This window comes from Natrix helvetica (genome assembly GCF_964273705.1).
Source record: "Natrix helvetica genome assembly, chromosome: 1".
In the NCBI taxonomy this organism is placed as follows: Eukaryota; Metazoa; Chordata; class Lepidosauria; order Squamata; family Natricidae; genus Natrix; species Natrix helvetica.
Genome location: NC_138548.1, coordinates 362,070,863 through 362,142,951, shown reverse-complemented (window position 1 = coordinate 362,142,951; position 72,089 = coordinate 362,070,863). Strand labels below are relative to the sequence as shown.

The following is a 72,089-nucleotide window of genomic DNA, read 5'->3' as shown; positions in this document are numbered from 1 at the left end:
CACAAACCACAGTCCTTCTCTACGCAGAAGTAGGGAACACTTCAAGGACCAGGAAACATAGTTGGTTCCATCAAACCGGGTAATCATGGAGAGTGCAGCAGACTGTTCTTGTGCCATATTCACAAAAATAAACTATCCAAAAAGTGGTGCTTAAAAAAAAAAATATGGTTAAGGCAGGGCGACTGGGCCCATAACCAATGTTAGGTACTGGTGCGATTAAGCACTAGCAATGAACCCCAGGTCGAGGTTATAACAGAGCAACCCTGTAAAGTATACGCAACGTGCGATAGATAAAGCAACCACACTGAATAATGGATAGTAAAGTTACAAAATAAACTTTACTTTTTGAAGAATATAGCAAAATCCATAAACACAGCCAAAAAGTCATACACAGAAAAAACAGTCCAATACTACCAAGATAACTTGGATACAAGTAGCAAATAACTTACACACAGTAAGTAGTAGCAACAGTAGTAACAGTTAGTCAGCAGTTATCATACATCAATCAATCAAGAGAGAGAAAGAGCAACAACATCAGCTGCAATTTAAATGCTGTAATCTACTAATTAGCAGAGCTCCTCTCCTAAAGATACATAACATGCCTTGTGCAATATATTGTCTACCCAACTTGTTGGTTACACCCTAACAACCTGCACACAAAAGCCGCAATTGGAAAGACCTGGATCACTTCAACTTTGTGGGATTTTACTTTGCATTTACAGTATATATCATAGATTTTTTCCTTCCATCTATGGCTTTCTTTCCTTTTTGATCTAGACTGACAGAAATGCCAAATAGGGTGATTTTTTATCTAGTTACTATTCTACCATAGACTTTATGTACAAAATGCTTCCATTGTCCCTATTGCAACCATAGCTTGTCCGTGAAAAGCTGGTCAAGTTGCCTAGAGAAAGTAGACCTAGGAGCTCTGCCCCAAGAGAAGATTGAAGGGATCCTGTCTCTCGACAGCTACATCACTTATCGCTCCATCTAGACTGTGTCCAGGGCCATAAATGCTGCATATTCATCAATCCAAGAGGAAAGTGAAAGATGACAAAGATTGGTCGGTTATTCAGTAGTTGCAACCACAGTGTGTATTCCCTCTGTATAACCCTGTGGTATCCTTCTTTCCTATTTTTTCAAATGTAAATGCATCTATGAAGATCATTATTTTCTTCAGAGATTTAGCATTCTTGACAATGGGGTTATGTACTTTTCCCTAGTAGAACATTTTTCTTTCCATCAAGTATTTACAATACAATACAGTACAATAGCAGAGTTGGAAGGTACCTTGGAGGTCTTCTAGTCAAACCCCCTGCCTAGGCAAGAAACGCTATACCGTTTCAGATAGATGGCTATCCAACATCTTCTTAAAGATTTCCAGTGTTGGGGCATTCACAACTTCTGGAGGCAACCTGTTCCACCAATTAAGTGTTCTAGCTGTCAGGAAGTTTCTCCTCAGTTCTAAGTTGCTTCTCTCCTTGATTAGTTTCCACCCATTGCTTCTTGTTCTACCCTCAGGTGCCTTGGAAAATAGTTTGACTCCCTCTTCTTTGTGGCAACCTCTAAGATATTGGAACACTGCTATCATGTCTCCCCTAGTCCTTCTTTCTATTAACCTAGACATACCCAGTTCCTGCAACCGTTCTTCATATGTTTTAGTCTCCAGTCCCCTAATCATCTTTGTTGCTCTTTTCTGCACTCTTTCTAGAGTCTCCACATCTTTTCTACATCGTGGTGACCAAAACTGGATGCAGTATTCCAAGTGTGGCCTTCCCAAGGCCTTATAAAGTGGTATTAACACTTCACGTGATCTTGATTCTATCCCTCTGTTGATGCAGCCAAGAACTGTGTTGGCTTTTTTGGCAGCTGCTGCACACTGCTGGCTCATATTTAAAAGGTTGTCCACTAGGACTTCAATACCCCTTTCACAGTTACTACTGTTGAGCAAGGTACCACCTATACTATACCTGTGCATTTCGTTTTTGTTGCCTAAATGTAGAACTTTACTCTTTTCACCATTGAATTTCATTTTATTAGATATTTATTTATTTATTTATTTGTTTGTTTATTTGTTTGTTTATTTCCCATCTTTTTTTCCCAGAGTTTCATTAAACTTCTAATATAATCCATTACCTTCTTCTCTCTTCTCTCTGTTCGCCTTATTAGAAATTTCTCTGCAATGTCATCTTTTTAAATGTTATGCTTGTTAACAATGTCATATCATTCATCTTCAGCTTCCCACCCATTGATTTAGTGTTATTGAGCTTGGCACAAGTCAAATCCTTCACCCTGAAATTCAAGATATGAATTTTAATTCATTCAGAGTTAGAATGAATTCATAAAGATTCGAAGGTTCTTTACTTCATTAATGCAGGCTTCTCCTTTATAACATGAACTTTTTGTCCTTATAAGCATCTCTTAGTAATGTCATGGAATTTATTAGTATTTTCTATTTTGAACTCCAAGACAAATTTGATAGTACCTAAAATCAAGTTCTCCAATATAACAAGGTATCCCCCCCCCCAATGTTTCCATGCCTCTACTTTTTAAACGAAGTCTACCCTACAGATTATGCCTTGGAGATATTGGCCCAGTAATTAGGAGGAAAAAAGAGAGGAGATTTTGGAGTGAGCAGCAGAAGATTTTTTTTTAATTGACAACTTTGAGTACTTTTAGAAAAATATCTTTCACCCATCTATTCAAAAGATGGAAAGAAATTTTAGATGAGGCTGTGAATCCTGGAAAAGAAGCCACATTTGTTAAGGGAGAGTTTAGATCAACTGTGATGCTGAAGTCAAGATATTGGATGAGGAGCAGAAGACCCAGTTCAAGTCCACCATGGAAAATTCATGGGCAACTTCATGACATTTACTCAACCCTTTGCCTCAAACAGTGATAGAATGGAGGAAAGAAAAGAAAGTGGAACTATGCCCACTACTTTGAGCTTCTCAAGTAATTTGGGATATAAATCTATGTAATAAAAAAAGAAACTGAGTGAAGATTTAATGTCCAAGGAACACAAACATCATTTTGATTCTCTGAAAAAAGAAGAGGAAAAGATGGGGTTTCAAGGTACGTTTGTCAACGTTGTCAACCATAACAATCTTCTGCCTTATTTTCCCTCTCCAATACACACATAAACATATAATTTTTAATTCCTCTTCATCAAATGAATCTCTAGGTGTCTCAGGAATCTTGGATGATGGGTATGCAAGGAAAGATTGCCTGGGCTGCTCCTAGTTTTGGCTCTCACATCAACTCAATTAAAACAGAGACCATATCATGAGCTTTTATTGGAAAGGTTTCTAGAGTTGGAAAGATGAACAGCATGAAGATACATAATATCATCCTTTGGGGCCATGTAAAATGGTTTCAAGTTCAAACATCGATACAGATAATTTAAAAGATAAACATTCAATTGCACCCAGAACATTTCCTTTGAAGTTTGATGAATGATCTGTTATAAAAATGTCATGGAACATTATTTCAATATATGATTTACTATAGTGAGATTACTATATGTACAAAGTTGAAAAGATTCAGCACTGCCCATTTTGAAGAAATGGCTGATGAAATTAACAAACCTGCCAAGATGGACAAACTGACCTCCTTTATGAAAGAAAGGGCAATATATACCATTATTTGTGATTAAAACACACTTTTGGACTTTTAGAACAAAAGTCCACAAAACAAGAGACTATTGTCTGACTGCCCTTTAATTTTCCCAAGCAAAATCATTGGCCCACTCATGTATGAAGAACATCTTGCACTTATTCAAGATTTGGACTCTTGGAAAATTTTGAGAATCATATTTCTACATTTCTTCTTCTTACAAGCTGCTCCTTTGTATTCAGGTCTGGCCTCTGAATGATAATGTAGCACTTGGGGATGAAGATGCATCCCAGCAGACCAGCACTGGAGGACAAGATGGAGAATACCTGAACAGCCACCATGTACTTCCCCTTGGTACTAAGATAGGTGGGTACAAAGGATATCCAGACACTGCAGAAGACCAGCATGCTGAAAGTGATAAGCTTGGCTTCGTTGAAGGCACCAGGCAGATTCCGGGCCAAGAAAGCCACTGTGAAGCAGAAGGCAGCGAGAAAGCCCAGATAGCTGAGGGTGATGTAGAACATGAGAGCAGAGCCTTCGTTGCATTGCAGGATGATCACTCCAGTCTGGGAATGGAGGTCAGAGTCAGGGAATGGTTGAGCAGTTCCAAACCAGATGGAACAGATGATAATTTGGATAGCAGCAGAAAAAAGGATGATGGAGTTGGCCCAGGTCTTCTTCAACCACCTTTTCACTTGATTCCCTGGTTTTGTGGCCAGAAAAGCAAGCACAACCGTGATTGTTTTGGCCAAGAGAGAAGAAATAGCAACTGAGAAGATGATGCTGAAAACCATTTGTCGGAGAAGGCAGGTGGCTTTCCTTGGTTGACCAATGAAGAGAAGAGGAGTCAAGAAGCAAAGCAGAAGGGAGATCAAAAGGATGTAAGAGAGGTCCCGGTTGTTGGCTTTGACAATGGGAGTTTCTCTGTATTTAATGAATATGATTAAAACAAGGCCTGTGGTTAGGAAGAAGAGTAGGGTAAAAGAGATGAGGATGAAGCCCAAATATTCTTTATAAGATAAGAAGGTTATTACTTTGAGGAGACATTGAACTCGGTTCTCATTTGGATATTGATCATCTGAACACTTGGTGCATTTTTCTGCATCTGAGAAAATAAAAATGCAATACTTCCTTAAAATTCTGTCCTTTACATTTCAAGGAATACCTTCTTGGGACATCAGCTGATATCAGCAGCATTTTCCTAGATGTGCTTCTGAATATCTCCTGAGAAAGAAGATAGGAAGAACATCATTTTCTAAACCATATAGAGCTACGGTCTATGAAATTGGGGAAAATCCTAGGACTAATATGCTTTCCTCTGTAATCTGCAAAATTTTCATTGTAACCCACATTAATAAAGTTAAATAGACAATTATAATTGTTTATTTCTTACAAGGCACACTTTTGGGGTCCTTCTGGATCACTTCTAGGGTCCATGCTCTGAACCTCACTGGACTCAGAGGGTGTCTATCTTTTGAAATGTAATTGACTGGCAGAGAAAATTTGTCCTGCAAATAATCTGGAATGATTACTAGAACCAGTGGTGATATCGGTGTAATGAGGTGGATCAATAATAGTCCACACCACCTCATTGTGAACCACTTATACCGTCCAGTGATCCCAAAGGAAAGGCCCATGTGGAAAGCATACCAATAATCCTCCCAAGAAATGGATTTAAGACAATTCTCTAAGTTTCAAAGAACTCAAATATTCCTAGAAAGATAAATGTGGAAAGACAGATCAAAACTAAAAAAAAACAGAAGATATATTTTCTCTGGCAGCAGCAAAACTTTCTCCAATCCCTACCAAGGTCTCTACCCTTTTTCATTTAAAATAAACAAAAAATCAGTTGAAGTTTATTTTGTCCTTTAACTTTCACTTTAGTAAAAATTGTTCTGGATGAATCTACTTCAAAAAGGGATGTCCTTTCCTCTAATGTTACCCACCTTTCTGAGTGGAGATGGTCCCCTCTGGACATGGAACACAGTCATAACAGCAAAATGGCTCTCCTTCCCTCTTTTGCTTGACAAATCCAGGATGACATTTCCCCCCACATTTGGACTGAGGAAGAGACTAAGTAGAAAAAACAATGAATTCGAAAGAAAATATGATAGCAATAACCACCTTGACATGCAGACAGGGTCTTAAAATAAGAGAAAAAGTGACTGCTCAGCTTCTAGAACAATTGTGACATGAGATAGAGGTGAGGTCATGAGAATGTGTCTCTCAAAAAGTGTAAATTAAGAATATTTTGCTGCAGCATGAATGAGCCATGAGTCCAAGACAAGTTTTTTTCTGTTGAAGAACTGAAATTAGGTAACTGTTCTGACCCCCCTCTCCACACCTGTGAATAAACCAGAACACAGGCTTGGCTGTTTGCCACTGTTTAATTACTGAGATAACAAATCCTTTGGCTGAGGGCCCAGACAACTCATGTTCAATAAAACAACCCAGATAATTCAAATGAAGCCATGCCAATAGTCCACACGGCTAGAATACATAGATTTTCTTAACTACTAATTTGAACGGTTGTTTCCTGCAAATGTCCCCTCCCAACGCCTCACCTATAATTTCTCTTGGGAGGGGCCAATCCACAACCACCTGTGCTTAATCATCTTCTGTGAGTCTGCCTACGAAGTTGCTGCTTCCGTTTCTCAGCCCTTCTCAATCTAGCATCAGGGACAAATTGCCTTTGATCCTCCCCACTACTCCATGCCTCAGGCACCTCCTGGTGGCCAACCAGCCTCTCTGGTCCCTGCTCTGAGTCTGAACCCTGCACAGGGTCCTCCACATCATCCAGGGCAGACTCATATGGTTCCTCGCTATCCGAGTCCATCAGCAGCTCAACCGGATCCTGCTGGGCCACAACAGGTAACAATAACTGGTTTGGAAGAACAAACCCATATTTGTTATTAGTTAAATTTGGAGCTTCCTTTTCTTTCCAGAATGACTTAAGGAAGCTAACAATCAAGATGAACAATTGCATCAAAGGTTTTTAGACGGTGCCTTCTTAGAAGCCAAAGCTCAAATTTAAGGAATATTTCCTTTAAAATTGTCCCTCTTTTTTTCCAGATATTAGGAAAGGCCTTTTTGTGAGTCAAAATTAATTTTTAATGCTTCAGTTTTCTGGATCAGGGCATTACCTCTTAGCAGTCCAATCATTTTGATTCCATGTCAACAAAAATTCTTGGAGCAGTGGTGGGTTGCCAATTTTTTCACTACCGGTTTGGGCCCGTTCCTGTGTGCACTTGTGCATGTGTGGGATGCTTCTGTACATGCACAATAGCATCCATGTGGGTGGGCGGAGCCTCCCGACGCCATTACCACTGGTTCAGCTGAACCGGGCCAACACACCATTGTCTTGGACCTCCTTTCTAGGAGGAGAAAGTCTATTGCACAATCCCAATGGAGTGAAAGTTTGGAATGGGTAACTCTGGCCAGGTCTGGGTTTCTTTAAAAAACTTCAATTCATAAAACTTTATTCATAAAACACCAATTTAAATTCAAGCTACTTACAGCAGATGGATATGGTAGATTTATAGTAGTGGTGGGCGTGTATAGGCCAAATGATGATTAATGGATCAGTTACTGCCCTTTTCATATGGAAACTGGCTTATGATGTGGGATTGGAGTGACTACACCAGCTTTGGATAGAACATCCATTAACTCTCACAGTATAAATGATCAAATATTTTTTTTGAGATGATGGACAAATTAGTATTAGTAGATTCATGGACATATGAAAATAGAGACACTAGAGATTATACCTGTTTTTCCTGAAAAAAAATCCTTTTCAAAGATTGACATGATATGGATATCTAAAAATTATGTAAATAAAATTCTGAAAGTGGACATTCTGCCTAAATCTTTTTCTGATTGTAACCCTGTGCTTCTGGTTTTAAGAGGAAAAAATCAGGTGGAGATTAAATAAAGCTATTGTACAAAAGGAAAGGATTGCAAAAGAGTGTAAAAAAGAATTTGTAAGAATATTTTGAGAATAATTTAGGTCAAGGGACAGCTTAATGATAGTATGGGATACTACTATGAGGGGCTGTTTTATACAGTTTAGAGAAGAAAAAATTCCAGAAAATGATGCAAAGGATATTGGACAATATTAGACAGAAAGAAATTCAACTGCAAAAGACACCTATGGATCTTAAAATTTTACACCATATCAAATTGCTACAGCAACAATTGTCTATGTTAATAGTTTAGGGAATAGAAGCAAAATTGAACTACATAAAACCAAGCCATTTCATGTTTGCAAATAAACCAGACATATAAATTACGAAAAGAAAGGGGAAAGACAATGATTGGAAAAAGACATTGTATTTTGATGCACACTGTCTGGCCTGGTTAAAAGAACCTCCAGAATAAGAGTTTTCTTGAATTAGAGGGCCATGAATTAAGGTTTGGATAGCACAGCTATTTATGGAAAGAAAAAAATTAAAGTTAATATGATTTTAAAAATCATTTTGTTAGATGTGCCATACTAAGAGTTTGAAATAAATATAAAACAAGGCTCTCTACAATGTTGCCTCTTTGGGTTTCACCCCAGGAAGCTTTTTGAAAAGAAAAGTTGGTGAAATGTCAGTTCACTTATGGCAAAATTTTATCTTTTAACTCTGGTGACCCAATAATAAAGCCGAGGGACGAACTTGAATCAGAAGGTTATGCTTGCCATTGGTTTACTTATCAACAACTGAAAGAAAAAAAAATAATTGAATAAAAAGTGCTATGGATTGGACTTTGTTAAAATGAAAATTTAAAATTATCTAATAAAATGAAATTCAGTGGTGAAAAGAGTAAGGTTCTACATTTAGGCAAGAAAAACAAAATGTACAGGTACAGTATAGGTGGTACCTTGCTCAGTAGTAGTAACTGTGAAAGGGATCTTGGAGTCCTAGTGGACAACCATTTAAATATGAGCCAGCTGTGTGCAGCAGCTGCCAAAAAGCCAACACAGTTCTAGGCTGCATTAACCAGTGACGTGCAGTCAGGTGAGGCAAGTGAGGCACAGCCTCACCACTCTCATCATGAAAAAAAAAGTAAAAGGAAAAAGCTGAGCTAGTTACTGCCTCACCGTGGATGACTCTGCTTAACTGTTAAAAAAAGCTGGAAAAGGTATGTGTGGGTTGGAGGGAGGGGGAGGAATTCAAACTTCATCCTCCTGCTGCTGTGCAGGGCTTTGGGCAAAGGCTGGAGGGAAGGACCCTGGCTCGCTTGTGCTCTCCCTCCCCAAGAGTAGTTTGATTGCAGGCAGAGCCATGTTGTGGGGCCATTGTGTGTGCTACAGCATGGCTCTTTGCCTGGCTTCCTGCCTCCTCCTGTGGTCTCCTCACTGGTGCTCTCCCTCCCCAAGTGTAGTGACTTCCTCCCCAGGCCCCCATTCATTTCTCTCTCACACACACACAGCTGGATAAAACTATATAAAAATCTAGCCCAGCTTCACTGATTACAAGTTTGAAAAGGCAACGTGGCTCCGCCTGCAATCAAACTACACTTGGGGAGGGAGAGCACAAGCGAGCACTGAGGAGACCACAGGAGGAGGCAGGAAGCCAGGCAAAGAGCCATGCTGTAGTACACACACTTTCCCCCAGCCTCTTTCTTTTGGAAGGCTCAGATCGGCTCCCCTCCGGCTTCTCTGCCTCTCCTCTCAGCCCAGCCTGCCAGCAGGAGGTGGTGGGTGGGCTTTATTGTGTTCCAGGCATTTCCCACCCAGACAGCAGGCTGCATTTGCAATGGTGGAGGTGTTTGGGAAAGGCAGCAGGGGAATGGGGGGGATGGCAGAGGAGCTGCTTTCAAGCCACTGAAAAAGATATCCAATCCAACTTTTGTGTGTGGGGGGGTTTGTTTGAGAGTGAGTGAGAGAGGGAAGGGGTAGGAGAGATAGTCTAATCCAACTTCTGTGTGTGTGTGAGAGAGAGAGAGAGAGAGGGGGGGGGGAGGAAGGGAGAGAGGGAGGAAGGAGGGGAAGGAGAAGAAAAAGAAAAAGAAAGAAGGAGCAAAGGAAAAAAACAAATGCTGTGGCTTTAAATTGGAACTGAGCATGCCTGGCTGTGGAATTCTGGGAGTTGAAGTCCACAAGTCTAAAAATATTTGAAACCCAGCACTGTGTCAGTGCCTCACCAGTCATAAACCTCACCGCACGTCACTGATCAGAAGGTAATGCTTGCCATTGGTTTACTTATCAACAACTGAAAGAAAAAAAAATAATTGAATAAAAAGTGCTATGGATTGGACTTTGTTAAAATGAAAATTTAAAATTATCTAATGAAATGCAATTCAGTGGTGAAAAGAGTAAGGTTCTACATTTAGGCAAGAAAAACAAAATGCACAGGTACAGCATACGTTGTACCTTGCTCAATAGTCAACTGTGAAAGGGATCTTGGAGTCCTAGTGGACAACCATTTAAATATGAGCCAGCAGTGTGCAGCAGCTGCCAAAAAGCCAACACAGTTCTAGGCTGCATCAACAGAAGGATAGAATAAAGATCATGTGAAGTGTTGATACCACTTTATAAGGCCTTGGTAAGGCCACACTTGAAATACTGCATTCAGTTTTGGTCGCCACGATGTAGAAAAGATGTGGAGAAGAAGAGTAACAAAGAGGATTGGGGGACTGGAGGCTAAAACATATGAGGAACGGTCGCAAGAACTGGATAATGTCTAGTTTAATGAAAAGAAGGACTAGGGGAGACATGATAGCAGTGTTACAATATCTCAGGGGTTTCCACAAAGAAGAGAGAGTCAAACTATTCTCCAAGGCACCTGCGGGTAGGACAAGAAGCAATGGGTGGAAAGTAATCAAGGAGAGAAGCAACTTAGAACTGAGGAGAAATTTCCTGACAGTTAGAACAGTTAATCAGTGGAATTGCCTCCAGAAGTTGTGAATGCCCCAACACTGGAAGTCTTTAAGAAGATGTTGGATAGCCATTTGTCTGGAACGGTATAGGGTTTCCTGCCTAGGCAGGGGGTTGGACTAGAAGACTCCAAGGTCCCTTCCAACTCTACTATTGTATTGTACTGTAATTGGAAACTTCTCTATGTGGAAACAATGAACATACTATTGCTAAGATCTATAGAATGTTATTGAAATTGATTTGAAAAATGAACATGTAAAACATTGTATGATTCAGTGGGCAAGGAATTTTGGATATAATGTGCTGCTTGAACAATGGGCAAATACATGGACAAAAGGTTTAAAATTTACATTAAATTATAATCAAAAATATGTTTACAAGCTGATGTATCATTGGTATTTAACACCAGGTAAGTTATCTAAGATGTACAAACTTATGTCAAATGAACATTGGAAATGTAAAAGCAAAGAAGGGACTTTTTATCCTCTATGGTGGACATGTGATAAAGCAAAAAGAAAATTGGAGTATGATTCATATTTTAGTACAGAGAATTTTGAAAATGAAGATAAAGATAAAACCAGAAATTTTCCCTTTGGATCTAATGGAAAAAGACTTGGAGAAAAAAATTGCAACTTAGTTACTATATATGGTGAAAGCAGCAAGACTATGATGTTCATAACAATGGAAGGACACTTTGATTCCTACCATGGATGATTGGTTGCAGAAGCTGATGGAGGTGTCTGAAATGGCAACATGGATTATTTTGATTAAAGAAAAGAATAGAAATACTTTTGTTTCCACATGGAAACAGCTTCTGAACTTTGTGCTTGAAGTGGAAAAGAATGTAATTTTGGTTTTTACCAATTAGACTAATATAGCTTTATAGAAATGGCTAGTTTATATTATTATGAAAAAAAACAAAAATTTGTGATTTGATATCAAATATCAATGCCTTATTTTGCTGCAACAGAGTCAGAAGTCAATGCTTCTTCCTCTTTCTCTTAATCCTTCCTTACTTTTCTTTCCCCTTCCTCCCTATTGTTTTCCTATTTTCTTTTGCATTTTATTTTTATTTATTTATTTTATTCGATTTCTAGACCGCCCCCTCTCCACGAAGGGACTAAAATAAATACTTTTGTATCTTATTTTACCTTATAACTGAATAACTGAATAAAAAGCCACATGGTAAATTCAACTCAACTAGGACAAGATGAATCTAATTCCAAAGGTTATTTCCCACTGGAACCAAAAGGATCTCCATCCAGCCTTCATTCAATTTCATCAGATTCTGTGCAAACCTGAACTCAGGCACTGGTCAACAAATTTGCCTTCTTGTCTGCTATTTGAAGACCAGGAAGACGCAAACCATAATCCCAAGCACTTGAGGGTCTCTCTTACCAATTTCATGCAGCTTCTCCTTTTCAACACCGAGCCATGGTGCATAGGCTTAGCCCAATGAAATAGGTCAAAACACTTTTGAAATTATAGAAAATTCCTCAATATTTCTCATACCCTGTTGTGCAACTTTAGCCATGACAGATGATCTTCGTTGATAATAAGTCTCTGTCTCTCAAGAATCACCAGTTTGTTTTTTCTGAGATTGTTTTTGGAGAGAAATACCCAGCTCATGATATGCATATCTCCCTTTAAATCTCCATTTTGATCCATGTACAGTTCGTAGTCAGAAAGATTGCAAAATTCATTCTTCTCCAGAAAAGGATGGAACTAGAACGGGAACATGAAGAAATTTGAAAAGCAATAAACATGATAACTTACTCCTTTTTGTCTGTTCTCATTTGAATCTTTCTTCTACAGTAGTCTAACTTGTAAATATTCTTAGAAGAACACGTTTTACTGCTTTCTTTAAAAATGAAAAAGGATGATTCAACAAAATTTGTCATTCATGTATTGACAATATAGGTTCTGAAAACTATAATTAACAAAATGTCAATCATAGGAAACATTCAAAAGTAGATCACAAATAACTTGCACAAACAGAGAATATCCATATACTCCTTGAAAATAACGAGGAGATTACAGAAAACAGGAATTTGCTTCATGTTTCATGTCCAGGCTAATTTCCTTCCATGTAGACCAGATTAGAAACACACCCAGTTCAGTTAATTCTACTTTAATTTTAGGCTGCATAAAGATAATATCAACCTGCCTGCCCCCAATCTCATAAATTTAATGATAGACAAATAAATGATATGTTGCTCATTTCATGATGCAAGGCAATTTTGCATGTCTGAAAATACAAATGTCCAAGCAACTCTTTTCAACTTGAGAAGTTAGGAAGGATCCTATTTGAATTTCTCTCTTTATGTAGTTATGGCCTCTCCTTTTTTCCCTAATTACACATTTTTAACAGATTGTGGGAATGCTGGTGATGTTACCTGATGTTAGCAAAGCATCAATGTACTAATTCCTGATATGATGATTAAAAACCTACATAAATGAGGTCGGGATGGTATAATAATTACCGTATATTTCGGAGTATAAAATGAACCTTTTCCCCCAAAAAAGAGGGTGAAAATCTGGATGCGTCTTATACATTGAATACAGCATTTTTGGCCTCCCAAAACCCCTCCCCCGCACATCCCATTTTTCTTAAAAATGGATGCGCAGAGGGTTTGGAAGTGTTCCTGGGGGCTGGGGAGGGCAAAATCCAGCAAAAAAGGCTGTTTTTTTTTGCTTCTTTTTGCTCTCCACAACACCAAGGAGCACTCTACAGCCCTCCAAAAGCCTATGTATGCCCTGTTTTTTTGTGAAAAATGGGTCCATCTTTTTGCTCATTTGTGCCCCCTCCCAGCCCCCAGAAGTACTCTACAAGCCTCCCAAAGCATCTGCATGCCCTGCTTTTTAAAAAAAAAAATGGGGCGTGCAGAGGGTTTGGGAGGCCTACAGAGTGCAAAAACCTCTCTTCTAAATTTACCTCTTCAAAATCTTGGTGCATCTTATAGTCCAAAAAATATGGTAGCTGGATGAAATTGTCTTTAAAATTGTAATCTTTTCTTTTAAAAAGTGAAAGCTTCCAGAAAATATTATGATTGTCTAACAGCGAAAAGTGCATAAATAAATCTAGTAGAAAAATACCTTATTTTAGCAACTAGGACTTGACAAACTATGATATCTCATGTAAGAGCAAAACTGTAAATAGCAGCTACTATGTAGACATTAACATTTCATTTATATTTTTCTCAAGTTATTATATATTATAGAAAGAATTAAGATCATGTGAAGTATTAATACCACTTTGTAATGCCTTGGTAAGACAATACTTACAATACTGAACCCTCTTTTGTTTGCCACAATGTAAAAAAGATGTTGAAACTCTAGAAAGAGGGCAGAGAAGAACAACAAAGGTGATTTGGGGACTGGAGGCTAAAAATATGAAGAATAGTTGCTGGAATTGTGTTTGTCTAATTTAATGAAAAGAAGGACTAGGAATGACATGATAGTAATGTTCCAAAATCTAAGTAGATGCTACAAAGAAGAGGGAGTCAACCTATTCTTCAAAGCTCCTGAAGGCAGGACAAGAAGGAATGTATGGAATCTAATCAAGGAGAGAAGCAACTTAGAACTAAGGAGAAATTTCCTGACAGAACAATTAATCAGTGGAACAACTTGCCTCCAGAAGTTGTGAATGCTCCAACACTGGTAGGTTTTAAGAAGAGATTGGACAACAATTTGTCTGAAATGGTATAGGGTTTCTTAACTAAGCAGAGGGTTGGACTAGAAGTCCTCCAAGGTCTCTTCCAACTCTTTCATTCTGTATGTTCTGCATATAGGTATATTACTCAGTGATTATAATAAATTAGAAGTCGTAATAGCATTTTAACTTTATTTTATAATAATCATATCAATGCCATTAATGATTTGGGTGAAATAGAATTTAAAGATTACTAGTTGGCAGCTGATATCAAATTGGGTGCTAAATGTATAAGATAGAATCAGATATAAAATTCAAAACACATCTTGATGGTTCATCAATGGGCTGAAAAAGAACCTGAATGGAATCTAAGAAAAAGAGAAGTACAAAGCCTTCCACACAAGAGGAGAAGAATGAAACGTAGAGCAAGAGTCACAAAGGATATCCAACTTGAAGAGAATATTTGTGAAAATGGTCTCAAAATAGTAGTTGACTGAAATCTGAATGTGAAGTTTGATGTTAATGGAAAGAAAACAAATGTATCCATATGAATCTCAGATAGTAAATTGTTTTTTTTGGGGGGGGTAGGAGGGAATGCCCCTTTAGGCAGCACACTTGTAAAAATATTGCAGAAAAAGAGTATCAACTTTAGGGGAAAGTTGTGAAGCTAAGGAAGAGCTGAAAGAAACTGAGCCTTGAGGAAGGGAACAGAAGAGCCATGTTGGTCTACTGGAGGGGGAAATCAGGAGTCTGGGAACATATTTTCCAACAAATAGAAGCTCTAAGATGGAGAATAAATGAATGAGGTTACACAAATGCTTAAGATCTGTCCAATGTTATTCTAGACTGCAGGACATGAAAATGAATTCAGTAAAGAAGATTCTGACCAAATAAGAGGAAAAAACATCTTAGAAGAGGAGAAGTTTTGGTGCTGAGCCAGAGACCTAGAGAAGTCCAGTCTCTTCTTCACTGATTGTCTTAATCCAAATACCATTAGTCAGAGAAGCTTTCATTGGGATCCCTGCAGAGAAGTTGAGCTAGATGGTCTAAGGGGCTACTTCATATTTATGTGTCTTTTCAGAATACACTAGTCTTCTGAAGTTTGAAGGTAAAATTCTATTATGCTAATCACACAAACCTATGCATATAGGAATTTATTTTAAAATACATGCATTTAAAAATGAGCAATAATTAATATCAAACTATATCTGACATAGTTCCCATTCTTGTGAACATTATTGCTTAAGTAATTAGATGGACCAAACTTGTTGGTCCTCTAACACAGGTGGGTTGATATGGTTCCTCTCTTTCTCCTTTGGATTCCTTTTCCAAAGGAATTAAGTTTGATGGATACTTGTCGGGAACCCATACCTGCCACGGCTGCTGTCTTGGAGCCCCCAGCCTCCCTTTGCCATCCTTCTGTCTCCTCCTGGATCTGGAGGAATATGCAGCATTCAAGGCATGGGCCAGAGTCTTTATGGCACTGTAAAAACGGTGGAAATTATAAACCCAGACCGTGTTCTTTTTCTTTTGGGTCTCCAGTGTTGATTTCTGAGTGCATCTTTTCCGGCCTTTGACAGAAAAGAGGTGCTTTGCAAAAGAACAGACAAATGACTGATGTCCAAAGGGTGGATCCACAAAGAAGCTAGATTTAAAGGTATCCTTTACTGGCCACTTTTTTCTCTCAAAATCAACAGTCCATATGCTATTCACATATTTGAGATGTTTGTTGTATTCCAGTGGATATAGTCCAATGAGTGTTGTGATCCAGACTTTCCCTTCAATGGGTCCTGGCAAATGCATAAGTGTTAAGTGGAAAGAAATAATCCTGTCCAAAACGGCACCATATTCTATGTACTGAAGAAAGACATTGACTTGTCTCCATTTAGAGAGGACATCACTGTGGGGTGCTGTAAGTCGAGTTGTTGAGAATTGTTGTGATATAACAACACAGATTCCATTCTTGACAAGCAAAGGAGCAAAAGCCCTCATGAAATTATCTCCATTTTCTGTGTCTGAAGCAAAGAGACCAACCAGGGTCCATCTGAAATGAAGGAGCACTTGGACAATTCCTGGGTAGTGGATCTCTTTTTGGGGGAAAAGCCGGTGATAAAAAGGCAATTGACTTTTATCATGCAGCACATCTGAAAATAATTCAAAATCAATCTGGAAAACCAGTGAAGAATACTGTGTAATATTTGGGGTCAGACCAGTTCCAAAATATTAGCTTTAAAGAAATACAATTTGATTCTCATAGACATATTGTTAGAATATTTAATTTAGTAGCTGGAACAGTAAAGCATACAATAGTCCAGAACACACAGTTGTAGTTGATTAGTTAGAGAATGCTGACTCATGTGTGAGGCAATCTACACTATGATCGGTTTCCATAAGTATAAACTGGGAGTTTCCCTCCCCCCCTCCTTTCTTTCTTCTCTGTGTCCTGTAAACTGTTTTAACCTCCCTCATGACTATCTTGCATTTTTCTTTCTAGATGATGACAAAGACTGCTTAAATTTGAATGTTAAATATATCTAGCTACATAAAATACTACAAGTTTGTGTTAGTGTTTCCGACTTCATCTAGACGGGTGCTACACAATTCCTTGATACATATTCTCATAGATTATTGTTGATTAGTCATTAACCCATATGAAAATATAGGATAAAAAGGATAAAAACTGTATATAACTATAGTATAAAACAAAACAAGTAAAAAAGAATCAGAATAAAGAATGCAATTCATATTTCTGTACCATTCCTGAAAGGTATAGCAATCAAGCCCACATATCTACATGTCAACTGAAATGTTTCTTCAAATAAAGAACCATATTGCATGTACTTCTTTAATATTGACTCAATGGGAAATGTGTTGTTTTAATATAAGGATGCAAATAGATCGTTTCTCTAATTTGTGATTTAATCGATCTCTTTCTTATACCATTGACATTCAAATAATAGATGGGTTTTGTCTATCTCTGGGGCTCAGCAAATACATGTCTCTTCATTTTATTTATTTATTTATTCTTAGCGCTTATAGACCGCCCCCTCTCCCGAAAGGGACTCGGGGCAGTGTAACAGTCCATATCAGAAATACATCATGAATAACTATAAAATTTAGACAATTAAAATTATTAAGTAGAAAGATAAATAAATAAATAGGAGGAGGATAAAAAGATATACAGAACTGTACTGCTAAGTAAATAATTTAAAATTTAAAAATTTAAAACCCCAAACAAATATCCTAGAAAATTAAATTTAAAAGAACAATCCCCCTAAAAAACCAGTAAGAAATATGTATGCCAGGAGGTAGACGTTATAATTATGCCAGGCCAGCCAGTCGGAACAGGTGTGTCTTCAATTTCTGTCGGAAGGAGCGGAAGTCAGTGGTGGTTCTAATGTTGGGGGGGGGGAGGTCATTCCAGAGGGTTGGGCCCATCACAGAGAAGGCCTTACTCCTTGGTGTCGTCCGTTGGCATTGCCTAGTGGACGGCACCAGGAGAAGCCCCTCCCTGTGAGAGCGAATTGGCCGCAGGGATGTGTGTGGGAGGATGTGATCCCGCAGGTAGCTAGGCCCTGTGCCATGGAGCACTTTAAAGATGGTGGTCAAAACCTTGAAATGCACCCGAAAAACCACAGGCAGCCAGTGCAGCTCGCGCAGGAGCGGTGTTACGTGGGAGTACCTAGTACTCCCCATGACTGCCCGCGCGGCTGCGTTCTGGACTAGCTGCAGTCTTCGGGCACGTCCCAAGGGAAGCCCCATGTAGAGAGCGTTACAGTAGTCCAGGCGAGACGTCACCAGTGCATGAGTGACCGTGCGTAGGGCATCCCGGTCCAGAAGGGGGCGCAATTGACGCACCAGGCGAACCTGGTGGAACGCCCCCCTTGCCACGGCTGCCACATGGTCGTCCATTGACAGCCAGGCATCTAGGAGGATGCCCAAATTGCGCGCCCGTTCCACAGGGGGCAATTGTTCGCCCCCTATGGCCAGCGTTGGAGTCAGCTGGCTGAACCGAGGTGCTGGTAGCCACAGCCACTCGGTCTTGGAGGGGTTGAGTTTGAGTCTGTTGTCCCCCATCCAGACCCCGACGGCTTCCAAACACCGGGACATCACTTCGACAGCCTCGCTGGGGTGGTTTGGGGTTGAAACGTACAGCTGAGTATCATCAGCGTACAGGTGGTATTCAACCCCTAAACCACGGATGATCTCCCCCAGTGGCTTCATATATGCGTTGAACAGGAGGGGCGAGAGGACCGACCCCTGCGGCACCCCACAGGTGAGTGGCCTCAGGGTCGACCTCTGCCCCCCTGTCAACACACATTGCGACTGGTAGGAGAGGTAGGAGCCAAACCACCGTAAAACGGTGCCTCCGACTCCTATCCCCTCCAGCCGGCGCAATAGGATACCATGGTCGATGGTATCAAAAGCCGCTGAGAGGTCTAATAGGACCAGGATAGAGGAGCAGCCTCTATCTCTGGCCCTCCAGAGATCATCAACCAGCGCGACCAAGGCCGTCTCTGTGCTGTGCCCGGGTCGGAAGCCAGACTGGTGTGGGTCTAGATATTCGGATTCATCAAGATGTCGCGGAAACTGCTGTGCCACCACATTCTCTACAACCTTCGCTAGAAAGGGAAGGTTGGAGACTGGACGATAATTAGCTAGCTCCATCGGGTCAAGGGAAGGCCTCTTGAGTAAGGGCCTCACCACCGCCTCTTTCAAGGCGGTTGGTAAGGACCCCTCGCCCAACGAGGCATTCACCAGGCCCAGGAGCCAGCCTCGTGTCACTTCCCAGGATGCCAGTACCAGCCAGGAGGGACACGGGTCCATTAAACATGTGGTGGGTCGCAGCCGTCCAAGCAAACTGTCCAAATCCTCGGGGGCAACAGAGTCAAACTCCTCCCAGAATGGTCTCACAAGACTCACTGTTGACCGCTCGTCCGGTCCACTGGAGGGGGCCCATCCACTCCGGATCTGAGCGACTTTGTCCTGCAGATATTCCCCAAACTCCTCTGCTCTACCCTGCAAGGGTGCCCCCCGCATCCCCTGTGACAAGAGGGAGCGGGTCACCCTAAACAGGGCGGCAGGGCGGTTATCCGCGGACGCAATAAGAGCGGCACAATGTCTACGTTTGGCCGCTCTCAATGCCACAAGGTAGGTCCGTAAATAGGCTCTTACCTGTGTTCGATCAGACTCGGAGTGTGAGGATCTCCACCTGCTCTCTAGATGTCTCCTATGGCGCTTCATCACCCTCAGCTCCTCGGTGTACCAAGGAGCTCGGGTGGGTCTTCATTACAAGAGTCTTGGTTAAATCTTCCATATGTAACCATTGTGTCCAGTGCTCAAATCTTACTTGAGTAAATTCCACCTTAAGCTGTTTAGGCATTTCTGCATTGAAATAACTGCCAATTTGGAAGTACGTTTATAGTGGCACATCCATTTCAATGTGCCATCCTTACTGAGGATGACTATATCTATATCTGCTTCAGTATCTGGATTCGTCGTGCAGCAATGTTTTAGCTTGATCTGTTGTTGCACAAGAGAAAGGAAGACCACAACTCCCAACATAATTTGTCAATTGTACAATTCAAGAAGTGTTTAACTGAAACGTTGCATCTTCTAAAAGACAGAGTTGGTCAGTTTACAGATACTTAATGAAATAATTGGGCACTGGGTCTAAGACAAAACCTTGAGGTACCACATTGCATTCTTTCCTCCATGTAGATGTAGCTTCATGGAAGACTAGATACTGAGTGTTCTTGGTCAGCTGAAACTTCTTGTTCTTCAGCATATCTAGGTATCTGCAGGATCGCATCCTACCACACACGTCCCTGCGACCTATCCGCTCACACAGAGAGGGGCTCCTCCTGGTGCCGTCTGCTAGGCAATGCCAGCGGGCGACACCTAGGAGTAGATCCTTCTCTGTGATGGGCCCAACCCTCTGGAATGACCTCCCCCCAGACATTCGAACTACCACCGACCTCCGTTCCTTCCGGCAAAAGTTAAAGACTCACCTATTTCAATCAGCTGGCCTGGCACTTTCTTAGTTTTACCTCCCGGGGATTTATTCATTTTAATTGGGTTTGGGGTTTTAATAAGCTTTTAATGTACTATATTTATTATTCTATATACAGTCTTGCAACCTCCTCCACCTACGTATTTAATTATTTAACTGTTTTATGTATGTATTTTATAACGCATTTTAGTGACTGTACACCGCCCCGAGTCCCTTTCGGGAGAAGGGGCGGTCTATAAATACGAATAATAAATAAATAAATAAATAATATAATTCTTTGTCCATCCATCCACCCACTCTCAACTCTATTCAAGAGGATCTCCTAGCATATATTTTAGCCACAATACTTATTAGACCAACGGGCCTTCCATTGTATTTTATTCTGTTTTTAATATATATAAAATACTATTGCCATCTTTGAACAAACAATATGGTAGGAATTATTGATATTTTATTGTAAATGAACCTGCCAATAGAGGGAATCACTATTAGGGATATTTTTTTAAATAGTTCAGCCAGGAGAAAGTCCTTCACAGGAGCTTTATTGCTCTTCAAGTCATTTAGGATGAATTTCATCTTGAATGTTTTAGGGTAAAAAATAGTTGACATGTTGGATAATATGCTTGTAATTTTAAAAATAAAATGGTTGATTAATGATGAGTATAGTAATGAATCCCTATGAGTCAATACGTCACATGTGTTTTATCAGCTACATTATTATGAATCTGCAATTTATTTATCATTGAATATATTTTGTTAGGATTATGTACAAAAGACAATTTCCCATTTCTGCTGTACCTTCCTTTTGTACAGAAGATTCTTCGGCTGTGCAGCAGAAGAACAAAAGCAATGATTTTGGTGTCACGAGAGGATATCAATCCAATGATCTTTGCCTCCTAAGCACTGTGGATCTCAATCCTAACCATGACAGCTAAAATAGCCATGGTGAAAATCACATCACCCCACATCATATCACCCCACTCAATTTACCTATGGAAAATAAAGACACAAACCTGAGGGACTTTATAGATGCCTCCTAATGTTGACATCTGGATGGAGATGTCGTTGGTAGCTGCATCAACAAGAGCCAAAATGTTGTCCTTCCTTCCACAGCTGTAGTTGGGAACATTGGCTTCTCCAGTAGACAGCATATCTAGCAAGGCTTCTGAAGTTACAAGTGTATTTAAATAGCTGTCATGGATACTGTAGCCAAGTGTGAGATTTCCCAAAAGCCAGGGAGTCTTGTTGATGATTTCAATGTTAAAAATGTAGCGTAGTATTCTTTCCTTATCAAAATGTAAACTAAGGTAAAAATGTTCATATCATCATCATCATCATCACCACCACCACCACCACCACCACCACCACCACCACCAATAGCAATAACAAAATACTTTTTCAATTTAAACCTCTTTGTCTCCACAAGCCTTTGGAGTCCAAAGCCAATACTGATCTACAACCAGAGGAAAGAGATAGTCATCCCTGTACCATTTTATTTTAATAAGTATTGAGGAGATGAGAATCTCTCTAAGAATCAGAATCACAAATAAACCATGATTTTTAGAAGTACTAATTTCATTACCAAGTAACCAGGATTCGAAATCACTCAATCATTTTAGGAGAACCATCCATAAAAGAAGAGGCTGTTTCATAAAAGACCCAGAAAAGTAATTCTAAAATCAAGTCATTCTCTATTCCTGTAAGGATCAGGTATTGAATATAAATGAGTGGCTATAAGAATATGGAAATGGTCTGGGAAGAGGCAACTACAACCCATTCAAAGAATACTTTAATCCAAACTTGGTATTTATGTCAGGAAAATTATAGAATTGATATTCAAGTGACAACTCAGGATTGGACTGGGAAAAATATGTAATCTGGATTTTTTTCAGTTTTTCTTTTCCTGCCCCACCTTTGGATTTGAGTCTCTTCCAAAAAGAATAAGACAAAAGAAAGGAGCAATTGAATTCAAAATAATTTAATAAATCAGACAAATCCTGCAATATAGGTATAAATGAAACAGGAAAAGAATGAGAGTGTTAGAACTGCAAAGAAAAGGAATGCAATCCCATCATAGTGAATGACTTACGTCTCAAATTGACAATAAGGAGCCGTGTTGAAAGGCAACATGGGTGTCCGCAGTATTTTTGTTCCAGTGGTGATCAAACCAATGAGATGGTCTCCTGGCCTATAATAGCTCCATGGCTTTTTTTCATCCTGATGCTTGAAATTCAGTGGACACTTCATTCTAAGCTTCCAAGAGTTTGCTTGGGATATCAGCAGCATCAGAAAAAGAACAAGGAGGTTCATAATTTATAGGGCTGGATCAATCGCCTTCCTTTTTCTTAAGAAAAACAACAAAATGCAATAGACAGCTCTAGCAAGATGGAAATGCTAGCAAATTTTCTGATTCAGACAGAGAGAAACTGAGTGTCACCTAGAAAAGAGAAAAAAGTACATTCAAGAGCACAGCCTCTGTCTCTCCCAAAACTTGTGCCACAGAGAGCATGACCTGGGCATTTATCCATTTTTGATACAAAATCCCTTCTATGTTACTCCAGTCTTGTTTACATGAAAGACAGAAAAGTAGCAGAAGAGATCTCAAAGACCAGAATTGTATAAATTACACTGAGAAGAAACTTCTCCTCTTGGGATACTGAACTTCTTTAGTGCTGCATTTGCAGGAGAAAAACATCTTAGTGGGGGGAAAAAACCACAAAGTACCCATGGGGACACTGTTCTGCTGTAGTTGTAGTCCTTCCTGTCAGGACATGTCCAGAAAGTGGTGCTGGAAGGTAACTTCTGCTGTCCTTCAAATCAGGTTAGTTGTCTCCAGAGACCACTGAGACAATGTCAGCTTTCAAGGTTGTTGACATTTTGATTGTGACTGTTAACTCTAGTACTGCCTATCTTCTAATGCTAAGAAAGCATTTCTCCCACTTGAACACTAATGTTTAGAATATAAATAAGTAGAGTAGGAAGTTAGTGGATTGATTTTTTACTTTTTTCTTCCTTGACGTTCAGTCTGTTGTCCTTCTATATTTATGTAAGACAATGAGAATCTTTATTTTTTGACATGTTTTTTTTACATTTTACTAAGCTTACAAAGGGCATGGTTTTCCTCTTGGGATTACATTCTTATCAGGAGGGAGAGGACATTGACATCTTCCTCTTGGCCTATAAGAGTTAACTGGGGCTTTGAGTGAAAGAGGGAAGCTGACAGGATGGATAGAACCATCCTGATTGTGACAGTTAGAAAGGGGGTCGTATTGGTGACATTTGAACTGCTACTCAAAGGTTGTCTTACTGTATCAGAGGTGGTTCCTACCTATTTGGTCTGGTTCACCCGAATAGGTAGTAAAAATCAGGTGTACCTTTCCAAACCAGTAATAATGGCAGCCTGGCCATGCCTCTGAACCAGTTCCCTCAGTCGCCAGTGCTTTTAACGGCATGTTTTTTGGCTGGAAAAGGAGGCAGAGAGAAACAGCCCTGTTGCCAAGGTGCGCAATAGGGTGGAAAAGAAATTCCAACTTCAACCTCCTGGTGCGTCACGAGGCTTTGGGTGAAGGTAGGAGGGACATTGAGCAGCAGATTGAGCGAGGGCTGGACAGTGGTTATTTTTCCATTCTCCCAACATCCAGAAGTACTCTGCAGGCTCCAGCAGGGCTGGGGAAGGAAAAAAAGCCCCTGTTTTTGTGAAAAATTGATGAAAATTTGGCTTTTCTTTTTTTCTTTTTTTCTTTTTTGCAAACATTGAGGCATTTTTTCCTTCTCTCAGCCTCCATAAGCACTCTGCAGGCTTCAGCAGGCTGGAGGAAGGGAAAATGGCGCTTTGCTTTGAAAAATGGGAAAAAAATAGACCATTTTTCACAAAAATGGAGGTGTTTTTCCCTTCCTCCAGCCCTGTTGAAGCCTGCAGACCAGTGGTGGGTTCCAGATCCCATTGCAATTGGTACAGTGCAACGGGGCCCAGAGTCCACCACATCAATGCGCACAGCGCATGTATGCATCCTTACCTCTTGCAATGCCTCCACGACGCTCCAGCTGCTTGGCGGAGTGTCATGCAGGCGCTGCGGAAGCGCCCAAGAGCTCAAATACAGGCAAGGAGCTTGGGTGGGCGGGCAGGTCCTCCGGAGCACTGTACTGGAACAGTACCCGGTGCTCCGGGCAGGCACTGGTACACCTATCCCGGGGCGTATCACCTGCAACCCACCACTGCTGCAGACGGTTCCTGGGGGCTGGGGAGGACAAAAACTTTTTTTCTTACTGGATAGTTTGCAGACACTCCCTTAGCTGGAGCCATCCCTCCCTGTCAAACCTTTTCACCACCGTTTGAGTGGGCATGGCTTGGTGAGGGGGGCATGTGACTGAGTGTGTGTGAGTGATGTCAAGTTGGCCACACCCACTCAGTCACATGCCCCCCATCTAGCCATGCCCACCAAACCAGTACTGAAAATTTTTGAAACTGACCCCTGTACTGTATGATTTTAGTCTTCTACACTCAGTGCCTGGCTGAAAGTTCCTTGGTGGCTCCAGGTTCTGAATGTTGCTTTTGAATGTCAGGTTGATAATAATAATAATAATAATAATAATAATAATAATAATAATAATAATAATAATAATAATAATAATAATAATAATAATAATAATAATAATAATAATAATAATAATAATAATAATAAGAAATAACAACTGAGATGGTCAAAAATCGAGTAAAAAAAGTAAAGAATTGGACATCACCTGGAAATGACCAATTACATGGTTTCTGGCTCAAATATCTGACCAGTTTACATGCAATATTGGCCAGGCAACTGAATGAAATTTTACAAAATGGTCAAATTGATGAATGGTTGACAACTGGAAAAACATACTTGATTCAGAAAGATGCAACTAAAGGAACAATACCTGAAAACTACAGACCAATAACATGCTTGCCAACAACCTTTAAATTACTCACAGGCATTATTGCAGATAACATTATGGATTATTTGGAAACAAACAACATCTTGCCAGTAGAGCAAAAAGGCAACAAAAGAAGGAGTAGGGGCACAAAAGATCAGCTCCTAATTGATAAAATGATATTAGAAAATTGTAAGAAAAGAAAAACGAACTTAAATATGGTCTGGATTGATTATAAAAAAGCATTCGACTCATTGCCACATAGTTGGATCATAAAATGCTTAGAAACAACTGGCATTAGTAAAAATATTACATCCTTCACTGAAAAGGCGATGAAACAATGGAGAACTGAGTTGGCAGTAGGGAATGAGAACTATGGAATGGTTAATATCAAGCGAGGAATTTTCCAGGGTGATTCACTTTCACCTCTTCTCTTCATCATCGCGATGATCCCACTATCAGTAATCTTAAAAAAAATGAAATTAGGCTACCAAACAACCAAAGAAGCTGAAAAAATTTCACATTTATTATATATGGATGATTTGAAACTCTATGGAAAGTCAGAAATAGAAATCCAAACACAGTCCGAGTATTCAGCACCGATATTTCAATGCAGTTTGGCATGGAAAAATGTGCCACTGTATCCATAAAAAGGGGCAAAATCACTACATGTGAGGGAATTGAAATGCCCAATGGCCAACTAATTAAATGCAACGAAAATGAAGCCTACAAATACTTAGGCATTTTGCAGTTGGATAACATCAAACATGGACAAGTAAAAAATATTGTCAGGAGAGAGTACACCAACAGAGTTAGGAAAATTTTGAAATCTAAATTAAATGGTGGAAATACAATCAAGGCCATAAATACCTGGGCAATACCAGTTATAAGATACACAGCTGGTATAGTTAACTGGACACAAGCTGATTTGGACATTTTGGACCGAAAAACCAGGAAACTAATGACAATGCACTACAGTTTACATCCACGTGGTGACACTGATAGACTATACCTGCCCCGAAAATCAGGTGGCAGAGGATTATTACAAGTGAAGCAAATAGTTGAAGAAGAAAAACATGCACTAGCTGATTATTTAAAAGAAAGTCAAGAACATCTATTAATCGAAGTAAAGAACAAAAATCTACTGAAGGCCCAACAGACGAAACAAGAATACAGAAAAGATGTGATAAAATCAAGAATGGAAAGTTGGCAGAACAAAGCCTTACATGGTCAATTTCTGGAAAAAATAAAAGATAAAGTGGACAGTGAAAAAACTTGGTTATGGTTAACAACAGGTACATTAAAGAAAGAAACAGAGTCACTAATCCTGGCTGCGCAAGAACAAGCTATCCGAACAAATGCCATTAAGGCCAAAATCGAAAAATCCTCTGATGATGCTAAATGCAGACTCTGCAAAGAAGTCGATGAAACTGTTGACCACATACTCAGCTGCTGTAAAAAAATCGCGCAGACTGATTATAAATTGCGGCACAATTCAGTAGCACAAATGATCCACTGGAATTTGTGCAAAAATTATAATATTAAAACAACAACAAACTGGTGGGAACATAAGCCCGAAAAAGTCACCGAAAATCAGATGGTCAAGATCCTGTGGGATTTTCGTATACAAACAGACAAAGTATTAGCGCATAACACACCAGACATCACACTGGTTGAGAAAAAAAAGGTTACAATCATAGACATCGCAATACCAGGTGATAGCAGGGTTGAGGAGAAGGAACATGAAAAAGTCGCGAAATACCAGGACTTAAAAATTGAAATCCAACGATTATGGCACAAACCAGCAGTGGTAATTCCAGTAGTAATCGGCACACTGGGAGCTATTCCAAAAGCACTGGAATTACATTTAAAACAGTTAAAACTTGACAAAATCACCATCAGTCAAATGCAAAAAGCTGCACTGCTTGGATCTGCACGTATATTACGAAAATATGTTACGACGTCATAGGCCCCTAGGTGGGGCCCGACTAGTAATCAATGCCAAATCCGGCGAAACAACTGGCCGCTGTGATACAATCGTGTAATAATAATAATAATAATAATAACAATAACAACAACAACAACAATAACAACAATAATAATAAATATTATTATAAACAAATATTATTATTATTATTATTATTATTAGGTTGATACTTAACAAGGGATGCTTTCATTGGATCTTCTAATTCAGGTAAGGCCTCAGTTGCTTCCTAGATTGGGTAGGTAAATTGGTCCTTGGATCATCCTGTGGCAATCCTGTGGTGCACTTTGATTTACAGAGAAGCTCCAGGAGCTGAAACACCTGAAGGCTGTGTGGAAAACATCTAAGGGAATCTGACCAATCATATGTAAGAGCCAACATTAGAGATTACTTCGTAGTCATAAGGGTAGTGAAACAGCAATATTTTCCCACCTTCATTGTATTTGCTGATAGCCATGCAGCTATGAGTTTGGCCTGGAGCTGATCAGAACTTGATGCCTGCATTTGAGGCAGAGACTTTTGCCTTTGCAAAGGGGTTCTTTGCCCATGCCAAAAGGTGAATCACTAAGAAATTAAAGCAAAGCAAAAATCATTTATTGGGGGGAGGGTGTGTTTCCAAGTGTTCTTATAGGGTGCAGAAACAAATGATCTTTATGTTAGATATATATGATACATCATAAAAAAGTGATCAAATGAAAAGACATTGATTACATATGAGTCTTGAACAAAAGAAAACATGATTCTACATAATTTTTCACAAGTGACAGATGTATAGGTTATCTGAAATTTCCCAGCTAAGCTATCATTCTTGAAGCTTACAAGTGTATTCAAGGACTTTCGGAATCCCTACACTATGCTGTAATTGCTGAAATAGCAAGTTCTCACAAGTATCAAAGAAATGGCCTAAAAGGGAGAAAAATATGCTTACTTAACATTAAAAAAGACGCCTAGACTGTCATGTTAAAAGTGCTAATATCGTGTTTTAAAATGCTAATAATGAAGCCTGAAATTCAAGGCAACACTATAACTGTTAAATAGATATCATAAGAATGAAAGACAAACTTAAGACAAACCTATTTAATCATGATTATAAAGTGTTTATATTAATTTTGATTGACTGATTATAAAAACTACAAAAGATTATTTGTGAAGTTCAGTGTATATTTTTACCTAAAAGACAATGTGAAAGCTATATTTGATGTGATAGTATATTTACAACAACTTAATGAAAAACAAGCTGGGTTCATAGTCCTAGATGCAAAGGAAACTATTTGGCAATCTGAGGAAGATGGACGGTTAGAAAATTTGAAAAATAAATAAATTTGAATTTAAAGTCCTAAAAGATATTGACTTTAGCAAAAAACAAATTCATTAAGAAATTAAGAGGATATATACATTTCAGAAGATCAAATTATGGTTAATGGTGATGTAGCCAAATCATGTGATATCTACAGGGGGATAAGACAAGATTGTCTACTGCACTCTTTGTAGTTATTTTGAGGTGTTGATCTGTCAAGGCCCAGGAAAAAGGCGAACAAAAGAGAGGTTCCATTAGGTTAGTTGCCTAGCAACAGAGTTAAGATTCTGACCAGTGACAGTTGGCTGCAGCAACATTCCAAGGAGTGACAGTTGATAGAAGAGACTGGGTTCCCTCTCTTCTCATTGCTGTAAATGACATTTAATGCTCAAAAGTGATCCCTGTGTATGAATTTCACTCTTGAACCTCAGATGCTTGAACTGGCTGACACTTCGATCTTGGACCAACTTTGAATTTGGACCATCTGAAATGTCTCTTTTGCTAGCTCTTTTGCTTTTCTTTGAAAAACAGACTTGGCAGGCAAACCCTGGTTTTGTATGACATTTTTTTGTATATATAATTAAAAGAAAATTCTGGTTCAAATCCAGGCTGGGTCTTCCCAAAAGCACTCAGTACAAATTGCTTGAGGCAGAGTTCATTTGACACGGTTACTTTTGTAGAGCACTGGAAGCCAAGATGGAGAAGATCTGCACAACTATCATTGATTTTCTTTTGGTTCTTAGATAGGTGGCAGGAAGGAGACCCAGAGACTGCAAAAGACCAGCATACTGAATGTGATTAGCTTGGCTTCGTTAAAAGCCCCAGGCAGGTTCCTAGCCAGAAAAGCTATGGTGAAGCAAATGACAGCTAGGAAACACATAGAGCCGAGCACAACATAAAACATTGTGACACACCCCTTGTTGAATTGAAGGATGATCTCTCCAGGTTGGGAGTGGAGATCAATGTCAGGGAATGGGGGAGAAAATCCCAGTCAAATGACACAGATGACAATTTGGATACCAGAACCAGAAAGGATGATGGAGTTGGCCAAGCTCTTCCCCAACCACCTTCTCATTCTTTTTCCTGGTTTTGAGGCTAGGAATGCCAATACCACTGTGAATGTTTTGGCCAACACAGAAAACATAGCTACTGAGAAGACAATGCTGAACACCACTGTAGTATGCTGTAGTGGTTATTAAGCTGGCTGAGAAATATATCCAAGGTGGGTTACTTAAGTGGTCAAACATGAATAATTGGATTTGTCGCAGTATTCTGCTTTGGATACTGTATTCACCAACATTTTTATTAATGACTTTGATGAAAGGAGAAAGAGAAGGTATCTTAGAACTTGGAATTGAATTCTATTAAGGTATTAAAGACCACCAAAGGGGCCATTGAGGCTTTGGACTATAATTGTGTTCATAAAGTTGCCTAAATCAAGATGGATTAAAATATTTTTAAGTGCATATCTTTAAAGGGAGTGAAATGTGTTTTGAAGGACTGACATTGCATTTTGAAATAAGCATCTCTAGCAGAAAAGGGGCATGATAGCAGAAAGGCCAGAGTCTGAAATTAGATATATAATGCCAAAAATTTAGGGCAAGCCAGGAATTCTCTGTATTTAGGGCCTCTGGTTTTGGGTAGGACATAACTTTATATTAATCCTTGTATTTCCCATTTACAGGATTATTTTCTGGTGTGACAATTGATTAAACTCCCTGGAAGAGAAAAGAGGGGGGAAGAAATCCCTAATGACTCCATAATTATAGGGGACAAGTGGAATACATGCTATAGTAGCTTTGCTCTAGAGGTGAGCCTGTAAACAAGAACTGACTTTCACCTTTTCACAGCCTTGGATTCTACTCAAGGAGGGGTAAAATGATTTTCTTGCTAAAAGGAATCAATGCTGAGATTTGGTGATAAAAGAGCAAGCAACACTGGTCAGCTAAAATCCATGTTTGCTGGAGTCCTAGAGGAGTTCCATGCAGATTTAGATTCTGAATCATGGGAGTCTAATATGTTGGCTTGCCTGGGACACATTGAGTGAAGAGGAATTGACATGGGCTGCATATAAAATATCTAATATAGTTAATGTATATAAATAAACTCCCTGTGTTTATTTAAAAAAAATATTTTTATTATATCTTGTGAGGCCATATTACTAGTCTCAGGCTGGGTCTCCTGTACCTTTTCTGGCTTTAGGGCAGATTTGGCTTTTGATAGGAGGTCAAGGACCCACCACAAAATGGGGATACAATGGTGTGGCCAGTCCCCAAAGAGCAACTACAGCAGACCTAGGAAATCAATGTCTGGTTTTCAGGAATTTGCAGCATGTTAAAAACTCCCACAAAAATGACCATATTGCTACACGAGTCCCTGTGGGGAGAGGGGGCGACTAATAAGTCTGATAAAATAAATAAATAAATACATAGACACCATATAGAAAATATATGGGGAAATCACTTTCACTGGAGAGCCAGAGTGATGGAAACAGACAAACCCGCTCCCCTTTTTCTTAAGTGCATTGTGACATCAGATATGCCCCAAAGGGTTGGAGCTTGCAGCTTGAACTTGTGAGGCTGCTATGATCATTCTGGCAGAAGCTGTGAGTTTCTGCAGATGTTCCTTTACACAATTCAACAGCTTTGTTGCAATCATAGAACCAAGGAAACATAACAAAGACATTTCACTGGGACAAGCCAGACAATCATTCCTTGAGCTAAAATGCTAAGTTTGATATTTATTAATAAAGAACTACTATGGAGAATTAAATCTGGTGGAGATAAATGTATATAAACAAATGTAAAAACATGTAGACATTATGTGTACGTATGTATACATATGCCTACCGAGAACACAAAATTAGACAATGAAAACATATATCATATTATTCAATACATAAGTCTTAGTTTTGCATAGTGCCAAAGCTATCAACAAGAATGTAGCAAGGGACTAGCTCACTTTCACTGTTTGTGTGACAGTGTAGTCATGTGTAAAATTCGTGATTGGTGACTGATAACTCCAGTCACATTGTCTCCATGATATTCCAGAACTGTTTTATCATCATGATCATTGTAGGATTTATGGCTAAAGATTGGGGATCCACAGTAGGGAAAGCGCAAGGATCAAAACAACCATATCTTCCCATGACCGTATCCCCATAACTATGGGGGCTTCTGCTGCATCCTTAAGAGTGTGCAATAGATTGGGATAAAATGGGACAATCAAATTGAAACAAAGATATGATACTTTGTTTTTATGCATGCAAAGAACACCAAGATGAAAGGGCTCACAAACACAAATGATGGAAGAATGCCAATGCCACACCTAATGCCAATTTAGTTGCAGAATTTGGACTGATTGCCAACTCTTCATCAGAGTTTACCTATGAAAGTACTCTGAATAACTTTTGGAGTCATTTTATTTTATTTGCTAAGCAAACAGATCCTAAACAAATTAAATCCTTGCAACCCAATAACTCACTATGTTCTTCATCCTCCCCTCTGCACATGGAACCAAGGAATAACTTCAGGATCCTCAGAGGAGAAGATGCTTCTCACTATAATTATCACCACCCTAGTCATTGACTCATTTTCTGCTACTTCTCCAGTGATTTCCTTGGATGTCAACAAAGACTGAAACAACATGGAAGGGATATTGCATCAGGAAAGGATGAAATAGAAAATAAAAAGGATATATTCCTCGGGTGACATTATGTTTAGCAGAGATTTTGGGATAGGCAGGGTCTGTGCTCTTGAATGTACCTTTCTCTCCTTTCAAATGAAACATTTTTTCTCTGTCTAAATGAGAGAAGTGAAAGTGGCTTGAATTTTTTTGCTATTGTTTAGTAACAGGAAAAGGATTGATTCAGCTCTATAAATTATAGATTTCCTCCTTCTGCATCTGATGCTGCTGGTATCTCACCAAATTTCTGGGATTAGTTTAAAATGAAGTGCCCGCCAAGTTTTAAGAACCTGGATGGAAAAAGCCCATGGAGCTTTTACAAGCCAGGAGACCATCTCATTAGTATAGTCATCACTGAAACAAAAATACCATCTATACCTACTTATCACCTACCTTTCAACTTGGCTCCTTATACTCAATCTTACTCGTAAGTCACTCAATGTGGTGGAGTTGCATTCTCTCCATTTGCAGTTCTAACACTCTTCTTCATTTTTCCTTATTTCACTTGTTGATATATTGTAGTACCTGTCTAATTTCTTGGATCATTTTCATTGCTTCCCTCATTTGTCTTATTTTGTGAAGGAGGCAAAATTCCAAAGACGGAGCAGAAAAAAGGCTGAAAGAAGTCCAAATTATTTTCCTCTTCTCATCCAATCTGGAGTTCAGCACTTGAATAATGTGTTTTGTTTATAGTACTTACTGAATAGGTTGTAATGCCCTCTGCTGAGCCTGGTTCCATATTTTTGTAAAGGCTTGTTGATATTCAATACCCGATTCTTATTAAAAATAGACTTATTTTTAGAATGGCTTTTTTGGACCACATGAAAAATCATAAGTGATTAATGATTGAATAATTTTCAATCATCAATGATTGAATAATTTTGAATCCTGATTACTGGGCAGATGAAAACTAGAACTGTTACAAATAATGATCTATGTGGAGAGATATCCATCTTCTTAATGCTCATAAAATTAAATGCGGATGGGTAGCTATCATTTATTTCTAGCTTTGGATCTGAATTGCGTAAGAATCACTTGGCTTGGGGAGAGAAGGAGGATTAAATTGAAACAAGTATTTTGCTGTTTGTATTGTTGATAATAACATGATTTTTTTTTTACAGGAGAACACGGACAAATCATTTTAAACTGCTAATCCTGATTTTTGCCATTCAAGTGGTCAACAACAATCCCCAGCTCCTACACAATCTCACATTAGGTTACAACATTCACGACAACTATATCAACACACTTGCAACTTCTAATGCTGTGCTTGACATGCTGTCTACTGGAGAAGCCAATGTTCCCAACTACAGCTGTGGAAAGAAGGACAATCTTTTGGCTGTTGTTGATGGAGCTGAAAGGGATATCTCCACCCAGATGTCATCACTAGTAGGCACCTATAAAGTCCCTCAGGTATGTGTGTATGATTGTGTATCTATAGTCAGTGAAGTGGTTGGGGGTGAGCAATAGAGCCAACTATATTTTGTCTATGGAACACAAGAGATGCTTTCCCCAAGATCAGTTGTTGTTGGTATCATGGTTAGTGATTGGGATTCACAATGAGGAGGGGGCATGGATCAAAGCACAAATTTCCTCTCATGACACCATCCTCATTGCTTTGGGGCTGTCTCCTGCACATTTGTGAGCAATCAGAGGGTCCTCTATAAAAAGGATGGTGCAGCTGTGATGGTAATTTAGATGGATAATTTTAACCAACAATGGTATTTACAATGGTGAACAAATATATGTGTTTTGTGAAAAAAATTTCAATGATTATCTTATTTTAATATGGACTGTACACCGCCCCGAGTCCCTTTCGGGAGAGGGGGCGGTATATAAGTGCTAATAAATGAAATGAAATGAAATTATCTATATTTGATCAAACATATGTGTTTTATTGACTTGTTGGGACTACACTTTATTAAAGAAAAACATTGCAAGTGCATTAGACAACATATCAGTTATTTTTCACCCTAACATATACATGATCAAATTCATCCTAAAATACCTGAAGAGAAATGGAACCCCAGAAGAAGGTGGTTTTTTTTTTGACACAGTAAACAGAGAAATATTATGGGGAAAACTGATAGTATTTAAAATGGAGCCCAAACTTTTGGCCGTGATCAAAGTCCTTTTAAAACTCAGTTGTATGAGCCTGCTCTTTGGGATGAATGAAGCCATGAGAAGTAGGATCTATACTCATCAAGGGGAAAACAAACCATTGTTTGTTTTACAATTTCAACCGTTGTAAGCCTGTCTACATATAAATGAGTTACCAGGACAAATGAATGATTCTGAAGTGCACACGTCTAAAGAACAAAATACCTATTATGATACCATCTTTTATTCTGATTGTACAATATTATTCTTTAATTATTACTCCTTTATTATTATAACAGTAGGAATTAACTCTTGGTTGGTGTATGTGTGTATGCCATGACAGGGTCCTATTTTCTTTTGACCCCTGAAATAAGCACTTGGCTTTATTTTCGGGGAGGTCTTATTATTTTTGAGGTGCAGGAGGCAGTGAGCATGGCATCTCATGGCTGCTGCTGTGTTGCAATATTTTCGGGGAGGGCTTATTTTAACACATGCGCTCAAAACCTCGATTGGGCTTATTATCTGGGGAGGTCTTATTTTCAGGGAAACAGGGTATATGTCATATATATTACACACATACACACACACACACACACACACACAGAGAGAGAGAGAGAGAGAGAGAGAGAGAGAGAGAGAGAGAGAGAGAGAGAGAGAGAGAGAGAGAGAGAGAGAGAGAGAGAGACTTGTTAATGTTTTGCATGTTATATCCTGATTCTTGATATTTTCTACTAACTGATAAACCATAAACTATTCTGTTTATGAGAACCAAGTTGAATTGATTCAAAGCTAATATTTCGGACTTGATCTGACTCTGAATATAACATTGCATTCTTCATTGTTTTTCAGGTCAGTGATGTAATTGTTTCCGAGGCTATGAGTAATAAAAGGCAATTCCCTTTTTTCCACTGGATGCTCCCCAAAGAAGGGATTGTCTACCCACATATTGTCCAAGTCCTCCTCCATTTCAGATGGTTCTTGATTGGTCTCTTTACTTCAGACACAGAGAATGGAGAGAATTTCATGAGGACTTTTACTCCAATGCTTGTCAGGAAGGGAATTTGTGTTGTTATATCACAGCAATTCTCTGCAACTGGACATACAGCATCCCTCAGAGTTGCCCTCTCTAAGTGGAGACAAGTCAATGTCTTTGTACACTACATAGAATATATTAATGTTTGGGACAGAATTCATACTTTCCAATTAACATTTGAAGGTATGCCAGGACCTATCGAAGGAAAAGTCTGGATCCTGGCAACCATTGATTATCTGATATTAAAACGCGAGAGTCTTTACAAATATGTCCATAGTATTTGGACTTTTGCTTTTCAGGGGAAAAAAGGGCCAGAGGATGATGCCCTTGAACACACTTTGTTTGTGAACCCTCGATATGAATATCGCTCTTTTCAGTGTTCTTTTTCAAAACAGGTCTTTTCTATCAAAGGCCGGAAAAGATGCATCCAAAAAATGCCTCTGAAGACTGGGGAGGAAAGAAGGAGAATGTGGATTCCTTTTCACCACCATTTGAACAGTGTCATTAAGACTCTGGCCCAAACCTTGAATGCTGCATATTCCTCCAGATCCAGGAGGAGAAGAAGGGGGGGCAAAGCAGTTTTAGAAGCCCCAAAGCTGCAGCCATGGCAGGTAAGAGATCCTGATCCATCAAACTTAGCTCCTGTTGAGTAGGAATCCAAAGAAGACCTAAGCGTAGTACACAAAATTGTCTGCTACAATGTCCTAACTGTCAATGACTACTTCAGCTTCAACCACAATAATACAAGGGCAAACAATAGATACAAACTGAAGGTAAACTGCTCCAAACTCGATTGCAGAAAATATAACTTCAGCAACAGAGTGGTCAATGCCTGTAATGCTCTACCTGACACAGTTTTTACATCCTCAAACCCCCGTAACTTTAACCTTAAACTGTCTAGCATGGGCCTCACCCCTTTCCTAAGAGGTCTGTAAGGGGGCGTGCATAAGCGCAGCAGCGTGCCTACCATCCCTGTCCTATTGTCCCCATTTATTTGTCCCCATTTCCTGTGTTCATATTGTTAGGTACTGGTGCGATCAAGCACTAACAATGAACCCCAGGTCGAGGTTATAACAGAGCAACCCTGTAAAGTATACGCAGCGTGCGATAGATAAAGCAACCACACTGAATAATGGATAGTAAAGTAACAAAATAAACTTTACTTTTTGAAGAATATAGCAAAATCCACAAACACAGCCAAAAAGTCACACACAGGAAAAACAGTCCAATACTACCAAGATAACTTGGATACAAGTAGCAAATAACTTACACACAGTAAGTAGTAGCAACAGTAGTAACAGTTAGACAGCAGTTATCATACATCAATCAAGAGAGAGAGAGAGAGAGAGCAACAACATCAGCTGCAATTTAAATGCTGTAATCTACTAATTAGCAGAGCTCCTCTCTTAAAGATACATAACATGCCTTGTGCAATATATTGTCTACCCAACTTGTTGGTTACACCCTAACATTCTCCCCTTTGGGTAGATCAATATATCCACTCACAATGTAAGATGATAACCTTCACATGATGAGGTATGTTTCACTGAACTTTGTGCCTTAGTGAAGTTGTCTGCTAAATTGTCTTCAGTTGAACAATATTCCAACTTTATCAGGCCATCCTTAATGCTTTGTCGAACATTAAGATACCTCAAATCAGTATACTTCGATCTCGTCTTAATAGTTAAACTAGTCGCCATTTTTATAGCTGCCTGATTATCTTCATAAACAGTAAAAGGTTCATTGATACTTAATCCCATATCTATAAGCAACTGCTTATAATATATCAGCTCAGTACATGTCAACGACAAACATGAAAACTCAGCTTCCATTGTGGATAAGCTTATGTGTTTCTGTCGTATCGACTTCCATCCAATCAGTACACCACCTAGCATAAAGGCTATGCCGGAAGTTGACTTCCTATTATCTATAGCAGCTGCAAAATTCGCATCAGCATACACAGTCAAAACTAAATCCCTATTCGGTTCTAAATATAATGCATAGTGGATAGTTTTCTTCAAATAACGCAGCACACGCTTTGCTGCTTGCCAATGCCTCTCTGAAGGACTATCATTGAATCTAGCCAGTTGGTTCACACTAAATGATATATCTGGTCTAGACCAATTACTTAGGTACATTAGGCTACCTATCAAAGATTGATAGATTCCCTTATCAAAACCAGTACCCTCAGTAACCTCAGATTTAAACTCCAATGCCATTGGTGTCTTTGCAGTCTTACATAGCTCCATGCTATATTTCTTAAGTAAATGATTAATTTTACCATCCTGCGACAGCTTAAAACCTTTACTGGTTCTAACCACGTCTAAGCCCAGATAATGCTTAATTTCACCCAAAGTCCGGATTTTAAATTTACTCTCTAATTGTGAAACAATGTCAATAGCTTCCTGCTCAGACCTAGTAATAATAGCTATATCGTCCGTGAACAAAAGCAACAACGAGATCAAACCATTTTTCACCCGTCTAAATAAACAAGGATCAGCCAAACCTGGAATAAATCCCATAGCTTTTAGTTCATTTACTATGCATCTGTTCCACTCAAAACCGGACTGTTTTAAACCATAAAGGCTCTTTTTAAGTCTCCAACAACCAGTCTGGCCATTAGAATCCACACCTGGTGGCATCTTCATATAAATGGTATGCTGCAATGGAGCATGCAGATACGCTGTTTCAACATCAATATGGGTAACATTACACCGATACTTAGCAGCCCACACCAATGCTGCCCTCAACGTAGAGGCTTTCAAGCTCGGAGCAAAAACCTCATCGTAATCCCTCTCAGTTTGGGAAAACCCTTGAGCAACTAAACGAGCCTTATAAATAGCATTGCCAGCAGCATCGTTTTTAATTTTAAACACCCATCTACAGCCAATTGCACTCTCCCCTGAAGGGAGCCTAGCTTCTTCATAAACCTTCAATTCCTGTAAGGATTTCAACTCCTTCTCCATAGCTGTCTTCCACAATTTCTTTTCCTTTTCAGGATACAGCCTTAACTCTGCAAAACTAGAAGGTTCTATGCTAACTTGCAATACTACACTGGCTTGGTATCTGTCGGGTGGATGCCTGTCCCTAGTAGACCTCCTAGGCAATACAGGACTTGCAGAATCATCCTGTTCCACCTCACGAGTAGATTCTACATCTACATCTTCCTCCCCTTTCAGAGTAATAGATGGACCATCCTGATTCTCTAACTGCTCATTTGTTGTATCATGATTAACCAAACGATCAACATCTACATCATCACAAACCTTGTTAAACTCTTGTTCTAGCTTCTCCCAACCAACATGTTCTGAAAATTTAGCACTAGCACTGTGCATAATTCTCCGAGTTCCAGGTTCCCAGAACCTAAACGATCTATGATTGGAATTGTACCCAACAAAAACCATCTTCCTAGCTCTGCTTTGATCCTTCCGTCTAGTCTGTGAGGGAATATGCACCCAAGCAGGGACACCAAATGTGTGTAAATAACTCAAATCAGGCTTCCTACCATGCCAAAGAGTATAAGGAATCTTACCAGTAGTTGAGTTAACTACTATGTTCAGAATATGGTTTGCACACATTATAGCCTCACCCCAAAGCTTTTCTGACAAACCAGAATCAACCAGCATAGTTCTGGTCATTGCCTGCAATGATTGACCACGTCTTTCAATAAATGAATTATGTTCTGGCCTGTAGGGGGCAGAACGCCTATGTTCTATACCAGCATTCTCCAACATTGATGTAAACCTATGATTAGTGAATTCAGACCCATTATCAGTGACTAGGCAAAGTACTTTTTTATCCATCTTACGTTCAACAAACTTTAACCATTTAGTAAAATGTTGGAAAGTTTCTGCCTTTGATTTCATTACATAACAGAAACCATACCTAGAATAATGGTCCATAATGCTGAGTATATAGCAGGCACCTCCTAAGCTAGGTTTCTTAGGGCCAATTAGGTCTGCAAACACTACATCCAGTGGTTTAGATGTCTTGAATCCTTGAAACCGGTTTGCAGGGGTAACCTTATTTTTAGCCTGGTTACAGGCATTACAGTTAAGATATTTTGAACAAGGTTTCAAATTGATTCCATTAGATAGAATAACAGTTTGACGTACCATTTTAAAATTTACATGGCCTAAACGTCTATGAAGTAGATGTATACAGTTATCATGGGGCTGTTTATTCTTATAACCAGGTTCAGAACTCGCAATATTTAAAGAGTTCTCATGTAGAATAAATAAATTATTCTCCAAATTGGCAATAACACTATTACCTTCCTTTTCAATAATGCATCTATCATTCTTAAATGTTACTGTAAACCCACATTTCACAAGGTCTTTTACAGATAATAGGTTAAATTTCATTTTAGGTATATATAACATTTCCAATTTTTCATTAATACATGGACAATAAGCTGTACCTTCACCTGAAGCCTTAATTTTCCAACCATTTGCTAAGGAAATGTGCTGTTTGCTAGCCTTCATAGTAACAAACCTTTCTTTAACCTTAGTTATAGAATGGGATGCGCCACTGTCAACCACCCAGAAACTATGGTTTACAGCCTTATCTACCTTAGCTACAGTTACAGTAACATTGTTGCTTTTTCTTTTACTATTAGAAACACTCCTTTTCTTGCTATTTTTACAGTTCTTAGCAATATGCCCCTTACCACCACAAGAATAACATTTCTTAACAAAATTTACAGTTGAAAACTGTGTTTCTTCTTGTGATTGATTGTCTCTGAACTGAACTCTATCCTCTCTTCGTCTGGACTCTTCAAGCAATCTCCCGGTAACCTCAGATAATGTCAGTTCATCTCGTGAAAGAACTTCCAATGAGGAAACAAAAGAGTCGTAGCTTTCATCAAGCGATGATAGAATAATATACACCTGTTGAAGCTCAGAAAAATTTAACTCTTTTTCTTGCAAATCCTGCAAAGTTTTCTTCATGAAGTCTAAATGAGCCAACATATCACCACCTTTTTGCAAACGGGCTCTAAACAGTTTCCGTGTGAGATGAATATGAGCACCCACACTGTCCCGAACATAAATTCTCCGCAATGTGTTCCAACACCTAGCAGCAGACTCTTCGCCACGAATATGGACCAGTTGCTGGTCATTCAGTGTTAGTCCAATAATGCAGAGAGCTCTCTCATTGTCCCTATTAAACTGCGCAATCTTCTTCGCATCCTCATTATCAGCAGGATCCCAATCTGTAACATCTGGTGGGTTCTGAACCACAGTCCTTCTCTACGCAGAAGTAGGGAACACTTCAAGGACCAGGAAACATAGTTGGTTCCATCAAACCGGGTAATCATGGAGAGTGCAGCAGACTGTTCTTGTGCCATATTCACAAAAATAAACTATCCAAAAAGTGGTGCTTAAAAAAAAAATTATGGTTAAGGCAGGGCGTCTGGGCCCATAACCAATGTTAGGTACTGGTGCGATCAAGCACTAGCAATGAACCCCAGGTCGAGGTTATAACAGAGCAACCCTGTAAAGTATACGCAGCGTGCGATAGATAAAGCAACCACACTGAATAATGGATAGTAAAGTAACAAAATAAACTTTACTTTTTGAAGAATATAGCAAAATCCACAAACACAGCCAAAAAGTCATACACAGGAAAAACAGTCCAATACTACCAAGATAACTTGGATACAAGTAGCAAATAACTTACACACAGTAAGTAGTAGCAACAGTAGTAACAGTTAGACAGCAGTTATCATACATCAATCAAGAGAGAGAGAGAGAGAGAGCAACAACATCAGCTGCAATTTAAATGCTGTAATCTACTAATTAGCAGAGCTCCTCTCTTAAAGATACATAACATGCCTTGTGCAATATATTGTCTACCCAACTTGTTGGTTACACCCTAACACATATCCATGTTGATACTTATACCTGCTATCTCATACATGTTTGCCAAACTAAATAAATAAGATGGAGGTGAATCATCTCACCCTCCTTGTACTACAAAAGGCCAACAGGTTTTGTCAATCTAATCTGTCAGGGCATAATATTCCAAAGAGCAGCCACCATGATAGATATATTTTGATATTAAACACAGCTAATTATAAAGTGACATATGGATTTTTAAATAAATTTTAGTATGTGTAGTTTTCTGATCGGCATCATAAAATTTTACATTTATATATTTGAAGAACACTATGAGTCCATCTAGCCTAATTCTGCAAGAAATTGAGCTAATGCTTCTCTAACGGATGGCTTCTTCGTTTCCATTTGTTTTGTTTTTCTTTTTTGTTGTTTTTTAGCACAATTTGATAAATCATCAAGATGTGTGTTTCAATTTTATATCTGGTTCATCTCGTATTTTCCAATTGTATTAGTTTATTAAAATATAAAATACAAAGAGAAATAAAAAGTAATGGAAAAATAGGGGAAGGAAAAATACAAGAGAATATGTAGGGTAGAAAGGGAAAAAGAAAACAAAAATTTTGATTTTTAACTCTTTTTAGCACAGTAGAAGATAATATATTACAACCTTAACCTTTTATTTTACACACTAGTATGTACAAGCTAGAGGGAGATCATGAGTTCAAGTCCAATCTTAATCATAAAAGCCAACTTGGGGACTTTGGTCCAAGCAGATATTCTCAGCCAGGTTTCCCATTTGGCCTATCTGAGAGAAGATTAGCCTGGCAACTTTATTTTGGACAAATCCATGCTTACTGGTAATCACCCTGCTTTTTTTTCCAACAAGTTTATGAATAATGTCTTAATTTGTTTCTTCATTCAATTTATTTGTGGTCTATCATTAGTTCCCTTTTGGTCAAATTTGGTCAGTTATATCTTGTCAATACACATTTTTTCAATATATAATTGGTAAATGTATCAGAACTTTTTTCACTTCTGAAGATAGTAGTAACATTTGTTTCCCCAACTCACAATACTTGCAAATTAGACAAGAAAGAGTCAAATGTGAAAAGACCACCTGGAGTAAGAAACCAAGGTTTTTGCTTTTTAAAATTCCTGATGTTTTTCTTCTAGTTCCATCCATTTCTGGAGAAGAATGAGTTTTGTAATATTTCCCATCGGAAACTGTACTTGGACCAGAATGGAGATGTAGCAGCAGATCTGAATGCCATAGGTTGGGTGCTTCTTCCCAGGATGGTTCCCATCGACAAGCAAATTGGGAGTTTTGAAAGGCAGAGACTAATCATCAATCATGATACCATGTCTTGGCTAAGGTTATGCAACAAGATAGTAGAAATATTGGTGTTCTTCCTTCATTACCAAAAGTCATAGTACCCATTTTAAGTTGGCTAAGCCTAATCACTAAGGTGATTGATTTTCACTGAGAATTGAATGTGGGGTGTAGAAATCTCATTAAAGCATTAAACCATGCTTGAAAGACTTCAGTACCATTGACCAAAGTGTCCTAATGTGCTAGAAAATTGAAGAATTTTAAGGCTGATTCAATAATGTCAAACACGGAATGCTTTTTTTCAGGGCACAGGTTATAGCCACAGTGGTACTGATAGCCTCCACATCACTTGTTCCTTGTTCTTAAAAGCAAATAAGAAGGCAGTTCTGGTAACAGGTGTCTAAACTCAGGTTTGGACTAAATCCAATGAAACTAAACCAAGACTGGGTAGACGCCCTGTTGGTCACTATAGAAAATAAGCCTTAATCTTCTGACCATCCAGATTGGGGACAGTCAGTGTCCCCTGAAAGAGAAGGTTCATAGCCAGTGATGCTTTTAAGAAGCCAAGACATGGCCAGAGTATTTCATTCTTCTCTTTTACCACACTGAGATTTTGCCCCTTGGAAGGAATTCTAAGATTTTCAGTTTACTTGAATGAATAATAACTGCCAGAAAATGCCCTGACCCAGAAAACTGGAGAACTGGAAGATGACACTCATCCCAAGAAAGTTCTTCGTGATGTTGGAAGTAATGAGAGACAATTTGAAAGGAAACATAATTTAGATTCTTCCTCTGACTTGTAAGACAGCATTTCATCTTAAAATACCTTGAATGATATTATTTTTCATGATTTGTTAACTACCATAAGTCTGTTTAGGCAGATATGAAGCTCCAAATTTAACTAATAATATATGTGAGTTTGTCTTTCCATGGCAGTTGGTGTCATCTAGTTATACTTCTTCAACTGAAAGGATGTTGTCTTGGATACCTAGCTGGGCTTTCAAAATAACATTTTCCAACAATGGGCTCATAATCATGTTCATCTTGTGCAACAAGAGATGCTTGACTTTTTGAGGCATGTGTTCTCATGACCTTGGCTCTGTATCATCCAACTACAGTTCTAGAAACTAGGTCCTAGGTCATACATTTCTTTCTTCCTAACAGTTTTATTCTATTTTCATAAATCTAACAGAATAAATACCCACATAATTCAATACAGCACAACCAACACAGAAACTATAAAGAATTACACTGCCAGACATCAAGAATATCTCAGAAACCACAAATAGACTATTACAACCATATGGAATCAGCATAGCACACAAGCCAACTAAAGCCCTCCAAAACATCCAAACCGAAAGTCCCAGAAACCCCAGAAGAAAAAACAGGCATCACTACAACATACAATATAAGAACTGCAACAACCACTATGTAGGACAAACAGGCAGAAGACTGGCAGAACGCATCCATGAACACCAACTGGCAATCAGAGGCATGATGAAACTTCTTTAATTTCACAACATAGGCAGATTTAACCATAGTTTCAACTGGAAAATGTGTCAATCCTAGACCGGGTCAAATACAAAAATGCCAAGGAATTTTAGAACTCTGGCACTTTGACAAATCAGCCATCAATAGACACATAGACATTAACAACATCTTCAGACTGTCAGGGGTGGGTTCCAGCTTCTGTTATTGCTGGTTCGCTCAGGGGTGCACTTTGCACTTTGCTTGATATGAGCTACGCATACATGTGGAGTAATAAAAAAATTGCTTCTGTGCCCAGAAGCAAAAAACAAGATGGCGGTGCCTATGGCACCACTGGTAGAACCAGTTCGGGAGGGTGGCCAGCCGAGTTACTTGGCCGAACTGGTAGGAACCCACCTGTAGACTATGCAAAAGAAACAGTCAACCAGCCCCAAAGAGGAAAAGACTCCAGCGCCTCTCCACCAGTAATCAGCACTCATATCAGCATAGATGAACTCCAAGGTCAACTTCAAACCAACAAATAAATAAGCAATACCCCAATCAAAAAACTGCCAAAGAACCATTAGCAAACAGCCCAGCCAAAGAATCCCTAATACTTCCCCCACCTATACAGACAGGCAAGGCACCAGAACATAAAACTGAGAGCAAGGCCCATTCCTTATTAGCACTGATGATGTTACCTAGTTAGGGTAATGGAACATCTGCCAGAAAACAAGCAAGCTCAGAGAGCACCAAGGGACCCTCATTTCAACCCTGAGCTATAAATATTTTCCTTCATTAGAATAAATATTTAACAAAGCTTTTAAATTAACATTTATTCTAAAAGTTAACATGAATACAACATAATACATTAAAATTATGCATATATAAAGAATGGAGAAATAATTTTTTTATACAGAAGTAATCGATTACTTGTCACAATATTAAATCTAATTAATCCATTCAGATTTTATTTAAAAAAATTCCTTGCGAGAAGAAAAAGAGAGGAACTAAATGAACAATCTGTGAGTAGTTTTATCTCTTACAACTATTTGGCACTAGTTTGAGATTTCATGTTTATCTAAGTGAAGCCCAATTTGACTACCTTCATTTTCCATGAATGATTTAGTCCTCACATATTGTATTTTATTTGGCATTCCTTCTTTTTCTTCTTAGTCTCTGCCTCAGTCCAAATGTGTGGGAAATTGTCATCCTGGGTTTCTCAAATGGGCTAGAGAAGGAGAGCCGGTTTGCTGCTATGACTGTGTTCCTTGTCCAGAAGGGACCATCTCCAATCAAGAAGGTAGGTAATACCAAAAAAATAATAATTCAGACCTTATAGAAGTAGATTCATCCAGATCATTTTCATGAGAGTGCACATTTAAAAGACACATTGAAACTCATTTTTTCTTGTTTATTTTCAAACTGCACAATTCCTATTTCAAAGGAAGTAGCAAAGTGGGATGATGGAAGAGCTAAGAAGACATAGGTTTATTACTACTGCAAGTGAAAATATATCTTATTTTTTCGTTTGAATATGTCTACACTTACCATTCTAAGAATGTCTGAATTCCTGGAAGCTAGAGCAATTGTCTTAAGTCCACCTTCTAGAAAGATGATTGCAATACTTTCTACATGGGCCTCCCCTTGTGAATCACTGGGAAAGTATAGATGGTTTATAGTCAGATGATGTGAACAATTATGGATACACTCATCACACACATATTACCACGGTTCCCAATAACCAGTCCAGATTATTTGCAGGAGCAGTTTTCACTGCCAGCCAATTAGATTTCAAAAGATAGACATTATGTGAGTCCAGTATATTAAGAACTGCATTCTAATAGGACCCAGAAAGTTAACCTAGAAAGATTAACTGATTAATTATTTACTTCTAGTCTTATAGGTTGCTGTGGAGGATCGGCATATTTTGCTGTAAATCTTTCAGGGAATAAGACTTCCCCAATTTCATAGAAAAAAAATGATATTCTTGCCTTCTTTTTCTAGAGATGTTAAAAAATGTATCATAAAAATACTGCTGGTAACAGCTGTTATCCCAACAATTTATTCCTTTAAATATAAAAGGACACAACATTTAAGAAATGTTGTATTTTGGTTTTTTCAGATACAGAAAAATGCACCAAATGTCCAGATGATAAATATCCAAATGAGGACAGAGTCCAATGCATCCCCAAAGTTATCTCCTTTTTGTCTTATGAAGAACATCTGGGTATCATCCTGGTCTCTTTTTCCCTACTCCTGCTCCTAACCACAGGCCTTGTTTTAATTGTATTCATTCAATACCTAGAAACTCCCATTGTCAAAGCCAACAACCGGGACCTCTCTTACATCCTCCTGGTCTCCCTCCTACTTTGCTTCTTGTGTCCTTTTTTCTTCATTGGTAGACCAAGGAAAGCAACCTGCCTTCTACAACAAACAGTGTTCAGCATTATTTTCTCAGTTGCTATTTCTTCTCTCTTGGCCAAAACCATCATGGTGGTGCTAGCTTTCCTGGCCACAAAACCAGGAAACCAAGTGAAGAAATGGTTGGGGAAAGGCTTGACCAACTCCATCATCCTTTCTTGTTCTATTGTCCCAATTATCATCTGTTCCATCTGGCTAGGAGTTTCTTCCCCATTTCCTGACTCTGACTTTCATTCTCAGCCTGGACTAATCATCCTGCAATGCAATGAAGGCTCTGTTGTCATGTTCTACATCACCCTTTCCTATATGGGCTTCTTAGCTGCCACCTGCTTCACTGTGGCTTTCCTGGCCAGAAATCTGCCTGGGGCCTTCAATGAAGCCAAGCTGATCACCTTCAGCATGCTGGTCTTCTGCAGTGTCTGGGTGACTTTTGTGCCCACCTACTTGAGCACCAAAGGGAAATACATGGTGGCTGTTCAGGTCTTCTCCATCTTGGCTTCTAGTGCTGGGCTTCTGGGCTGCATCTTCATACCCAAATGCTACATTATCATTCTGAGGCCTGACCTGAATACAAAGGAACAGCTTACAACCAGAATATATGTAGAGATGTGAGACAGAGGAATGTCAACTCTCCACATGTTCCAACAGACCAATCTTAGAAAATGGTACACATTATTTTCTATGGGTGACTTGGGCAAAGTTTTTTCTTGAAATCATTAAAGGGTGACTATAGCTTGTGAGGGAAGCAAGTTTTTGGAGCAGCGGGAAGGTTTTAACCTGCTAGAAATATAGAAGAATTGTATGCAGTAACCACGAGACTCTTGTTTCTCAATACATTTTACCAAAACTGCTATTGCAATGCAACTGATTTGTTTATTTTTATTTAGACAATAACACTTTATTGAGTTTAGTAACTGTAGATGTAGAAACTGTAAAAAAATAACTTGAGACTTGTTAATTATTAATATTCATTCTTACATCAGGTATTAGAAATGCATATGTATTATTATTATTTTGTCCTCCTTTCTTGAAATGTAGATATAAGTTTACTTCCTTTTGTCTGTAAGGTTTTCTCCCACATTTTTCTGGAGGGAAATTCCTTCAGTGTACACTGAATAAATATGTAGGAGATGACCAGATTACGTCCAAGGAGTGGGTCAAACAGGTCATCCATCATGAGTTCCTTTGCACCCTGAAGAGCCCACTTTGAATTCCTTTCTATTCTTAACTCCCGCTAATTTCTTTTGACTGTTAATAGAACAAATTTTAAGTTTACAATAAATCTATATGCATATTTGATCTGCCTGAATCTCCTGATTTCCCTGGTGTATGACAACATAATTTGTGGTGAGCCTTGATTATTGTTTTCTTTTGGGGGTCCTGTATTTTTTTCTACAGAAACTGATGTCAGCAGTGAGATTCACAATGCAAATCCTGGTAGACTCCATATAATTCCAGACATTGAGATTTGAGACCTGGTCTTGCTTACAAATGTCAAGGATGCAGTATCGTTTTTCTCCAATCATTTGGTGTGCCTGAGTTCATTGGAGGGTCATGGAAGAAGCATAATAAAAATGGCATGGAGGGGTTTTCCTATACTCTCTCAATCCTTTCATTTGTGTTTATGTGCAAAAATAGAATCTGTTTTACACAATGAAATAGGCAATTTTATACTTATAAATAGATGTGCTACTGATAATTGTACTTTTTATTTGTTTGCAGCATAATTGCTTGGAAGGGACTGATCTTTGTATAGAGTGATCTGGGAGGAGGGGACTTAACCATCACTCCCCTGTCATGGTCAGATCACTCACTCCTTCGTCTTGACTTCCCTGGTGCTACCTCCCGCCGCGGGGAGGCGGAACCGGAAAGTTCCAGATGGTTCCGCCCCAGGCGCCTGATGGAACCTGATAGGTTCCAGACGGAGCTTGGGCCACCTCCTGTAACCTTGACCCGCCCCCGGGTAGGGGACCTGGTGGTTGCGTGGAATAATGCAACTACCGGGGCCTTGAACCGGATGGCGCCTTTGCTGCCTCTCCGGCGGCAACGATCCACCCTAGCCCCTTGGTTTACCGAGGAGCTGAGGGTGATGAAATGCCGCAAGAGACGTCTAGAGAGTCGTTGGAGATCCTCTCGCTCCGAATTTGATCGAACACAGGTACGAGCCCATTTAAGGACGTACCTTGTGGCATTGAGAGCGGCCAAACGTCAATATTGTGCCACTCTCATTGCGTCCGCGGAGAACCGCCCTGCCGCCCTGTTTCGGGTGTCCCGCTCCCTCTTGTTTCAGAGGCCGCGGGAGGCCCCTTTACAGGGCAGGGCAGAGGAATTTGGTAAATATCTGTAGGATAAAATCGCTCAAATCCGGAGAGACTGGGTTCCAGTCAGTGGTCCAGTGGAGACGCCCATGGCGAGTCTTGAGGTTTCAATCTGGGAGGAGTTTGACTTGGTTGCCATCGAGGATTTGGACAGATTGCGTGGACGACTGCGACCCACCACATGTTTATTGGACCCGTGTCCCTCCTGGCTTGTACTGGCATCCTGGGAGGTTACACGAGACTGGCTCCTGGGCCTAGTGAATGCTTCGTTGGGCGAGGGGTCTCTCCCGGCCGCCTTGAAAGAGGCGGTGGTGAGACCCTTGCTCAAGAAGCCTTCCCTGGACCCTTTGGAGCTGGCCAATTATCGTCCTGTCTCCAACCTTCCCTTTTTGGCGAAGGTTGTAGAGAGTGTGGTGGCCCACCAGTTCCCACGACATCTGGAGGAAGATGATTATCTAGACCCGCGCCAGTCCGGCTTCCGCCCCGGTCACAGCATGGAGACGGCCTTGGTCGCGTTGGTGGATGATCTCTGGAGGGCCAGAGATAGAGGTTGTTCCTCTATCCTGGTCCTATTAGACCTCTCGGCGGCTTTTGATACCATCGACCATGGTATCCTGCTGCGCCGGCTGGAGGGGTTGGGGGTCCGGGGCACCGTCTTGCGGTGGTTCGGCTCCTTCCTTTCTGACCGGACGCAGCGTGTGTTGACAGGAGAAGAGAGGTCGACCCTACGCCCCCTTACTTGTGGGGTGCCACAGGGGTCGGTCCTCTCGCCACTCCTGTTCAACACATATATGAAGCCGCTGGGTGAGATCATCCGTGGTTTCGGGGTGGGATACCATCTGTACGCTGATGATACTCAGCTGTACTTTTCCACCCCGAACCACCCCAACGAGGCCATCGAAGTGATGTCCCGGTGTGTGGAAGCCGTACGGATCTGGATGGATGACAACCGACTCAAGCTCAACCCTTCCAAGACGGAGTGGCTGTGGGTACCAGCCCCCCGGTTCAGCCAATTAATTCCATCATTGGCCATTGGGGGCATTCATCTTGCCCCCGTGGAGCGGGCGCGCAATTTGGGCGTCCTCCTGGATGCCCGGCTGTCCATGGATGACCATGTGACAGCCGTGGCAAGGGGGGCGTTCCACCAGGTTCGCCTGGTGCGCCAATTGCGCCACCTACTGGACCGGGATGCCTTGCGCACAGTCACTCATGCGCTGGTGACGTCTCGCTTGGACTACTGTAACGCTCTCTACATGGGGCTTCCCTTGAAATGCACCCGGAGGCTGCAGTTGGTCCAGAACGCAGCCGCGCGGGTAATTATGGGGAGTACTAGGTACTCCCATGTGACACCGTTCCTGCGCGAGCTGCACTGGCTTCCTGTGGTCTATCGGGTGCGTTTCAAGGTTTTGATAACTATCTTTAAAGCGCTCCATGGCTTAGGACCTAGTTACTTGCGGGATCGTATTCTGCCCCATACATCCCTGCGACCAATTCGCTCGCACAGAGAGGGGCTCCTCCAGGTGCCGTCCGCTAGACAATGTCGTGGGGCAGCGCCTAGGAGTAAAGCCTTCTCTGTGGCGGGCCCAGCCCTGTGGAATGACCTCCCTCCGGATATTAGGAATACCTCTGACCTCCGCTCCTTCCGTATTAAGCTTAAGACCCACCTATTCCAAGCAGCTGGCCTGGCTCAACTTTGATCTAACCATATCGCTCCTGACGGGTTTTTAACTGGGTATTTTAATTATATTTAATTTCTAGGGGTTTTATATACTGTATTTTAATTGTTTTTATCAATCGACCTCCTCCTTGTGTATGTTTCAGTGTATGTCTTTGCTATATGTTTGTTTGTTTACATATTTATTTCGTATGTTTCGTTGTACGCCGCCCCGAGTCCTTCGGGAGAGGGTGCGGCTAAGAAATAAATATATTATTATTATTATTATTATTATTATTATTATTATTATTATTATTATTATTATTATTATTATTATTATTATTATTATTATTAGAAGAAGAAGAAAATAAACAGACATACACTAGAGGTCCAGATAGAAAGCAATGCTTGCTATTTACTTAGTATGTCCCCAATCATGCAATCTCTCTGTTCTGTGCGGAAAATAATTCTTTGAGGAGGAAAATGATTAAGGCATGGACAAGGCAAGGCAAATTACCCCAACAAACACACCTCTCATAATCTTCTGAAGACTTCCCTTCACTTGTTTGGGTAATTTTCTATTGAAGTCTATAAAAAAACAATAATTAAATTTCTAACATTTTCCTTTGAATGAGTTTTCAACATTGCTTCCTCAAGCACCAGATGAAAACCAGGACTGTCCTTTTCTTCCAGAATCCTATTTCTTGGAGGAGGAGGAGGAGGAGGAGGAGGAGGAGGAGGAGGAGGAGGAGGAGGAGGAGGAGGAGGAGGAGGAGGAGGAGGAGGAGGAGGAGGAGGAGGAGGAGGGGAAGAAGAGAGAGGAAGAGAACTTCTCCTTATCCTGCTTGGCTGGGCCAGGCAAACTAGGATGGGATCACTCACTAGGGCTATTTCACTCATTTTCTTCAGAGATCTAAAAAAAAAACGTCTCTGGTGCAAAAAGATATTCAACAGCTGCATTCTATAGAAAGATGCTATCAATTTCCCAGCATTCTTCTTATCCAAGACGTCCCATTTGAAGGTTTCAGGCCTCAGCCACCAACAATGCAATTGAAGCACCATTTACCTTCAACTCTTTCACTCAAAGACACCAGTTGCACAACATACCCACATTCATCAAGACAGCAACTGAAAAAAATAATAATTCACACAAAGGGGGGGGGGGGAAGAAACAACCAGAACTCAAGTTTTACGCATCATGACCAAACTTTTTTTTCCCTGTAGAACTTAAACCTTGTTCCAATTTTAACTTACAAATATGTTCCCAACTTGCCCAGGAGGAGGTTTCAGCTTTTTGGTTTACAGAATTTCATGTAGCATAGTTGAAAGTATACATTTCAGACCAAATCAGGGTCAGAAAGAATGAGAAAGACTGAGTTTCTTCAATGTTAAGAACAATAAATTATTTCTAACTTCTACAGCTAAGGAAGAAGATCCAGCCAACCACACACATTGCTTAAATTGAGAATAAATGTGAAAATTTCAGGACTTCTTGGGAATAGGATCTCCCTGCAAGTTTCCATTTTAAGAATATTTTTTAAAAAAATGTCTTCTATTAAGGCCAGGGCCAATCTTCATGTAAAACTGACTACCCAGATACCTCTGGAGTGTCCACAAGCAGAAGACATATGAATTATGAAAACTTCTGACTGGGTATTTATGCTCTTCCTTACAACACATCCACTGAATCAGGGGTGTCAAAGCGCGCAGGCTGGATCTGGCCTGTGCTTCATTCCAGCCTGTGGGGCTGGCCTGGAAATATAAAAGGACCAGCCCATATTGCCTCTGCTGGCCAAAATGAACCAGGTACACACACACCCTCCCCACCATTTTCAGCCTCCATAGTCTCCTGCAGCACTCTGCTGGACAAAAAAGCAACTCAGTGTGGCTCGTTTTTGACTGGCAGAGTACTGTCGGAGGCACGGGAGGCTGTTTTTGGCTGCAGGGTCCCATCTCCCTCCCATCTCCCTCCCCCCAGCCAGCCTGAGGAGGAGAACTACAATGTTGATCTGGCCCTCGAAGAAATCCAGTTTGACACCCCTGCACTAGATAGTCAATTATCCATTTTTGTTGGAATTCTTTTAAGGCAATATTATGATGCTGTACTGGAGCTCCTCTCTTGTTTTATTTCTATATAACTTAATTAACCAATTGGATAATCTAGACTATCCTCCATCTTTTTTGGTTGAAAGGTTTCTTTCTATTCTCCTTATGCTGATGATGCTGAAATCTTGAGTCCAGTAATGCAAAGAACCCCAATTGCACATACACTATGATACAACTAAAATAATGGTATTTTTACAGATCCTCTTGGCAATTATTTCTGGCATATCAATAAAATTTCTATTCCATAAGTGTCATATTTAAAATATCTTGGTGGGGCATTTTAGGGTTCAGGTAATCTAAGAGCACAGGAGAAGTAAAATAACATGTCTGCTCAAATGAACTACTGTAGCCAGCCATTTTGCAGTTTGCTGGACAAGTACTGAGGACACTATTGTGTTCTTTTTTTCAAGCAAAATCATTGGCCCACTCATGTATGGAGAATATCTTGCACCAGATTCAAGATTCAGCCAGTTAGAATTTTTGACAGTCAAAATTCTTCTGTTTCATATTTCTACATTTCTTCTAATTGTAAACTGTTCCTTTGTATTCAGGTCTGGCCTCAGAATGATAACGTAGCATTTGGGGATGAAGATGCTGCCCAGCAGCCTAGCACTGGAGGACAAGATGGAGAAGACCTGAACCGCTACCATGTATTTCCCTTTGGTGCTCAAGTAGGTGGGCCCAAAAGTCACCCAGACACTGCAGAAGACCAGCATGCTGAAGGTGATCAGCTTGGCTTCATTGAATGCCCCAGGCAGATTTCTGGCCAAGAAAGCCACAGTGAAGAAGATGGCAGCCAAGAAAAACCCATGTAGCTAAGGAGCTAATAAGAACTACACTACTGTAAGAAAAGCTCTAATTCAAAAGAACCAACTACTGAGTCCCAATAATATGATAAGACATTCTCAATCTTGTTTGGTTGCATGGTAAAGAGTGGGATAGGCTGGAAAAGCTATTCATAAAGCAGTGTTTATTACATCCTTTATTGCAAAAAGCCACTGCCTCTTTGGGGCTAAGAAATGGGGTTTCCCAGCTGAGCGGATTCTGGGACAAAAATTTCTCCTTCCACCAGAGTTGTTCATCTGGGCAAACTTGCCATTTATGAGCTAAGTGACCAACGATTCCTTCTCTGTGATTTGATTCTTTGTATTTCTTCGCCCTTCTATTCCTTTCTAGATTTCCCACACTATTTCCCAAAAACTGAATAACTCTGTCTCATCTTTCTCATTTAGCAGCTTATATAGTTTTTCTTTAGGATTTTGACTACATCCTCAGAGGGCTGAGCCTTCTTTTGAATTGATGATACATCCATCCTTGCTTTTCTTGACCTCCTGATGGCTTTCAAAACCATTAACCATTATATCCTTTTAGGTGACTTAGGGATTGGGGGGAGGGGTAGCATAGTTTTATGCTGGTTCATTCCTTCTTCTAAGGCCAGTCCCAATCTCTGTTAACAGGGAATTAGAAGCCCAGCTCGCAATACTTGCTTTCTGGGGTACTACACTGCTCTCTTTGCTCCTTTTTAATATCTACATAAAACTGCTGGACAAGATCATTTGGGATGATGTATTACCAGTATGTTGATCATAGCCAGTTATGTCTCCCCATCCTGGGTGAAGTGAGTGATGCAGTGGATGTTCCTTCGTGGTGCCTGGAGGCTTTGTGGGTCTGGATGGGGAACAACAGACTGAAATATGGAAATATGCAGTAGCTGTGGGTGGACCTCTCTCTCTCTCTCTAGGAGTTTATCATCTTTGGTCTTGGACATGACTGCATTACCCCAGAAGGACCTGGTGTGTAATCTGGGGGTCCTCTAGGACTCATGGCTCCTGCTGAAAGAGGGTTGGTTATTTTTGCTCAGCTTTGCATTGTGCACCAGCTGTGCTCTTTTTGGGATAGAGAGACTGTCTGCTCAGTCACTCATGCTCTGGTCACCTTTCTCATTGGACTAATACAACATCCTATATGGGGCTACCCTTGAAAAGTATCCAGAAGTATTCAGAGTGTAGCTGTACAAGCTATATTGGGTGCCCAAAGAAAGGCACAGGTAACATCTCAACTCTGCAAATTGCACTGGGGGCCAGTTTGCTCCCAGGTCAAATTCAAGGTGTTCATTATGACCTATAAAGCCCTACCTGGCATGGGGCCAGGCCATGGAATTGACTTTCTCCATCCCATCATCCCATCCCACAAGATCAGGAAGAGATGTTGCAGCTCCCATCTGATATAGAATTCTGATTGGCAAGGTGTACAATACAATAGCAGAGTTGGAAGGGACCTTGGAGGTCTTCTAGTCCAACCCCCTGCCTAGGCAGGAAACCCTATACCATTTCAGACAAATGGCTATCCAACATCTTCTTAAAGACTTCCAGTGTTGGGGCATTTACAACTTCTGGAGTGTAGGAAGACAACTTTCTCTTCCATTGCCCCCACCCTATGGAATATTCTTCCCCTGGAGGTGACATGGGCCCCACTCTCCTGGCCTCCTGAAAAGGGATTAAAATATGGCTCTTGGCCATGCATGGCGCGACAGAGCACACTGTTGTGAGGTTGGTTGTTGCCATGACAGTGGTCCGTTTGCCTTTGACAACTAATTTTTAACAGGGTTTAATTATTCTTCCCTCATTAAACACATTTTAAAAATGTGTTTAAATATTTAATTCTAAAATGTTAACTGTAACACAGTTTTTTATGCACTATTTTATATTTTGATGCTTTATTGTGCACCACCCAGAATCTCTCTTTGAAGTAGATGGGCAATTCAGAAATGTGAAATATAAATAAATTAGCCTTGGTGTTTTCTTATGTTTCCTTTCTCAATGGAGCATTTTGGAACACACACTCTTGAGGAAGTTACAAGAGTGATGTTTCTTTACTTTATAATTTTCAAAATCACAGTTATCTCTTCTTTCATCTTGTTGCCACGCCCCTTGAGACTTTCCTTCCCAACAGTTGAAGACCAAGATGAAGAATCCAACATCCAGGATTCATAAACTCCTTCAGTGAAGTTGTGGGCAAGGCAGATGTTGTGTAGAAAAACACTGTCTCATCCTCTCAGATGTTAGCCAGTTATTGAGCTCTGTCTGTGCTATATAACCCACTGCAGGTTCATCATGAATTATGTTCTGCTAACAATGTAATGAAAGCAGTTACAAGACAGGAGAGAGTGCAGGCATAGAAGGATGTTTCTGCTGTGCTTGTTATTTTTACAGCTCCTGTTCCTGTCAGACACAGTTTCCAGGACGTGGCAGACCCCCTGCCCTTTGACTCTGGGGTGGGATGGGGAACAGCCAGTGAATCACGCCAAACAAGGGGACCTTCTGATTAGTGGCATGATTTGTAGAATGAAGATTCACTTTCAACCAATTAACTTCCAAAGGACTCCCTCTATTGTGGTTTTCTTGTAAGTCTATAGTGGTTTTCCAGCTAATCTGATGGCTGCTGTATTGGTAACATTCTGCTCCTTCAAAATTCCTAGGTCTCTCCACATGGGGCAATTACTGTCCCCTTTTCTCTTCGAAGGCAGATCGGGAGATGTATTCCCTGAGCTGCAGCTGATGTGACTGTAAACTGTAATGCTGGCTAACAAGCTGGAGAGATTGGGAAGTTAACTGTAACATTTTTTTATGAACTGTTTTATATTTTGATTCTTGCACCACCCAGAATATACCAAGCAACAACTATGCTTTTCAGCATATTTTGTTGACAGAATTTCTAGTTGCACCAATAGAAATACACCAGACTAAATAACAACTTAGTTAGTGAAAAGGAGAAGGATAAGCTTAAGGATAAGGATTGGGGAGGAAACTGCTCCAAATATCTGACAGGAAATTGATAATGATTTCTTACATGTTGCAAAAGGAAAAAAATGTCCTAAAAAGGAAAGAGCAGTTTGCTGCTTCATTTTATTCTTGATTTTTTTTAAAAAAAGTAAGTTTATTAGTCCAATGATTTGTAAAGAAATCTATATAACTGAGAAATCAGCAATATTGGTTGGAAGGCAGGATTTCAGAGAACCCTCATCCCCAATTCATACATCCACTATAACTTGCATCTCTCCAACTTCAGTACCTTTGAAATGCAAACACAACTCAAAAACTGGGAGAAAAGAAATAAGAATCATGTTTAAAAGAGGTGTTGTCCCTAAACAAAGATCCAACTCCCAGCTCACAATAATAGTAGGCAGAAAACATCCTTAATAGTTGGGAATTGTGCTTAGACATTGATGCTCGATCACTAGTTATAGTTCCATTGAAAAGGACTTTGGTATTAAAACAATGATATAGTTGGGTTTGTTTTAAAGGTTAATATTAATGGGTTGTGTATATACTTGCAGAAGACAAGCTCAGTTTTATTGGAAAATTGTGTCCTTCATTTGTGCTGTCCAAAACATCAACCGGGATCCAAATGTCTTACCCAACATCACTCTGGGCTATACAATCCAGAACAGCTATTTTGATGTAAGAATGACTTCAGATGCTCTGCTGGACTTGCTTTCAACTGGAGAGGCCAACATCCCCAACTACAGCTGTGGAAGACAGAAAAACATCTTGGCTCTTCTTGAAGGCACTGCCACGGATATCTCCATCCAGATTTCAACCATGTTGGCTACCTACAAAATCCCACAGGTGTTTGTGTGCATGGAACTCTATCTAGATCTGTAATAGAAGTGATATGCTAGAAGCTTAAGATCCCAATGCTATTGGTGACCGGTGAATGCTAATTTCAATTTCTCCCTTAATAAGAGCATTTTCAAAGCATCACCCAGCCATTGTTGAGGTGGTAAAAGCTCTGTTCCTTTTAACAACTACTTTGGTACAATATTGGTAGGATGATTCTAGAAGTCTCAAACATTAGTGGAGAAATGAACTCCACTAAAGTGAGATTTCTGTTTTTGGGCTCAGGGATTGGCAAAGCATCATGGAAAGCAGCTTCCCTATGAAAGTTCATTTTCTTGCAAAAGGTAGACTACCCTTTCCTCAGTGGCCCTCAATTTGGATAGCTAAAGGTTTGGACTTGATCTGCACGCAAAGTAACCCTTTATTCTCTTTCTTTCCTTTTCAGGTCAGTTATACTTTTGCTTCACATGTGTTAAGTGATAAAACTCGTTTCCCCTTTTTCTATCGAACTATCCCTTCAGAAGGAATGCTCTACTTGGGAATTGTAAAACTCTTCCATCATTTCAGGTGGACTTTAATTGGGCTTCTTGCTATAGAAACTGATGATGGAGAAACCTTCATAAGAACCTTCACTGCCCTGCTTATGAGGAATGGAATTTGTGTAGTTTTGTCACCAACCATCTCTCTGTTTGCCTCCAACGTGGGTATTTCCTTAAAACCATTCCGCAAATGGATGCAAGTCAATATCTTTGTTTACTTTGGAGATCAAGGTACCTTCTTACATGGAATATTCCTTATTCAGAGAGTGGTGGAGACCATAAAAGCACCGACTCGTGGCAAAGTCTGGATCACTACAGCCAACTGGGATTTTTTGCTGGATTTGAGACATACTTCAGACAACATACTCTACACTAGTGTTTTCTTTTCCTTCTTCACCCAACAAAATAATGAACATGATTTCTACTTATTTTATCGATCTATTGAGAGATTTCTCCAGAAAGCATTTCATTGTTCATATTCAAAGCATCCCTTGGCCAAGAAAGGTTGGACTAGGTGCATTGAAAAAGAGAAGATGAATGTCCAACTGCCCCTGGAGGATAAGGAAAGAAGCTTCTCTCTAGACAGCTACTACATTTACCATTCGGTCTGGGCTGTGGCACGGGCATTAAATGCTGCATATTTTTCCTGGAGTGGGAGGATGAGGAGGAAAGATGGGGACAGAATGGAAGTTCATAGGTTGCGACCATGGCAGGTATTATCTTTCCCATTATAGGTCTCTGTCCTCTACCTGAGTCAGTTCTATAATTGCATGGATTGGACAACTAAATGGAAACAAAGCAATATGCTGAGATTTGAGCAAATGCCAAAGTCAACCTGTCTTAAGTATAAAGCAATAATGGTTCAAGCACTTATTTAAAAGTTCTAAAAGTAATGTGATTACAATGATAAGTATTTTAAAAAACTAGAATGAAGATCAATGCCAATATAACTGTAAATCAGTAGCTCTACTCTTTATTCAAGGGAGTGATGCTGAATAAATTTACTTGAATGTGTCTTTTTGTGTCCTCCCATTTCATACTAACATATTTTAACCTTTGCCAATTTTATTTTTTCTGAGTGGAAGTCCAGCTCAGTTTTAGGATTCTCATTAATACACAAACATAAGTCTTTGCATTCCCAAAGTACTAGATCTCTTAATGGGTGTTCAAGGTTAGAATAAGATGTCTCCAGATGTCTAAAATAAATGTACAGCCACCTGAGCTGGAATGAGTTTTGCAGCATAGGGTAAAAAACATTGGCAACATGTATTCTCTTTTTCCTCTCTTCCTTTGTCTCATTCCCCTTCTTCACTCCATTATTCCTACTTCTACTTCTGTTCCAGTTTCATCCCTTCCTCCAAAGCATCCATTTTTACAACTTTTCCATGGATGGAATGTATTTAGATGAGAATGGCAAAATGACAGCTGATCTGAATGTCATAAACTCTGTGATATTCCCTAATAAGTCCATAATGAGAAGGAAATTTGGGAGACTGAAAAGAGAAGGATCTCTAGATCTCAAGCTTTTCATTGACCAAGATGGTACTGCCCTCCCCCATTCACTGAACCAGGTGAGAGACAAAAGTCTTTAATTTCTCAGACTTTAATAACTTTACTGACTTGAATGCCTGTCAAATATTTCTGCCTAATTTAAGACAACTTAAGACTGTCTTGTTTATGGGCTGGGGACAATAGGAAAGTCTGCATCTTACAGAAACAGTAGAAAAACAAAGTCATCAGGCATGTTTCTGCTAGGACAAGGGGCAAATGTAGAAATCTCCTTAGTATTGAATCAGACTGGCATTTATAGAGCACTATCAGACCACCCAGATGTTATGTCAGCTACAATTTTGTATTCCAGGATATCCCCTCAAGCTTTAATCTGTTCCTCATCAGCCAAATGAGTATCTTGTAGTGTTATAGCATCTATCCATTATTTATGGCCAGTCTGCTTATGTACCCCCATTTATTTCTACTTATGCTTTCTATGTTTAGTTGCAAAATATGGATCTGGTATCGAATATCTTTTGTCAGTAAGTTCTTAAAATAATGTAGTGTAATTGATGCTTCTCTAGTTTTTGACTGTGAGTTTTGACATCATGTATGACAGATACAGTATATACATAGTGTGTGTGTGTGTGTGTGTGTGTGTGTGTGTGTGTGTGTGTATTTGCTGGTGCTTTATTTAATTTAAATTTGTTCAGCAGAACAGGACACCGGTTTAAAGTTCCAGATTCTGCCCACAACCAAAGAATGATTTTATTCTCCCGAACCTTCGTGTTCACAAGTAAATGAGATCAAGCAAAATTCTTTGACTTCTTTCTTCTGCTCAGCCCCTGCCTTCTTCCAAGTGTGTGGAGCGCTGCCATCCAGGGTTTGTCAAAGTGCCTTGGGAAGGGGAACCCCTTTGCTGCTACAATTGCCTTCCTTGTGCAGAAGGGACCATCTCTAATTGGGAAGGTGAGTGATGCTGAAGAAACAGGAAGAGTTTGGAGGACATCTGTGTGGGTCTGTGCATCTCTCTGTGTGTGCATGTGTTTGTTACTTTGGGGAGGATAGTAGCATCCACATGCTTCATGCAGGTTTCATCAAAATCACAAAACTGGTGCTACAACATCAAATCATAGGCTCCTTCTCTACAGGCTGTATGTGTCATGACTTGGTGTCATTAGAAAAGGGATGGGACTTGCAAAACATCACTGTCACTTTGCTTTCATCAGTCTGTTCCTATGGACTCCAGTGCTAGGGCCATTAGTGACATTCTCCTAGCAGCCACCGAAAATAGACTAAGATACTGGTTTTCATACAGGAATCCTCACTGATCCACCAGTTGGAAGAAATGCACACCAAATCAGCCATACACTGATTCATTTCATTCATTCATTCATTCATACATACATACATACATACATACATACATACATACACACACACACACACACACACACACACACACACACACACACACACATTTCATTTTGGTCTATAATCTTACAAAGGAAGACTATATATATTGCAAATATAGGTGATCCTTGGATTACTTTCACTGGGGTACTCCAATGGTCTATCTTAGGCACAGTACTCTTTATTATCCTCATCAGTGATTTTGATGAGAGGATAGAAGGGGAACTCATGCACAGAAGAATCTTGACAGACTTGAACACTGGGCACTATCTAACAAAATGAAATTCAATGGTGATAAAAGTAAGGTTCTACATTTAGTCAAGAAAAACCAAATGCATCGATATAGAATATGAGGTAATTGGCTCAATAGTAATAACTCTGAGAAAGATCTTGAAGTCCTAGTGGACAATCACTTAAATATGAGCCAGCAGTGTGCTGCAGCTGCCAAAAAAGCCAACACAGTCCTACAGTGCATTAATAGAGGGGGTAGAATCAATATCATGTGGAGTTTTAAGTGTTGGTAAGATCATGCTTGGAATTCTGCATCCAGTTTTGATGACACCAATAAAAAGATTTTGAGACTCTAGAAAGAATGCAGAGAAGAGCCACAAAGATGATTAGGGGACTGGAGGCTAAAATATATGAAGAATGATTGCAGTAATTGGGTTTGTCTAATTTAATGAAAAGAAGGAGTAGGAGTGAAATGATAGCAGAGTTGCAATATTTGAGGGGCTGGCACAAAGATGAAGTAAAATTATTTCCAAAGCACCTGAAGGTAAGAGGGGAAGTATCAGTGAATGGAAACTAATCAAGGAGGGGAGCAAATTCCTGACAGTTGGAATTTATTGACAGTTAGTACAATTAATCAGTGGAAGGGCTTCTTCCAGAGGTTATAGTCACTCCAACATTCGAGGATTTTAAAAAGATATTGACAGCCATTGGTTTGAAATAGTACAGGATGGCCTGCTTGAGCAGGGGTTGGACTAGAAGAACTCCAAGGTGCCTTCTAAATTCTGTTATTATATTACTCTTTCACACCCTGATTGCCTTTGAGTTCACCATGCTGGAGATTTCCTAATCCTCTTGAGAACTACCTGGGATGTAGGGGAAGGTTAGTGCTCATTGCTCTAATTTCTTCCCATGCTTCATCTTTCCTTTAATATCTCCCCCTCAAATATGTATATATGGAGTAGTTTTCATCCAAAACAGGCATTTGACCAAATAGAAAAACAAAAACTTGTACCTCAAACATTATTCTATCTCTCCTCAGATGCAAAAAAATGCCTAAAATGTCCAGAAGATCAACATCCAAACATGGCCAAAGTTCAGTGTACTCCCAAGAAGATAACTTTCCTGTCCTACCAGGAATCTTTAGGGATCATCCTAGTCTCTTTCATCCTATGCTTCTCCATTGCTGCTGCCCTGGTATTAGGAATCTTTATTAAATATAGAGAAACTCCCATTGTCAAAGCCAACAATCGGGATCTCTCCTACATCCTCCTGGTCTCCCTCCTGCTTTCCTTTTTGACTTCCTTTCTCTTCATTGGTCAACCAAGAAGGTCCACCTGCCTTCTCCGTCAAACAACATTCAGCATCATTTTCTCACTTGCTGTCTCTTCTGTTTTGGCCAAAACCATCACAGTGGTGTTGGCCTTCTTGGCCACAAAGCCAGGACACACCATGAGGAGATGGCTGGGAAAAACTTTGACCAGCTCTATTGTTATTTCTGGTTCTAGTGTCCAGATTGCCATTTCTGCCATTTGGTTCGGAATCTCTCCTCCCTTTCCAGATTCTGACATGCATTCCCAGGCTGGAGAAATTGTACTGAAATGCAACGAAGGCTCTGTTGCCATGTTTTATGGAGCCCTGGGTTATCTGGGCTTCCTGGCCACCATCTGCTTCACCGTGGCTTTCCTGGCCAGAAACCTGCCTGGGGCCTTCAATGAAGCCAAGCTGATCACCTTCAGTATGCTGGTCTTCTGCAGTGTCTGGGTGTCCTTTGTGCCCACCTATTTGAGCACCAAGGGGAAATATATGGTAGCTGTGCAGGTCTTCTCCATTTTGGCCTCAAATGCTGGACTGCTGGGCTGCATCTTCTTCCCTAAATGTTATATTATTTTACTAAGACCAGATCTGAACACCAAGGAGCACCTAGCAATAAAAGTAAAATAGAGAATCTAACTCTTCTGGATTCATTTTTCAGGAATGTAATTTAAAAAGAAAATTTCCCTGATTTTTCAAATATGAGGAGGGGAATATGTACAAATTTCTCTGCACAAAAAGTGTTTTGTTAGACTACTTTACTTTTCTAAATCATATCACATTTTTTTTTCAGGAATCATACTTGGTATTTCACTGATTTAATAAGTAAGTCTGAAAGAGCAAAGGAGAAAGAGGGGCAGAGAGAGTGAAATCCGAAAGCTACCTTTTGATTTAAAATATTACATTAAGAGATTTGCAGTTTTCTACAAACTGATAAATGAGAAAAGTGGTGACTTTTCTTGACCTAAGATAAATGATAAATGCAGTGGATATGTTTTGATTTCCTTTCTGTTGCTCATTCTCTGGTGCCTTCAAATGGGACAACTTCAACTACACAAGATGATCTAATAAGTACCTCTTCATATAAATGGTTTTCTTCTGTTATTATGGGAATTGTAGAATATGTGGGTCTGACCATTGTCTAAATCGCCTTGGCTCTCAGGAAAGAGCTTTGGACTCCATTTACAACAAGCAGGTCCAATTGGAAGCCCACAGGCCACATGCAGCCCTAAACAGCTAGTAATATGGTCTCACAAGATATAATAAATATATTTTTAAAAGCACAGGGTGTTTATTTATATACATTAACTATATTACATATTTTATATGCAGCCCATGTCAATTCCTCTTCACTCAATGTGTCCCAGGCAATCCAACAGGTTAGACTCCCATGATTTAGAATCTAAATATGCAGGGAACTTCTTCAGGGTTACAGAAAGCAAGGTTTTCATCTAACCAGTGTTGCTTGTTCTTTTATCACCAAATCTCAGCCTTGATTTCTTTCAGCAAGAAAATCATTTTTGCCCCTCCTTGATTAGTATCCAAGCTGGTGAAACCTTGAAAGTAAGTTCTTGTTTACAGGCTCACCTCTAGCTCTGTAAAGCAGCTGTGGCAGGTGTCCCACTTCTCCCCTATAATTATGGAGCCACTGGGGACTTCTTCCTCCCTCTTTTCTCTTCAGGAGTTTAATTAACTGTCACTTCAGAAAACAATCGTGTAAATTGCAAGTACAAGGATTAATACAAAGTTATGTCCTACCCTGAACCAGAAGGCCCTAAATAGAGAAAATGCCTGGCTTGGCCTAGGTTTTGGCATTATACAGTATATCTAATTTCAGACTTTGGCCTTTCTGCTATCATACCCCTTTTCCATTATAGATGCTTATTTCAAAATGCAATAAATCAGTCCTTCAAGACACATTTCACTCCATTTCCAGATAGACACTTAAATATTTTAATCCATCTTGATTTAGGAAACCTCATGGACACAGTTATAGTCCCAGGCCTCAATGATCCCTTTGGTCTTTTATGGTATTAGAACTCAGTGACGTGCAGTCAGGGGAGGCAGGGGAGGCGGAGCCTCACTGCTCTCATCATGAAAATATTAAAAAAAATTACTCTGGGAAGCCGCGGAAGTGGCTGGGAGAGGCGCGCGGCTTGGTTTAGCCTCCCTGGACATCTCAGCAGCAGCCCCAAGTGTGCCGATCTCACCATTTTTTGCATTGGGCGAGCCTGGGATCCTTGCAAGGGGAATGGGATCATGTGTGCAGGAGGCTCCTCAGCTCCAGCCTCAATCAGCGCAGCTGCGGTCCCCTTCATGTTGGCTTAGGAAGGAGGGGAATGGGACCACGTGTGAAGGGGAAGGGGATCACGGTTGTGCTAATCTGAGGCTGTGCGCTGAGGAGCCGCCTGCACATGTGGTCTCATTCCCCTTGCAAGGATCCCGGGCTCGTCCGATGCAAAAAATGCCGAGGTAACATCATCAGTGCTAGAAGGGGGGGGGGGAGAAAGGAGAAGTTTCTCTTCTCAGAAATGTCTTCTCAGTGGAGCTGCTGCAGCCTGTCTGTCTCTTTCTGACATTTCTGAGAAGAGAAACTTCTCCTTTCTCCTCCTCCCCCCCCCCTTCTAGCACTGATGATGTTACCTAGGCATTTTTTGCATCGGGTGAGCCCAGGATCATTGCAAGGGGAATGGGACCACGTGTGCAGGCGGCTCCTCAATGCCAGCCTCAATCAGCGCAGCCACGGTCCCCTTCATGTTGGCTTAGGAAGGAGGGGAATGGGACCACATGTGCAGGGGAAGGGGATCGCGGCTGTGCGCTGCTGAGGAGCCGCCTGCACATGTGGTCCCATTCCCCTTGCAAGGATCCCAGGCTTGCCCGATGCAAAAAATGCCGAGGTAACATCATCAGTGCTACAAGGGTGGGGGGGAGGAGGAGAAAGGAGAAGTTTCTCTTCTCAGAAATGTCTTCTCAGTGGAACTGCTGCAGCCTGTCTGTCTCTTTCTGACATTTCTGAGAAGAGAAACTTCTCCTTTCTCCTCCTTCCCCCCCCCCTTCTAGCACTGATGATGTTACCTAGGCATTTTTTGCATCGGGTGAGCCCAGGATCATTGCAAGGGGAATGGGACCACGTGTGCAGGCGGCTCCTCAATGCCAGCCTCAATCAGCGCAGCCACGGTCCCCTTCATGTTGGCTTAGGAAGGAGGGGAATGGGACCACATGTGCAGGGGAAGGGGATCGCGGCTGTGCGCTGCTGAGGAGCCGCCTGCACATGTGGTCCCATTCCCCTTGCAAGGATCCCAGGCTTGCCCGATGCAAAAAATGCCGAGGTAACATCATCAGTGCTACAAGGGTGGGGGGGAGGAGGAGAAAGGAGAAGTTTCTCTTCTCAGAAATGTCTTCTCAGTGGAACTGCTGCAGCCTGTCTGTCCCTTTCTGACATTTCTGAGAAGAGAAACTTCTCCGTTTGGGCTGCGCCCGTGCAATAGGAGCAACCACGCGGTTTGATGACATCACCAGCCTCACCAGTCATAAACCTCACTGCACGTCACTGTTACAACTCCATTCCAGGTTCTAAGACACATTCCCTTTCTCCTTTCATCAAACTCATTAATAAAAATGTACAGAATCCAAAGCAGAATATTGCAACAAATTCAATTGTTCATGTTTGTTTCAAGAAGACCCGTCAATCAGCCCACGTTAGGTATATTTCTCAGCCACATTATTAACCACTACAGCACGCTACAGGGGTGCTCAGCATTGTCTTCTCAGTAGCTGTGCCTTCTGTGTTGGCAAAACAATCAGTGATGTTGGTATTCCTGGCCTCAAAATGAGGAAACAGGGTGAGAAACTGATTGGGGAAGAGTTTAGCCAACTCCATCATTCTTTCTGGCTCTAGCATCCAAATTGTAATCTGTGCCTTTGGCTGGGAATTTCTCCTGAATTCCCTGATACTGATCTCCACTCCCAACCTGGAGAGAGCACTGTTCAATGCAACAAAGGGTCTGTCACCATGTTTTATCTTGTGCTCAGCTATGTGCATTTCCTAGCTGCTATTTGCTACACTGTAGCTTTTCTGGCTAGGAACCTGCCTGAGGCTTTTAATGAAGCCAAGGTAATCACCTTCAGCATGCTGGTCTTTTTCAGTGTCTGGCTCTCCTTCCTTCCCACCTATCTGAGTATCAAAGGAAAAGCTATAATAGTTGTGTAGATCTTCTCCATCTTGGCTTCCAATGTTGCTCTGCTGGGCTGCATCTTTTTTCCAAAATGCTACATTATCCTTCTGATGCCTGATCTAAATACTAAGGAACATCTAATGATAAAAGTAGGGAAATTATAGATTCATAACACTTCATTTTTCATTGCAGTTTTAATTGTACTTTGCACCAATTTGATAATTAAACTTATTTAAAAAATAAATGGAATAGAAATATGACCAGGTGAAGTCTAATCAAACTAGTGGAGAACTGTCTTTATCACATCCAATGATGGGGAAAGGGCTGGAGCTGAACTTCAAATAGGGGAGCAAGGAAAGCTAATGATTCATTCCTGACCTCCTCTGCATTCCTTGAAGAAAAAAAATCTTAAGGAGAAGGGAGAAAGAGGGAAGATTCACACTCTGCCTCTTCAATCATAGCTGAAGTTGTACTGGGAATAAAGTTTGTATTTTCAGATGGTTCATGGAAGACATCTCTCTGTGTTGATTTTCTGTTAAGGATTTCCATCATTGCCTCTATTCAAAATGCATTAAGATTTGGAATGAGGTATACAAATAAATCAGACAGGCTCAGCTAGTTCCCAACGCTAGGGATTCAATTTAAAAAAGGAGGATCCTGAAATCTGCATTTGTTTAACTCTAAGTCAGTTTTTGTGCTTGAACTAAGTTCTTTGTCCACTTCATTGTCTTTTTTCACCTTTCTCAGCAAGAAACATCCCCTTCTGTTTCTTCTGCTGAGAGACCCATTACATCAGGTGTATTTTTAAAAACTATAAGTTTGTCCAGTATGCAGGTTATTAATATTTGACAAGCAACTCCTTAAGAGATAATACACAAGTACTATCCTCAAATGGTTGGCAGATTTCTCCAGAATTATTTATGACAGTCTCAACCTTGTTTACTTAATAGATCTATGGCAGGGGTGTCAAACTTGTGGCCCACAGGTCAGATGCATCACATGCTGTCCCCACCCCTGCCCAGTTTAGTGAAGGGAAAAAAGTCCTGACAACATGAGTTTGACACTCCTGTTCTACAGGAATCAGTGTTCCCATTCCCCTGAGGTCTGCATAGTACTGCAAGAAAATGGATATTTACTGGATATTTATCCTCTCTCGATATTAAAAGTTCCTCATTCAAATGACACATTTCCTCAAATAAAGTACCACTATTCAAGGTCACCATCACTGACTGACAAAATATATTATACCCTCCCCCAGGACTGAAGCCACATCTTCCCCTCTACCAAAACCTGTGTGCCCTCCAGTAACCCCAGTTAGCAAAAGAGACATCTAAAGTTGGCCCAAGATCAAAATTGGTCCAAGATCGAAGTGTCAGGCAGTCCATACAACTAAAGTCCAAGAGTGAAATTCATACACAGAGATCACTTTTGAGCATTAAATGTCATTTCCAGCATAGAGAAGAGAGGGAACCCCCAGTCTCTTCTATCAACTGTCACTTCTCGGAATGTTGCTGCAGCCAACTGTCACTGATTGGAATCTTGACTCTGTTGCTAGGCAACTAACCTAACAGAACCTCCCTTCTGCTTGCCTTTTTCATGGGCCTTGACAAGAGCCAAAATAAAAAACAAAGAGGGCAGTAGACAATCTTGTCTTATCCCCCTCTAGCTATCACATGGTTTAGCTACATCACTGTTAAGCATAATTTCATAATGATTTTTTTGCTAAAGTCAATATCTTTCAAGGCTTTAAATTCAAACTTATTTATTTATTTTTCAAATTTTTTAACCACCCATCTTCCTCGGCTTGCCAAATAGTTTCCTTTGCACCTAGGAATATTAACCCAGCTTGTTTTTCATTAAGTTGTTGTAAATATTCTATTACATCAAATACAGCTCTCACATTTCTTTTCTAGATTTTATAATCAGTCAGTCAAAATTAATATAAACACTTTATATTCATGATTCAATAAGGAAGTTTTCTTTCTTATGATATCTATTTAACAGTTATAGTGTTTGTTAGGGTGTAACCAACAAGTTGGGTAGACAATATATTGCACAAGGCATGTTATGTATCTTTAAGAGAGGAGCACTGCTAATTAGTAGATTACAGCATTTAAATTGCAGCTGATGTTGTTGCACTCTCTCTCTCTCTCTCTCTCTCTCTCTCTCTCTCTCTCTCTTGATTGATGTATGATAACTGCTGTCTAACTGTTACTACTGTTGCTACTACTTACTGTGTGTAAGTTATTTGCTACTTGTATCCAAGTTATCTTGGTAGTATTGGACTGTTTTTTCTGTGTATGACTTTTTGGCTGTGTTTATGGATTTTGCTATATTTTTCAAAAAGTAAAGTTTATTTTGTTACTTTACTATCCATTATTCAGTGTGGTTGCTTTATCTATCGCACGCTGCGTATACTTTACAGGGTTGCTCTGTTATAACCTCGACCTGGGGTTCATTGCTAGTGCTTAATCGCACCAGTACCTAACATTGGTTATGGGCCCAGACGCCCTGCCTTAACCATAATTTTTTTTTTTAAGCACCACTTTTTGGATAGTTTATTTTTGTGAATATGGCACAAGAACAGTCTGCTGCACTCTCCATGATTACCCGGTTTGATGGAACCAACTATGTTTCCTGGTCCTTGAAGTGCTCCCTACTTCTGCGTAGAGAAGGACTGTGGTTTGTGGTTCAGAACCCACCAGATGTTACAGATTGGGATCCTGCTGATAATGAGGATGCGAAGAAGATTGCGCAGTTTAACAGGGACAATGAGAGAGCTCTCTGCATTATTGGACTAACACTGAATGACCAGCAACTGGTCCATATTCGTGGCGAAGAGTCTGCTGCTAGGTGTTGGAACACATTGCGGAGAATTTATGTTCGGGACAGTGTGGGTGCTCATATTCATCTCACACGGAAACTGTTTAGAGCCCGTTTGCAAAAAGGTGGTGATATGTTGGCTCATTTAGACTTCATGATGAAAACTTTGCAGGATTTGCAAGAAAAAGAGTTAATTTTTTCTGAGCTTCAACAGATGTATATTATTCTATCATCGCTTGATGAAAGCTACGACTCTTTTGTTTCCTCATTGGAAGTTCTTTCACGAGATGAACTGACATTATCTGAGGTTACCGGGAGATTGCTTGAAGAGTCCAGACGAAGAGAGGATAGAGTTCAGTTCAGAGACAATCAATCACAAGAAGAAACACAGTTTTCAACTGTAAATTTTGTTAAGAAATGTTATTCTTGTGGTGGTAAGGGGCATATTGCTAAGAACTGTAAAAATAGCAAGAAAAGGAGTGTTGCTAATAGTAAAAGAAAAAGCAACAATGTTACTGTAACTGTAGCTAAGGTAGATAAGGCTGTAAACCATAGTTTCTGGGTGGTTGACAGTGGCGCATCCCATTCTATAACTAAGGTTAAAGAAAGGTTTGTTACTATGAAGGCTAGCAAACAGCACATTTCCTTAGCAAATGGTTGGAAAATTAAGGCTTCAGGTGAAGGTACAGCTTATTGTCCATGTATTAATGAAAAATTGGAAATGTTATATGTACCTAAAATGAAATTTAACCTATTATCTGTAAAAGACCTTGTGAAATGTGGGTTTACAGTAACATTTAAGAATGATAGATGCATTATTGAAAAGGAAGGTAATAGTGTTATTGCCAATTTGGAGAATGATTTATTTATTCTACATGAGAACTCTTTAAATATTGCGAGTTCTGAACCTGGTTATAAGAATAAACAGCGCCATGATAACTGTATACATCTACTTCATAGACGTTTAGGCCATGTAAATTTTAAAATGGTACGTCAAACTGTTATTCTCTCTAATGGAATCAATTTGAAACCTTGTTCAAAATATCTTAACTGTAATGCCTGTAACCAGGCTAAAAGTAAGGTTACCCCTGCAAACCAGTTTCAAGGATTCAAGACATCTAAACCACTGGATGTAGTGTTTGCAGACCTAATTGGCCCTAAGAAACCTAGCTTAGGAGGTGCCTGCTATATACTCAGCATTATGGACCATTATTCTAGGTATGGTTTCTGTTATGTAATGAAATCAAAGGCAGAAACTTTCCAACATTTTACTAAATGGTTAAAGTTTGTTGAACGTAAGATGGATAAAAAAGTACTTTGCCTAGTCACTGATAATGGGTCTGAATTCACTAATCATAGGTTTACATCAATGTTGGAGAATGCTGGTATAGAACATAGGCGTTCTGCCCCCTACAGGCCAGAACATAATTCATTTATTGAAAAACGTGGTCAATCATTGCAGGCAATGACCAGAACTATGCTGGTTGATTCTGGTTTGTCAGAAAAGCTTTGGGGTGAGGCTATAATGTGTGCAAACCATATTCTGAACATAGTAGTTAACTCAACTACTGGTAAGATTCCTTATACTCTTTGGCATGGTAGGAAGCCTGATTTGAGTTATTTACACACATTTGGTGTCCCTGCTTGGGTGCATATTCCCTCACAGACTAGACGGAAGGATCAAAGCAGAGCTAGGAAGATGGTTTTTGTTGGGTACAATTCCAATCATAGATCGTTTAGGTTCTGGGAACCTGGAACTCAGAGAATTATGCACAGTGCTAGTGCTAAATTTTCAGAACATGTTGGTTGGAAGAAGCTAGAACAAGAGTTTCACAAGGTTTGTGATGATATAGATGTTGATCGTTTGGTTAATCATGATACACCAAATGAGCAGTTAGAGAATCAGGATGGTCCATCTATTACTCTGAAAGGGGAGGAAGATGTAGATGTAGAATCTACTCGTGAGGTGGAACAGGATGATTCTGCAAGTCCTGTATTGCCTAGGAGGTCTACTAGGGACAGGCATCCACCCGACAGATACCAAGCCAGTGTAGTATTGCAAGTTAGCATAGAACCTTCTAGTTTTGCAGAGTTAAGGCTGTATCCTGAAAAGGAAAAGAAATTGTGGAAGACAGCTATGGAGAAGGAGTTGAAATCCTTACAGGAATTGAAGGTTTATGAAGAAGCTAGGCTCCCTTCAGGGGAGAGTGCAATTGGCTGTAGATGGGTGTTTAAAATTAAAAACGATGCTGCTGGCAATGCTATTTATAAGGCTCGTTTAGTTGCTCAAGGGTTTTCCCAAACTGAGAGGGATTACGATGAGGTTTTTGCTCCGAGCTTGAAAGCCTCTACGTTGAGGGCAGCATTGGTGTGGGCTGCTAAGTATCGGTGTAATGTTACCCATATTGATGTTGAAACAGCGTATCTGCATGCTCCATTGCAGCATACCATTTATATGAAGATGCCACCAGGTGTGGATTCTAATGGCCAGACTGGTTGTTGGAGACTTAAAAAGAGCCTTTATGGTTTAAAACAGTCCGGTTTTGAGTGGAACAGATGCATAGTAAATGAACTAAAAGCTATGGGATTTATTCCAGGTTTGGCTGATCCTTGTTTATTTAGACGGGTGAAAAATGGTTTGATCTCGTTGTTGCTTTTGTTCACGGACGATATAGCTATTATTACTAGGTCTGAGCAGGAAGCTATTGACATTGTTTCACAATTAGAGAGTAAATTTAAAATCCGGACTTTGGGTGAAATTAAGCATTATCTGGGCTTAGACGTGGTTAGAACCAGTAAAGGTTTTAAGCTGTCGCAGGCTGGTAAAATTAATCATTTACTTAAGAAATATAGCATGGAGCTATGTAAGACTGCAAAGACACCAATGGCATTGGAGTTTAAATCTGAGGTTACTGAGGGTACTGGTTTTGATAAGGGAATCTATCAATCTTTGATAGGTAGCCTAATGTACCTAAGTAATTGGTCTAGACCAGATATATCATTTAGTGTGAACCAACTGGCTAGATTCAATGATAGTCCTTCAGAGAGGCATTGGCAAGCAGCAAAGCGTGTGCTGCGTTATTTGAAGAAAACTATCCACTATGCATTGTATTTAGAACCGAATAGGGATTTAGTTTTGACTGTTTATGCTGATGCGAATTTTGCAGCTGCTATAGATAATAGGAAGTCAACTTCCGGCATAGCCTTTATGC

General features: G+C 40.0%; 1 protein-coding gene across 1 annotated transcript; it reads left to right on the top strand.

Annotated features, from left to right (window-relative positions):
• Positions 1-56,741: 56,741 nt before the first annotated feature.
• LOC309382482 (vomeronasal type-2 receptor 26-like) lies at positions 56,742-62,509 on the top strand (the record flags this gene model as incomplete). Its single annotated transcript, XM_081934048.1, has 3 exons — positions 56,742-56,903; positions 59,767-59,893; positions 61,608-62,509. 3 exons carry the CDS (start codon positions 56,742-56,744, stop codon positions 62,507-62,509), a joined length of 1,191 nt encoding a protein of 396 aa, XP_081790174.1.
• Positions 62,510-72,089: the final 9,580 nt, after the last annotated feature.